This window comes from Gopherus flavomarginatus, chromosome 14, assembly GCF_025201925.1.
Source record: "Gopherus flavomarginatus isolate rGopFla2 chromosome 14, rGopFla2.mat.asm, whole genome shotgun sequence".
Lineage (NCBI taxonomy): Eukaryota > Metazoa > Chordata > Testudines > Testudinidae > Gopherus > Gopherus flavomarginatus.
Window position 1 is genome coordinate 41,753,436 of NC_066630.1, and position 70,745 is coordinate 41,824,180.

The following is a 70,745-nucleotide window of genomic DNA, read 5'->3' on the forward strand; positions in this document are numbered from 1 at the left end:
CGCCAGGTCTGTGGTCAGTCGAGCATCTCCTGGATGATTCATAAATTATAAAGCCAGAACAGACTGTTACAATCATCTTGTCTGACCTCCGGCATAACACAAGCCATAGGACTTCCCTGAATTAATTTCTGATTGAACTAAAGTATACCTGTTAGAAAAACATCCTACCTTGATTTAAAAATGTCCCGTGGTGGAGAGTCCACCACAAGCCTTGGTAAGCGTTTACAGACAGTCACATCAATCCTACACCTGCTTTGCTGCTGTTGCTCCTGGATCATAACAGTACCAGTCCTGGCAATGCTTGTAAATACTTGGTGGTTTTTCTCAAGACTCATTTTTTATTTGTAAAGTAAATTTCTATCCCTCATCGTTGTACAGAATAGCTTGACATTGTAACCCCTATAAACACAAATAAAAAGAACCCAAATGTAATAATTTTTAAAATCAAATTATTTTGAGGGAGTCTGACTTTGAATGCTTAGATTGTAACACCTCTATCCCCAAACATCCCGTCAGGCTGCCCATTCAGTTCAGGACCAGGGCAAAATACCCATAGTCTAACCCACTCTAGCTATTTGTCCTACAGCTGAGGCCATCATTTCAGAAAAATTGGGCGGGGGGGGGGGATTATGTCATTGGATAGAACATTGTGTGTGATTCTGTTGTAACAGGCAAATTCATGGGGGCGTGGAGCATGTAGACCTATGAAAAGTTGGGGGGCAAACCAAGGTCAGGAGTGGGGACTGTCCCCTTGCTCCATGCAAATGATGCCCCTGCCTATAGGCTGGGAAGAAAGAGAGCGAGATTGTCATTGCTATTTCTGTTTTTAAATAGCTTTGAGAGATGCTTAGACGCTACATTGGTTATAGGGAGGCACAGAGTTATGTAGGTAGACAGATCAGATTTTAATTCATATCTCCTCTCCCTTGCCCCGGCTCATTTCGCTCTCCTGTTACAATTATTGATCACTGTAACTCTACTCTACAAAGCCTTCTGTCTTACAATTTGTAGGAAACACTCTACAAATACTACTACCCCAAACGGCAAACCCTCAATCTCACAAGTAGTTCCACTGGAATCAATGACACTAACTCGCCTGAGTAAGGGCTCATATGAATAAGGGATTGTAGGACTGAGCCATAAGAGTCAGGTAAAAAATAATGAGATTATCTTAAAATAATATTTTTTAAAATGTGTATGTAATAAGGCAACACGTTAATGGTGAACACTTGGAACAGCTTACCATGGGATGTGGTAGATTCTCCATCTTTAGTCTTTAAATCAAGACTGGGTCCCTGTCTAAAGCATCTGCTATAGCTCCGTCAGGAATTACTGGGTGAGGTTGTACAGCCCGTGCCATGCAGGAGGTCAGACTAGAATGATCCCAGTGGTCACTTGTAGCCTTAAATCCAGGACCCGTGAATCTAAGTAAAGCTTTGTTTGCTAATTCTGTCACATGGCAGAGGAGACTCCAGGGACTTTTCTTATGCTTCATAAAGCTAATTTTCTCTCTCTCTTTTTAATCCTTTTGTTTGAGTTTCCCCCTATTTACAATAAAAGCAATACAGACAAAAGTACTAGGTAGTTGTTTTAGTTGCAGGATCAGTTACATATAATCCTACTGACTCATATGTCTGCAAAGTCTGTGGTGCCAAGGAGCGGGGCATAGCGCTTGCCAGTCCATACACAGGCACATTGGCACTGACTGTGTGGGTGCTCTGGGGCTGGAGCACCCACAGGGAAAAATTACCAGGTGCTCTGCACCCACTGGCAGCCAAGTTCCCCCCGCCTCTTCCCCACCTCCTCCCTTGAGCGTGCCATGTTCCTGCTCCTGCCCCTCCCTCCCAGCACTTCTGCCAGCCACCAAACAGCTGTTTGGCAGCACTCCAGAAGGGAAAAGGAGGAGCAGGGACACAGCACGCTCAAAGGAGGAGGCAGGGAAGAGGTGGGGTGGGGGCAGAGACTTGGGGAAGGGGGTGAAATGGGGGCGGGGTGGAGGCAGAGCAGGGGTAAGAAGAGGCAGGGCAGGATGCAGACTTGGGGGAAGAGGTGGAGTGGGGGTGGGGGCAGAGGGGAATCAAGCACCCACCGGCAGGAGCAGAAGTCGGTGCCTATGCGCAGGCATGATAACACAACAGCCTGCAATGTAATTATAGCCAAGCATCTTACCCTACCTTTAAAAAGGGAGACTGCCCGGTTCAGTACAATTGGCTGAATTCTGCTCTCAGATACACTGGTATAAAGCTGGAGCAGTTCCAGTAAAGGCAGGTTTCTTCTAGTCTTGAGCAGAACAACTACAGCTACAATGGTTGTAACACAGAAAGAATGTTAACAAAGTGGTTTACTTTATTATTAATTTGTAATACAGTAGCATTAGGATCAGGACCCCACTGTGTGCTGTACCAGCTTGCCAGGTTTATCTGGGGATATCTCACTTAACCACTTCCCTGCCACTGGGGGGGCCTTTGCCATTGGTGAACATTGGTTCATGCTGTTCTCCGCCCACAGCACAGAACTGTGAGCTGTAATACTCTGGTCTCATTCTGGTTGTTGGGTTTTGCGTGCAGGTACTGGTGGCCTGTGATACACTCCATCACTATGATATTAAGACACAGACCCCATCCCAATGAGCTTACAGTCATAATATCCAAAGGCTGGGCAGGGAAACAAAAGTGAAGTGACTTGCTCAAGGTCACACAGCAATGCAGTGCCATGACTCAGGGCCAGGACTCTAACTGCTAGACCAGGGGTGGCCAATCTGAGCCTGAGAAGGAGCCAGAATTTACCAATTTACACTACCAAAGAGCCACAGTAAATATGTCAGCAGCCCTCCATCAGCTCCCCCTGCTCCGAGCACCTCCCGCCCACCGGCAGCCCAGCCAATCAGTGTCTCCCCTTTCGTCCCAATCAGCTGTTTTGTGGTGTGCAGGAGGCTCGGGGCGGGGGGAGGAGCGAGGGCACTGCAGGCTCAGGGGAGGGGGCGGGAAGGGGTGCAGTGGGGGCAGGACCTGTGACAGAGCCAGGGGTTGAGCACCCCCCGGCACATTGGAAAGTTGGTGCCTGTAGCTCCAGCCCTGGAGTCAGTGCCTGTACAAGGAGCTGCATATTAACTTCTGAAGAGCCACGTCTGGCTCCGGAGCCCCAGGTTGGCCACTCCTGTTCTAGACCATCATGTCTTTGTTTACACAGAACTGTCACTCAAGGCTGGTCAGTTTCACTTTCTGAGTCTCATCCACCAATTTAATGTGACTGGGCGTGAACACTACAGGAGAATGGTTATAGTGCATACAGCTGTTGTGATTCTCTTTCTCATAGACTTATAGAAGACTAGGGTTGGAAGAGACTTCAGAAGGTCACCTAGTCCCTGCTCAAAACAGGACCAACACCAACTAAATCATGCCAGCCAGGACTTGTCAAGTGGGCCTTAAAAAGCTCTAAGGATGGAGATTCCACCACCTCCCTAGGTAACCCATTCCAGTGCTTCACCACCCTCCTAGTGAAATAGTAAAAGCAGCAAAGAGTTCTGTGGCACCTTATAGACTAACAGATGTTTTGGAGCATAAGCTTTCGTGGGTGAATACCCACTTCGCCAGATGCATGTAGTGGAAATTTCCAGGGGCAGGTATATATATGCAGGCAAGCTAGAGATAATGAGGTAGTTCAATCAGGGAGGATGAGGCCCTGTTCTAGCAGTTGAAGTGTGAAAACCAAGGGAGGAGAAACTGGTTCTGTAATTGGCAAGCCATTCACAGTCTTTGTTTAATCCTGAGCTGATGGTGTCAAATTTGCAGATGAACTGAAGCTCAGCAGTTTCTCTTTGAAGTCTGGTCCTGAAGTTTTTTTGCTGCAGGATGGCCACCTTAAGGTCTGCTATAGCGTGGCCAGGGAGGTTGAAGTATTCTCCTACAGGTTTTTGTATATTGCCATTCCTAATATCTGATTTGTGTCCGTTTATCCTTTTCTGTAGTGACTATCCAGTTTGGCCGATGTACATAGCAGAGGGGCATTGCTGGCATATGATGGCATATATTACATTGGTGGACGTGCAGGTGAATGAACCGGTGATGGTGTGGCTGATCTGGTTAGGTCCTGTGATGGTGTCGCTGGTGTAGCTATGTGAGCAGAGTTGGCATCGAGGTTTGTTGCATGGATTGGTTCCTGAGCTAGAGTTCCAATGGTGCAGTGTGCAGTTACTGGTGAGAATATGTTTCAGGTTGGCAGGTTGCCTGTGGGTGAGGACTGGCCTGCCACCCAAGGCCTGTGAAAGTGTGGGATCATTGTCCAGGATGGGTTGTAGGTCCCTGATGATGCATTGGAGAGGTTTTAGCTGGGGACTGTATGTGATGGCCAGTGGAGTCCTGTTGGTTTCTTTCTTGGGTTTGTCTTGCAGACTGGGAATGGCTTGCCAATTACAAAATCAGTTTCTCCTCCCTTTGTTTTCACACCTCAACTGCTAGAACAGGGCCTCATCCTCCCTGATTGAACTAAATCATTATCTCTAGCTTGCCTGCATATATATACCTGCCTCTGGAAATTTCCACTACATGCATCTGATGAAGTGGGTGTTTACCCATGAAAGCTCATGCTCCAAAACGTCTGTTAGTCTATAAGGTGCCACAGGACTCTTTGCTGCTTTTACAGATCCAGACTAACATGGCTACCCCTCTGATAGTGAAATAGTGTTTCCTAATATCCAACCTAGACCTCCCCCACTGCAACTTGAGATCATTGCTCCTTGTTCTGTCATCTGCCACCACTGAGAACAGTCTAGATCCATCCTCTTTGGAGTCCCCCTTCAGGTAGTTGAAAGCAGCTATCAAATCCTCCCTCACTCTTCTGTTCTGCAGACTAAACAATCCCAGTTCCCTCAGCCTCTCCTTGTAGATCATGTGTCCCAGCCCCCTAATCATTTTTGTTGCCCTCTTCTGGACTCTCCAATTTGTCCATATCCTTTCTGTAGTGACGGGACCAAAACTGGAGGCAATATTCCAGGTGTGGCCTCACCAGTGTCGAATAGAGGGGAATAATCACTTCCCTTGATCTGCTGGCAATGCTCCTACTAATGCAGCTCAATATGCCGTTAGCCTTCTTGGCAACAAAGGCACACTGCTGACTGTTATCCAGCTTCTTGTCCACTGAAATCCCCAGGTCCTTTTTGCTGCAGAACTGCCACTTAGCCAGTTGGTCCCCAGCCTGTAGCAGTTCATGGGATTCTTCCGTCGTAAGGGCAGGACTCTGCACTTATCCTTGTTGAACCTCATCCGATTTCTTTTGGCCCAATCCTCTAATTTGTCTAGGTCACTCTGGACTTTATCCCTACCCTCCAGTGTATCTACCACTCCCCCCAAGTTTAGTGTCATCCACGAACTTGCTGAGGGTACAATCTAGCCCATCATCATGCTGAAGACGTCTTTCTGTTATACTGCACCCTTCCATTTCTTGGAGTGCACTCTCTGCAGAGGCAGCTGCCATTCTGAGGCAGTCAATGCTTCTTGTCACAGAGGAGACACAGCCCAGTGTGTGTGTGTGTGTCAAGGACATGGGGAGAGGGATAGCTCAGTGGTTTGAGCACTGGCCTGCTAAACCCAGGGTTGTGAGTTCAATCCTTGAAGGGGCCATTTGGGGATTGATCCTGCTTTGAGCAGTGTGTTGGACTAGATGATCTTCTGAGGTCCCTTCCAACCATTATGATTCTATGACATTTTACTTGTGTTCATTCTAGCCTCCCTTAATCTAAAATAAAAGCCATTCTGTGTGAAATGATGTGATTTTTTTTTTTTGCACGTGGAAAGCATAGAGCCCCACAAAACAGTTTGCGTTGAAATCTGACCATAAAAATATTTCTCTTGATAATAGATTTTATACCATCCTTTTTTTTCAAACCCCCAAGCCTCCATTCTGGGTCTAAGATTCATTGACACTGACCCTTTAAAGCACTGGAGAAATAGGTATGATACTGCTTTAAGGCAAAGAGTTTCCTATTTTCCCTCTTAATTATAAGTAATAACATCTAATTATTTTTTGTTACAGCAGCTGTCCTTTTTCATCTCACCAAGGCCTTTTGAATACAGGACACAGAATAGACTCCCCAGATAGCTGGAGGTATGGCTGCTGTTGCAGATTCTTTTGCTCATAGGAGTTCTCTGATGTCAAATATGAGACAAGTGATTAGGACTGAATCTGACAGAGAACATCTGGTGAGTTTCTCTTAATGGTAGGATGTTAGCAATCTATGCTGTGACTAATTGAATCATTAGGAACTGTGGGAACAAATGCACCAACAATGTGTCAAAATCCCAAAAAGTAGAGTACGGGGCAGATTCATCCTTGTTGTAACTCTTTTGGCTTTAGTAGCATTACATGAGGGTAGAATTTTGCCCCAAATGCCTCTGTGATAGAGCCACTGAACTCTGGATATAGCTGGGAAGTTTATGTTCTTAGCAGGATCACCCACGTGTGCAGGAATGGAACAGACAGATGATTAATCACTAGCCTTTTGAAATAGAATGGCTTCCAAAAGGATTCTTCCAAAAAACTTCAGCCCCAGGGCAAGTCATTTGCTTTCTCATTCCCAGTCTGAGATTCTTTTGAGAGGTTTTCAAATGAATCTTCAAAGTCAGACATTGTTTGATATCTTGTAAGTTCTGACTGATCGCAGTGCAGATGACTCTTGTATTATTTGAAAGAAATGGAATGTATGTGGCAGCAGGGAGAGCTGTAAAGAGCTTCTCAAACTGTTCACAGTTCCTGGTACATTTTACTTTCTGGAACACTTCCTAAGGAGCTGTCATGGTATAATTCCCCACTCTGAACCTTAGCGTCCAAAAGATGGGGTACCAGCATGAATTCCTCTAAGCTCAATTACCAGCTTAGTACTTGTAGCGCTGCCACCAACCAGGAATTCCAGTGCCTGGTACACTCTGGTCCCCTCAAAACCTTGCCCGGGAACCCCCAAGACCCAGAGCCTCTGGATCTTAACACATGGAAAGTAAACCCTTTCCCTTATCGTTGCCTCTCCCAGGCTTCCCCTCCCTGGGTTACCCTGGAAGATCACTGTGATTCAAACTCCTTGAATCTTAAAACAGAGAGGAAAATTCACCTTCCTCTCTCCTTCTCTCTCCCCCTCCCAGACTCTCCCTGAGAGAGAAAGTAATCCTAACACAGAGAGAAATTAACCTTTCTCCCCACCAATTCCCTGGTGGATCCAGACCCAGTCCCCTGGGGTCTCACCAGAATAAAAAAAAAAACCAATCAGGTTCTTAAACAAGAAAAGCTTTTAATTAAAGAAAGAAAAAACAGTAAAAATTATCTTTGTAAATTTAAGATGGAATATGTTATAGGGTCTTTCAGCTATAAACACTGGGAATACCCTCCCAGCCTAAGTATACAAGTACAAATTAAAATCCTTTCAGCAAAATACAAATTTGAACTCCTCCCAGCAAAATACACATTTGCAAATAAAAAAAACAAACATAAGCCTAACTCACCTTATCCCCTCGTACTTACTATTTTGAATCTATAAGAACCTGTATCAGGGAGATTGGAGAGAAACCTGGTTGCACGTCTGGTCACTCTCAGAACCCAGAGAGAACAACAACCAAAAACTAACACCACAAACAAAAACTTCCCTCCCTCAAGATTTGAAAGTATCCTGTCTCCTGATTGGTCCTCTGGTCAGGTGACACCCAGGCTCACTGATCTTGTTAACCCTTTCCAGGCAAAAGAGATATGAAGTACTTCTGTTCTATTAACTCTTACTTATCTGTTTATGACAGGAGCAAATTAGAGTGAGTTTAACCCATTGAATAAGGGCTCTGAATTCATGGAGGAGATACTGTATTGTGATGGAGCATACAAACCGCATACGGGCAGAAAAGGGTTAATGAATGGCAGAAAGCACAATGAAGCCTGCCCGGAAGACAGGTACTGGTGTCAGACCTTGTCAAGGCTGAATCCCCACTCTCACTCCAAGTGCAGAAGGTGGGGGCCCTCAAGGATTTTCAAAATTAATACTGGCCACTCCCAAGGTTACAGCTTCTCTCTGACCTTGGTTTGGTAAATGCTGCCACCACCCAAATGCAAAAAAAAAAACCCTTTGAACCCAGGAAGGAGCATTTGGGAATTCCTCCCTGTGGGGTACCCTCAACCCTTTCACCCCTCCCTCTGGGGAAGAGCTGAGAAAGAAAACAAAGGAAATTAGCTATGGCTAGCAGCTAATCAAACAACATGCACAAACGTCGTAGGACACAAAAATCCAAATCCTGTTCTTTAAAAAGGTAAATTTTATTAAAAACAAAAAGAGAAAAAATACATTTGGAACTTAGGGTTTTGCTTGATCTTAAAAGAAACAATTACAAAATTTAAGCACCAAAACAGCTTTCTTGGGGGTTCAACTTAAAGGTTACAAGCAAACACAAGCATCAGGGGCTAGCACAGAGGAGATCCACGAGCCTTAAAAAATAAACAGAAATAAACCTGGGTCTGGGAGGCAGGAGCTGTGGGGGGCACTTCTGGGGTTCAGAAAGACTCTAGCATTTGAAAATGGCTCAAATCCACAGGCTCTGTTCGTACCTGCACTCTTGAAATGCTGCAGGCTGAGCAGGAACAGAACTTTTCTGCCCTGACTCTGGCCATGCCCAGATTCACAATGGGGCCACTCCTCAGTCCTTCTGCAACTGTGTAGAGAGGCTCTGTGGTAAGGCCTAGGGGTCAGGAACATGGTCCACAAATTCATGGCAAATGTGCAGATTAATCCTGGTCCTGGCAGGGCCAATCTACAGTGGGGCAGGGCCTTACCTGACATACAGGTGAGCAGTGATGCTGCATTTGCCACCAGTGTGTACCTGTTTGGGGGCACTCAAACAGTGGTCCAGCACTTAGCTCTGGGTTACCAGAAAAATTCCACCGGTAAGAAGTGTTCTTAACATGTAAACTTAGAGCACACTGCTGTGACCCTAAGCCAGGGAAGGTTAAGCAACCATCATGCTGTCTGACCTGAAAATAACCCTTAAGAACATATTAGAAGAGTGTTGAAATGGTAAACAGGGCCATTCCTTATAGATAATTAGCAAAGCCATGTTAAATAGACCAGAGTCCTTGAAATGCAGGCCTATATTGTTAGAGAATTAAGGAGCAGATACTAATTGTATTTATCTGTGTTTACTTGTATCTTTTGTTAAAAGTTTAACAATGTGATCCAACTAGCTTGTGGATGCTAAACTTCTGTTCCTGTCTACAATGTTTCACTACTTCATTCTATTGATTCAGAGATTAAAGGGGGATATTAACATTTAGATGGAATTTGTGGTGTAATAATATTATTGACTTCATTTCTCTTTGCAATTTGTAGTAGACTACCTGTGAACTGTTTGAATAGTTAATTGCCTTATGCTAACAAATGCAACTAGTTACCAGTGTATGCCTAGGAAATAGATTAGCTTCAAAGCAACAGTGTGCTTTGCCTATTCCTCATCCAAAGAGCGCCTGCTGTGTTCATTTGCTGACAAGAGGCTGACAACTTTCAGCTATAAAGAAAGTTGCGGGCCTGATTCTTGATATCCCAGAGCCGCTTAAACTTTGACAGGAAAAGTCTAACCCCATAAGACTGAGGTCTCCAGATCTACTCTGGATTATCCCTTCAATTTTCAGGGTGAATTTGAACAAACTCTTCACTTGGACTGCCTATTGCATGATAACCTTTTAAATTAATTCTAGAAGGATTTTTACAAATCAGCAACCTCACCATTTTTTCTGTTAAACTGTCCTAAGAACTCTATTCATATCTGTATTATAATGATTTTTGACCACAGCAACTCTTTCCTTTTGTATTAATAAATCTTAGATGTAGTTAATAAGGATTGGCTGTAAGCGTGTATTTGGGTAAGATCTGAAATATTCGTTGACCTGGTGAGCAATATGTCTGATCTCTTGGGATTGGTAGAACTGTATGTATAGTGAATAAGGTTTTCAGTAACGCTCACTAAATCAGACTTGGCTGTCAGGGTGGGAGCCAAAGGACGGTGGTATTACAGGAGCTGTTTGGTTACTGGCTTGGTGAGTCTATCTCTACGCACTCCCTATCCGTGGCCCCACGAAGTCCCGGGACCTCCTGGTCAACTTCCTCCTTGCCCTGGCAAAAAAGGCCATCCACGCGACCAGGGAGAGGAGGTTGGCCGGTGGAGACCCCGGCGACTGTGGGGCTTGTTTCCGATCCATGGTCCGTTCACGCATCCGGGCGGAGTTCCTCTGGGCGGCGTCCACTGGCTCCCTTGACGCCTTCGAGGAGCAGTGGGCGCTGTCCGGGGTTCTCTGCTCGGTGTCCCCCTCAGGCTCCCTTCTTCTGACCCTTTGACCTCACTCCTGTCCCTGTTCTTTTATTAGTTGTCCCCCGAAATCAGTGGGTTCTGTGGTCCTGTGGGTCCTCCCTTTAGGCTGCGGGGGGATCCTTTAGCAGTGGGCGGGCTTCGCCCGCCCACTTCCCAGACACCCAATAGGTGGCTTGGTGAGTCTAATTATTAGACTAAACCACCTGTAGTGGGGCAGGACTGCCCCACTCCCTGTGAGAATGGGCTGTGACAGGCCAGGGAGCCGGTGCAGCCCGGGAGCCAATCAGAAAAGGGCTTATGGGGAGCCATTCAGGGCCCAGATTGGAGGGAACCAATCAGGGCCAGGCTCACCCATATATAAAGGCTGCTCAGGAAGAGAGCAGTCAGTCTGTCCCAGGCCTTTGACAGGGGAAGGTCAGTTGCCAAGGCGGAGACTAGTACTGCAGCCAGCGCTGGGCAGGCTCAGGGAGGCTAGAAGGCTCTAGCCCATAGCTGCCGGGCTGCAGGCCCTGAAGGGAAGGGCCTAGTGGGTGCAAGGGACTGTAGGGGAAGCGGCCCAGGGGAACAGAGAGAGGGGAAAGAAAGAGGACAGCGAGGCTCATGCCAGAGGGTCCCTGGGCTGGGACCCAGAGTAGAGGGCGGGCCTGGGTTCCCTCCTTGCAGTACACCCAGCCATTGGCCGTAGGGAGTGGCCATTATAGACTACGCCTGATCCCTGACAAGAGGGATTAGACTTTGGGGTGTGTAGTTGCATATAGTGGCTGGAATGTCAGACTGCTGATCATTGACCCTGGAAGGGGGTCCAGATGGACTAAGGGACACTGCCGAAGGGCAGCAGCCTTGAAGAGGACGCTGCTGAGCAGGAAGCAATGCTGGCCCAGTGACAAGAGCAGAGGGCAGAACAATGAATGGGACACCACCAGGAGAGGGTGCTCCACTAGAATTGAGCTAATTCCCAGAGTCACGAGCAGGAGGTGCCACGGGTGCTGAGTCCCAACTGGTTTATGCTACCCGTTTGGGAGATAGTTTGCCCTGGATGTGCATTCTCAGTGTAGTCCTTGCAGTGACTACCCTGCCCGCTCACTATAGCCACTCCAGGTAAGAGAGGCTGCCAACCTGAGAGCTCCTCCAGAACTCAGGCCCAATCCAGGATGAGGCCATATCTGATCTTTAGGATGATGGTACTCATGTTGTCTTGAGAAAAGGCAGGAACACTGGTCTGCCATATTGTATAGCTATGGCCATGGCATGGCACTTCTATATTCTTGGTCACTTTTATCCAGTTCAAAGGAAACACTACGCCCCTCACTTATCCTGGTCTAATTCATTTGAAAACACCTAGAGCCAACATCGAGTTGGGCAGGGGAGGCTTTGAGGGTAGCAGTTCCAAACAGCTGGAGCAAGTTACTTGTTCCATTGCAAGAGGCACCAACTTATGTCCTGTCATGTGTCTGCACAGGATGGTAGAGGTTCTTAAACGGGGTTGCCAGCCCCAAAGGGGTCCATGATGACTTTCTCAGGTGTCCACCAAATTCCTGGGTTTTCTCTTTAAAATCTGTGTATTTACCCAAATATGTGATCTGTTGCATTTCAGGAGGCATCTGACTTGCCCGGCAAACCAGAGCTGTGTCTCTGTACCTGGTTCAGATGCAACCCCACAGCCATGTTTCTGTCCTCCTAGCTTTCTGTGCAGTAGGCTGTCCCTCCCAAGTATGTTGCCTCGTGCTGCTGGGGCTGCTTCCTGTGCATGTTTACTGAACACTATATCCCCTACTGAGGCACTATGAAATAGTTGTCTGGATTCTCCCAGAATGCACTGACACAAACCGCTATTTGGGGATGCACAGCTCAGTCATGGTTGTAAGGAAGATAGGCTGCTGAGTGGATACAATTCCCCCAGGATTGCTAAAACCAGGTCAGATAGTGTCATAGACGTGTGGGTAGACTTGCAGTGTGGACAGAGGCTAGAAGTTTGTAGGTTTTCAATCTTCTAATCCACCCTCCCTTTTGCAAAGGGCCTATCTACGCTGGAAACCAGTCCTGTTGGGGCCATGGTGCAAGAGTTTAAATAATAGCTCCATCTTGTGGAGTCAAACCATGCTACAGTTGTGGACAGGACCAGTCTCCTAAATGGTGTTTCAAACATGAATCGTGTTCCAAAATGATAGCTGTGTTGTAATGCGTGAACTGGTTGATGGTTGTATTGGAGTGGAGATAGACCCTAGGAATCCATAGGCCATTGGGATATAGCATGCTCAGAGGTGATGTACCATATATATGGGATGGTGTGAATGTCCCATTGTTATACTGTTTTTGCTTGATGTCTCAGGTAAGACAGACAGGAGCCACGAGGTTGTCTCATAACTAAGGCTAAAATTTTGTCAGGGGTAATTTTGTCAGGTCATGGGCAGAAAAGAAAAATTAACGGAAGCTGTGACCTGTCCGTGACTTTTACTAAAAAATATCCCTGACAAAATGGGGATCTGTGGGTTCCCACCCCACCCGAAGACTGCAGCTGTGCAGCAGCTAGGAGCTGTCTGCAGCTGGGGGCTGCGGGGCTCCCTACTGCCCAGGGCTCCTGGGAGCTCAGAGGTTCCCTCACCACCCCTGGTGGCCAGGATATACGGGGTTACCTGCCGCTCGGGGCAGCCAGGAGCTCTGGGTTTCCCCCATCACCAGCAGCTCCAGGGGTCCCGGTCACCGCAGGCTGAAGTCACAGAGGTAGCTGGAAGTCACAGATTCCGTGAATTGCGCGATCTCCCTTACTCACAACCTCTCAGTGTTGCTTTCTTCATCACTCCTCATGAATTCGGATAGTGAATTATGTAGGGGAAGATTTTCAGTTTTCCGCTCACAGGGACTTCATTGCTGTTCGTGATTTCACAGGCAACCCAGACCTGCTCTGACTCCTCCAGAATAATTATTTCTACTTCCCATCTCCTGTGAGTTCTGGTTGCTGTGGCTGAAATACTGGTAGAAATGTAGCCCCACTTAGTGGCTGAAGAGTAAAACACCAGAATCTAGCAGGGCTGCTGCATGCAAACGTCTGATTCAGCTGAACCATCATCCTAATAAATCACTTCCATAGCCTCTTTCATGTGAGGGTCTGAGAGACTCTGTACCTCAAAGTAGCACCCTGGTACCCCCATATTCACTACTGGGATGTGATACAGCAAGGAGGTGTGTCCTCCTTCTGAGATTGACAGAGAGGGGCCATGACAGAGAGGGGCCATAACCCAGTGCTGTTGGGCGGAGCCAGGAAGGCCATGCTCTGCTGTCTGGAACAGGGGTTCTCAAACTGGGGGTCAGGACCCCTCAGGGGGTCATGAGCCATCAGCCTTCACCCCAAATCCTGCTTTGCCTCCAGCATTTATAATGGTGTTAAATATGAGTGTTTTTAATTTATAAGGGGCAGGTCACACTCAGAGGCTGCTGTGTGAAAGGGGTCACCAGTACAAAAGTTTGAGCCACTGGCCTGGAAGCAGAGGGGTCGGACAGGAGGAGGAAGTATAAAAGGCTGGCCCTGCAGCTCAGATGGGCTGGAGTCATCAGGGGAGATAGATTCATCCCATTTGCTGCTGGAGCCCAAAGAGGACCAAGCCATACCAAGGGGTAGACCCCTACCTAACCCTGGCTGAGGGCCAGGGATCACTGACTTCTCTACTGCTGTGCCCAGCCTGAGGGCCTGAACACGAGGAGCAGCTAATTCCCCTTTTTAGATCACCCTCACTGGTGCATGCCAGTAGGACGCGTGGCCTCCCTCAGAGATTGACAGGGAGTGATGGCCGCACACTCTTACATATGATTATGGTACAAAGTATACCTTGTGAGGTATCATGTAAAATGTCTGGCTCTGTGGAACGTTACTACCGTGTAGAATTGTGGGTACTCATAGACTCAAGGACTGGAAGGGACCTCAAGAGGTCATCGAGTCCAGTCCCCTGCCCTCATGGCAGGACCAAATATTGTCTAGACCATCCCTAATAGACATTTATCTAACCTACTCTTAAATATCTCCAGAGATGGAGATTCCACAACTTCCCTAGGCAATCTATTCCAGTGTTTAACCACCCTGACAGTTAGGAACTTTTTCCTAATGTCCAACCTAAATCTCCCTTGCTTCAGCTTAAGCCCATTGCTTCTTGTTCTATCATTGGAGGCTAAGGTGAACAAGTTTTCTCCCTCCTCCTGATGACACCCTTTTAGATACCTGAAAACTGCTATCATGTCCCCTCTCAGTCTTCTCTTCTCCAAACTAAACAAACCCAATTCCTTCAGCCTTCCTTCATAGGTCATGTTCTCAAGACCTTTAATCATTCTTGTTGCTCTTCTCTGCACCCTCTCCAATTTCTCCACATCTTTCTTGAAATGCGGTGCCCAGAACTGGACACAATACTCCAGCTGAGGCCTGACCAGCGCAGAGTAAAGCGGAAGAATGACTTCTCGTGTCTTGTTTACAACACACCTGTTAATGCATCCCAGAATCACGTTTGCTTTTTTTGCAACAGTATCGCACTGTTGACTCATATTAAGCTTGTGGTCTACTATGACCCCCAGATCTCTTTCTGCCATACTCCTTCCTAGACAGTCTCTCCCCATTCTGTATGTGTGAAACTGATTGTTCCTTCCTAAGTGGAGCACTTTGCATTTATCTTTATTGAACTTCATCCTGTTTACCTCAGACCATTTCTCCAATTTGTCCAGATCATTTTGAATTTTGACCCTGTCCTCCAAAGCAGTTGCAATCCCTCCCAGTTTGGTATTGTCCGCAAACTTAATAAGCGTACTTTCTATGCCAACATCTAAATCGTTGATGAAGATATTGAACAGAACTGGTCCCAAAACAGACCCCTGCGGAACCCCACTTGTTATACCTTTCCAGCAGGATTGGGAGCCATTAACAACTACTCTCTGAGTACGGTTATCCAGCCAGTTATGCACCCACCTTATAGTAGCCCCATCTAAATTGTACTTTCCTAGTTTATCTATAAGAATATCATGCAAGACCGTATCAAATGCCTTACTAAAGTCTAGGTATATCACATCCACCGCTTCTCCCTTATCCACAAGGCTCGTTATCCTATCAAAGAACGCTATCAGATTGGTTTGACACGATTTGTTCTTTACAAATCCATGCTGGCTATTCCCTATCACCTTACCACCTTCCAAGTGTTTGCAGATGATTTCTTTAATTACCTGCTCCATTATCTTCCCTGGCACAGAAGTTAAACTAACTGGTCTGTAGTTTCCTGGGTTGTTTTTATTTCCCTTTTTATAGATGGGCACTATATTTGCCCCCTTCCAGTCTTCTGGAATCTCCCCCGTCTCCCATGATTTCCCAAAGATAATAGCTAGAGGCTCAGATACCTCTTCTATTAACTCCTTGAGTATTCTAGGATGCATTTCATCAGGCCCTGGTGACTTGCAGGCATCTAACTTTTCTAAGTGATTTTTTACTTGCTCTTTTTTTATTTCATCTTCTAAACCTACCCTCTTCCCGTAAGCATTCACTATATTAGACATTCCTTCAGACTTCTCAGTGAAGACCGAAACAAAGAGGTCATTAAGCATCTCTGCCATTTCCAAGTCTCCCGTTACTGTTTCCCCCTCCTCACTGAGCAGGGGGCCTACCCTGTCCTTGGTCTTCCTCTCGCTTCTAATGTATTGATAAAAAGTCTTCTTGTTTCCCTTTATTCCCATAGCTAGTTTGAGTTCATTTTGTGCCTTTGCCTTTCTAATCTTGCCTCTGCATTCCTGTGTTATTTGCCTATATTCATCCTTCGTGATCTGACCTAGTTTCCATTTTTTATATGACGCCTTTTTATTTTGTAGGTCACGCAAGATCTCATGGTTAAGCCAAGGTGGTCTTTTGCCACATTTTCTATCTTTCCTAACCATCGGAATAGCTTGCTTTTGGGCCCTTAATAGCGTCCCTTTGAAAAACTGCCAACTCTCCTCAGTTGTTTTTCCCCTCAGTCTTGATTCCCATGGGACCTTACCTATCAGCTCTCTGAGCTTACCAGAATCCGCCTTCCTGAAATCCATTGTCTCTATTCTGCTGTACTCCCTTCTACCCTTCCTTAGAATTGCAAACTCCATGATTTCATGATCACTTTCACCCAAGCTTCCTTCTACTTTCAAATTCTGAACGAGTTCCTCCCTATTTGTTAAAATCAAGTCTAGAACAGCTTCCCCCCTTAGTAGCTTTTTCAACTTTCTGAAATAAAAAGTTGTCTGCAATGCAGTCCAGGAACTTATTGGATAGTCTGTGACCCACAGCGTTATTTTCCCAACATATATCTGGATAGTTGAAGTCCCCCATCACCAACAAATCTTGAGCTTTGGATGATTTTGTTAGTTGTTTGAAAAAAGCCTCATCCACCTCTTCCACCTGATTAGGTGGCCTGTAGTAGACTCCCAGCACAACATCACCTGTGTTTTTTACCCTTTTTAGCCTAACCCAGAGACTCTCACCCTTCCGTCTCCTATGTCCATCTCCACCTCAGTCCAAGTGTGTACATTTTTAATATATAAGGCAACACCTCCTCCCTTTTTCCCCTGTCTATCCTTCCTGAGCAAACTATACCCATCCACGCCAACACTCCAGTCGTGTGTATTATCCCACCAAGTTTCAGTAATGCCAACAATGTCATAGTTGTATTTATTTATTAGCACTTCCAGTTCTTCCTGCTTATTACCCATACTTCTTGCATTTGTATATAGGCATCTAAGATACTGGTTTGATCTTGCCTCCCAGCTTTGCCCTGACCCTCCTTTCTCTCTGCCATTATAGCCCGTGCTCCCTCCTGTTTCCAACCCATCTCCCAGGTCTTGTTCCCCACTTACCTGTGGGGTTTTCTCACCTGTCCCCGTCGAACCTAGTTTAAAGCCCTCCTTACTAGGTTAGCCAGTCTGTGAGCAAATAAGGCCTTTCCCCTCTTCGAAAGATGAACGCCATCTGTGCCTAGCAGTCCTTCCTTGGCACAGATGGCGTTCACCTTTCACTATTTGTGTGTGAAGTTAGGAAGTATTGCTTTAAGTTTGTTACTGAAATATGTGGTAAGTGGGAACACCCACAACTGGCCCTTCACTGGCACCAAAGGAGCAACTAACATTGACATGACAGATTGACATCCAGACCTGTCAGACATCTTGATAGCCCATCAAGAAGAATCCGCTCTCCCAGAGACTCTTCAGAGTGAGCACGTACACAATGGGACTACAGTACACAATGGGACTCCCTAACCCCCATGTCTCAGCAAGGATTTTTCTAACACCTGGAGAAAAAGTATAAATGAGGGTCAATGACCTCACCACTTGTCCTGTCCCCTCCCACATCTCAGCACCTGAAAGATGGTTTGGAGGACAAACTTTGAACTGGGGAAATTGGCCCAGGCTGAGAAGGGAATTCAGCCTGTGTATTAAGAACTGTAAACTGCCTGGAACATCCAGTGGGGGGAGAAAAGCTGCTTGATTCAAATCTTGCTCAGTCTGTTCAAGTTAGAATTTAGACTGAGAGTCTATTTTTATTTCTTATGTAGCCAGTTTTGACCTCTATGCCCAACACTTCTAATCATTTAAAATCTCTGTGTTGTTAATAAACTTATTTTAACATTTTATCCTTGCCCGTGAGTTTGTCTTAAGTACATAGGGAATCTGCTGTTGTTCCAAAGGATGGCGCATGTCCACTTTCCTTTGAAGTGGTGAACTAATTAATGAGCTTGCAATGTTCAAGAGAACAGGTCTAAAGTAGTGTAAGATGATACATTTCTGTGGTGCAAGGCTGAGGCCTGGGGACCTTGCTGGTGTCTCTCTGTATAATTCATGAGTGCCTTATAGACCATTCATGCAACTTTGCTGGGTGTGTCCCTGCCTGTTGCTGGCTGAGTGATCACAGCACCTGGAGGGGTTTTGCTGTTTGTCACTAGCACAGCTTTGTAAGAGACAGCCCAGGGAGGAGAATTAAGGGGGCACAGCAGCCCCAGAGTTCTAGATAGTACCCAGGGATCCCATCACAGGATCTCAAAGCATTTTACAAAGGTGGGTCTGATTATCTCTATTTTACAGATGGGGTCAGAGAGGTTACTAAATACCCAAACCACACAGCACATTTGGGAAGGAAAGAGATGAGTTCTACAAAAACACAGGCCTGGTCACCCATCCTTCTCCCCTTTCTCTCCTCCACCCCAGCGGGTGGAAGCAACTCTGGTCCCTTCCTTCCTGCACAGTGCTGAAAGGCTGCTGCCTGCCACATTCTGGTGCGAACCATGGCAGAAATCTGGTGGTGGGGAGCATGTGACCCTGCCTGACCCCCCCATGTGTTGCCTCAGTAAGAGGCGGCACCAGGTACCAGGAGAGGTGGGTCCAGTCTGGCATGGAGCAGAGAGCACTGGGAGGGTCAGGTAGGTCAGTCACCTCCCCTGTGTGAGAGATGTGTATGGGAGTGTGGGTGGGGGTGCGTGCGCGGGGAAGTGTTTTCTCATGTGAACCCTAAAGCCTTAAAGATAAGAAGGTAAATAAAAAGAATCCAGCTACACCATATTTATTTTTAACAGAGGATCAGTCAACTTGGTGTTAATTTGAATGTGTGTACTGCACAGTTCTGATTGATTGCCGTTGAAGTCGCTTGAATACGAGTAATTTTACCAGATGTCCTGTATTCATCATAGGGAAATATGGTCACACTATTCAAAGCAATTGAAGTGCAAAATATCTATTAATGAAACAAAATGAAATTCATCAGGAGACACAGATATATTCCACCACTGTCACCCTAACAGCTGCATGAACCAAGGGAACACTCCACAGCCACCTCGGTGGGTGTGGTGGCTCCCAGGCAGTGGAACAGAGACAGATCTGCAGTACAAGCAATGGAGACTGGCTGCTGGGGCCACACACAGCGACTGTGTAACTGTTCCACGTGGAGCTGTCTGTGCTAAAGCATGCAGGAGATGTTGGGAGATGGAATGTGACTTGGACTGAGTGTGGTCTGGGGTATTGCTGCTCCATTGATCCTCTTATTTACTATGTAAAGGTCACTTGAGGCACTGCAAGCTACAGCAAAGGTCCATATTTATGTGAGAGGTCTTGTGCATTCAAGTAGTTCCATCATTTACATGAATTACTTGCATGAGTAAAGATTTCTCACAAGTAAGGATTTATAGGCCCAAAGATAAATCACATTACTCTGCCTAACAGACTACAACCTACACTTAAACAAGACAAACACACAAGGGATTGGCTTGCTAAACCCAGGGTTGTGCATTCAATCCTTGAGGGGGCCATTTAGGGATCTGGAGCAAAAATCTGCCTGGGGACTGGTCCTGCTTTGAGCAGGGGGTTGGATTAGATGACCTCCTGAGGTCCCTTCCAACCCTGATGTTCTATGATGCACTGCAGACAACACACCTCACATTCCAATGCACAAAGGGACAACAATCCAAGAGAAGGGTGTATGGATTCAAACATCACCAGGCTGAGTTTTACAACCCAGGCATGTGTTTTGCTAGCATGGGAGAAGCAGGCAGTGAAGTAATTAGATGCTCACCATACACAACATGAAACTGGCTAGTCTCATTTTGTTGTTGGAAGGCCACGGAAGTACAAAAAGTGAACAATTTACACAAACAGTGAACAGTAACATGGATCAGTGCAAATGCTATTGGTTTTACTAATCTATAGTGGTTTTGTTAGGAAATTGTGTTGCTACTGAATGGTTAGGCAGCCTGGCCTTGGAAACATCACTCTTGCTTGTTTTCACTTTACTCACCTGTTGTAATAATACCTAGTCTTGTGTAGCACTTTTCCTCAGCAGACAGAAAAGTGCTTTACAGAAGGAGGTAAATATTATCCTCATTTTACACATGGGGAAACTGAGGCACACAGTGGGGGGGCAGATCCTCAATAATATTCAGACATCATTTCCACCTGCTGTAAATTGTGGGCGAGACACCGACGTGCCCGCGGCGGCCACTCCGCCCGCCGTAAGCCGAGGGAGCTAGGACCCAGCCGCAGCCGGGCGGGACAGCCTGCAGACAGCCCGCCTGGCCCGCCGAGGGCGCTCGCGTGCGCAGGGGCTCGCCCTGCACCTCTCCGCGGGCCGCGCAAGGCCTCTCCTCAGCGCGGCGTGGGGCGGCGCCGGCAGACGTACTGAGCATGCTCAGTACAGCCCAGGTAGCACATTGCCGCGGAGGGCACTGGAAGACGCTACGGCGGAAGGAGCGCTCAGTCCCCGTCAGCTCCCGCCGCAGCCATGGCCCTGCTGCAGCCCGCCCGGCTCCTGCTCTCCGCCGCGGCCCAGCGCCACCTCTGCCTGGCCCCCGGCGCGGCCAGAGCCAGGTAACGGGGGCCCGGAGCGGACAGGCCCGCCTCGCACCCCGCAGCCCGGGAGCGCGAACCCGCCGAGGCGGGCAGGGCCGCGCGCCTGGTTTGGGAGGCGCTGGGGGGTGCAGCCCGACCGGTCACACTGAAGTGCTCCCCTCCCCCATGACTGTTTCGCCTTACGAGGGAGCGTGTCCCTCGGCGCGGCCCGTATCGGGCAGAGCTGGCAGTGCCGGTGATGGCCGAGTCGGAAGAGGCATCTCGGGTTGGCTGGGGTGACGCGCGCGTGGTGCTCGTCCGCCGCGGTGATTGGCTGCCGCGAGCTGCCGGTGCTTGCGCGCGTGCCCTTGAGGGGCGGCTTTAGAGGGCGGAGGGGCCGCGTCCCCCCACTCCCGGGCCGGGTGCCCGGGCGGCCCCGCCAGCCCATGACCGCGCCCCCCGGTACAGACACCCCCGCGCGCAGGGCCGGGAGCCCGGGCATGGGCCAGAGCCGCTGCCGGGGGCGGCTCGCAGCGCTGCAGCCTCCGCCACTGAGCCCAGGGCTTCGATCGCCGCCTCCCCTTCCGTGGGGTCACCCTGCAGCGGCGGCGGCGCTTAGAGCGAGTTAGAACCGGGCCCTGGGCCTGCCTGGGGCTGCGCTCGCATCTGCCTGGGACGTGTGGAAATAGCCGCTCCGATGGGAGGGGAGATCGTGAAACCTGCCTGGGGGAAGTGGCGTGAGCTGTGCAGAGTCCAGGCACCGGGGGTGAACAGGGTCATTCTGTGTCTCCTCTCAATTACAGTGACTGGTAGGTGTTGCATGTAGCAAGAACAGAGGGAAGTTCAGACAGAAGTAGGGTGACCATATTTTCCTGTGCTGAATACTGGGCGCCTGGTAAAATTACTTATTCAAGCAAGTTCAGTGGCAGTCAGTCTGAGCTGTGCACTACACACGTTCAAATTAACACCAAGTTGACTGAGCCCCAGTTAAAAAGAAATCATGCATAGTTGTGTTTTTATTTACCTTCTTATCTTTAAGGCTTTAGGGTTCATACGGGCACACATCCCACCCCACCCCGCATGCACGCACTGGGAGAGGTGACACACACATTCCCCTCTCACACAGGGGGTCACTGACTTACCCAGTGCTCTCCGCCTTCCATGCCTGGCTGGGCCTTGGGATGGACACAGTGTCACATGCCCCCCTCCTCAGATTTCTGCCAAGGTTCACAATAGAATGTGGCCAGCCGCATCTTTTTAGCACTGTGCGGGAGAGAAGGGATGGGAGCTGCTTCCAGCTGCATGTGGGGGGGGGGGGGGAGAAGGGAAGGGATGACCTGGCCTGTGTCTTTACAGAGCTCATCTCTTTCCTTCTCTTCCCCCCTCCCCCCCCCTTTGTGTGGTTGGAAGTAGCTTGTCCCTTCCTTCCCGCACAGTGTAGAAAGGCAGCTAATGTCTCCAGGCTGCTGCTGGCCACCAACATAACCCAGCCGCCTCTGGTCAGCACGGGCAGGAAGGGGTTAAGCCCTAAGGCTGCATTGTGCAGGGTCCGGGAAACCTAACTGCAGGGGCTTCAGTGAACCTGGCCAGAGAGGTGGCTCAGCAGGGGAGGGTGCCTAGGGAACAGCGTAGCCCATGCTCTTTGAGGGCAGGATCCAGAAGCAGGTTGTGTGTGAAGAGAATGATAAGCTCTTTCGTTGGAGGGCTGCTGTGGAGCCTGTGGGTTCAGGGCATGAACAGGCTGGAAATCGCTTCTTTCTCCTTCCCCCTCTCTCCCCCGCCCACCAACTCCAGAACTTAGCTGAGGGTCAGAGGCTTTCCTGTGCAAGCACTGTGCGGGGCTTTGTCACATGCAGGGCTTGGCTCCTCCTGGCCAGTGGCCAGGTGGAGTGTTTGGGGCTTTCCCAGGGCCCCAGCCCTCCAGAGGCAGTGGGGGAAGGAAGGCTGTTGGTGAGCTCAGAGCTCCAACCAGGGGCTGGTTCACCACACAGCAATGGGAGTGAAGTGTGCCCCACTGGGGTGGGGGGAGATATGGAGAAGCAGTGGGAATGTGGGTAGAAGGGGCAAAGCAGGGAGAGGACAGCAAGAGGGAGAGCTCATATAGGGCCAGTGAATGGGCAGCAGAGGCGACACGTAACCAGCCACCGTCTGGCACCTGCCAGCACTCACCAGCCGCCCCAGTTCGCAGCGCGCAGCCAGTGTCGGCCAGAAATGGGTCAGGGGATGGGGCCCTGCTGGCCAAGAGCCAGCACACAACGAGGGCTGTTCTGAAGGACCAGCCAGGGGAGCGTCTGTCTCTATGCTGCATCTTCGTCCACCTGCCACCAGCCTTGCACTCCCACCCCCAGCAGCAGGACCCACCAGTACTGTTTGGGGGTGGGGGGACATGACAGAATTTTCCCATTTATAAGAAGAAGTCTGGACACCTGTAGGAGGGCTTAAATACAGGACTGTCCCTTTAAAAACAGGATGTCTGGTCACCATAGACAGAAGTGACTTAAAGGTTGAGTCCCATTAACAATACATGTAAATGGTAAGGAAACTAAGGCAGACAGGGTAAATGAATTGCCCAATAGACGGTGAGTCAGGCTAAGAAACTGAGCGGTCCCTGTTCTGTGATTTCACTAGACAACAACACCTCTTAGGAAATAGACACATAGTAAGGATATGAGATGTAACCAGATCTCTTTCCATAATATGAAATTTTTCAGATTGTCACTTAAAATAAAAGCATATGCTGATCTAATGATGAAAATAACAGGGAGTCCGGTGGCACCTTAAAGACTAACAGATTTATTTGGGCATAAGCTTTTGTTGTTTTTTGTGGATACAGACTAACACGTCTACCCCCTAATACTTGATCTAATGATGGCATTTTATGCTGCCAAGTGGGGGTCACTGAGCTGGATACCTGATCATCCTGGGGCACCAGAAGCTTGGACTCAAAGCAGTTAAGAGGCAGCACACTCAGACCTTGAGAGGGGAGTCACTGCTCTCAAGGAATCTTCATTTTCTGGTCACTGCTTGGTGTTCTGGGGCTCTTGTCAGTGTGGCAAAGCAAAGCTTCCTCACTGGGCTCTTTGAGGACACAAAAGAAACACTAGTGTTGTACTGCATACTGCTATTTGTATATTGTCATCCCTGATAGGGCTTGAGGAAGAGTGTCAAAAACAGCATTTCCTGGTACCCTGAAGAGAGAAATTGGCATTTTATGCTGCTCTTGTGTGCAGGTATTACATGCAGTGGAGCAGGCCTCTAATTAACTAGACTCTAAACTAAGCAGAAGGGACATGGGGAGGGTGGTTATACTGAGCTCTGCTTTTTAATATTCTCTTTGTTATCCATGTGGCTAGCTATTAAAAAGTCTTTTCCTCTTGGAATGAGCTGGATGTGCCAGATGCCATTTGAAAAATTTATGATCTGCAGATATCAGATATGCACCTTTCTCCCTGTTAATTTATTAACTAGTTACAAGGTGTCATGACCAGAAGGCCATTGAGGTTTCGTACTGCAAACATTGTTTTATGCAACTCTCCTTATCAAAGCTATTAGTGATGTCAGGTAGGGATTAGCAGTCTTTGGTTTCCCTCCTTTCACTGCTTTTTCAAATGGCATTTGATTATGTTACGGTTATTATTAGCAAGGAATAGCATCTCTAAAACTGGTGTATAGATTGAGAGGTACAAAACAAATGGCCCTGAAATATAAAATCAACTTAATATGCAGAATAATTGCATCAGACATTCCATTTATTTATTACATCTTGTCGTATGACTGGACTTTAGCTAGTTATTAAAATATCCCTGACAGGAGAAGCACTCGCTGCAGCTGATTGAAGGAATGAATTCTTCAGGTTCAGTGGCTGAAAGGCTTGTCATAGCCACTGGGGAACAGTGGCAGCTGAACAGGTGAACGTTCTAATCACAGTTGGTTGCTGAAGTAGGGTGACCTTTGTTCCGCCTACCCTGTTTGGGGTTCTTATTAACAAGGATTATGCAACTGAGTGTAGTCTAGATGTTTGTATTGCTCAGTGTAGCTGTATATTCACAGGACTCTCTTCAGAGATGGGGAATGGCCCTCTTAGAGACTTCTGTGAGTTTCTGTATATTTAATTACTGAAATCTAAATGTACTTTCTGAACCCAGGCTTTGCTGACTCTGTCAGCAAACTCCACTCCTGAGGCTGCTGTGGCCCAGAGAAGATGCTTATGTTAGAGACAGTTTGGTGACTGAAGACAACTCTTCACTTTACAGTTTGCATCTCTGGTGGTATTCACAATTTCTTAAGAACTTGTAACAGCTGACATCTGCTTTCATCTTAAAGGATTCCAAGGCATTTCAGGGTCAATAGAAATGCAGCTAGTGCTGGAATGGAGATTGAAGTGTTGAGCAATTTAAAATTTCTACCTTAATGCATATCTAACATTGTCTTTTCTTAATTTTCGGAAACTTGACATGGTGCAGTGCATAGATAACATATTAAAATATTAGATGTGAGTTACCACCAAAGTAGAGGAGCTTGCTGATATCTTGAGCCTTGGACCCCTCTTGAGGATGATGAGTTCAAAAACTCCCTGTAAGTGGGTTTGCTTTTAAATGTGGGGCTATCCAGAGTTGGTTAGATAACAGCACATGATGTGCACTGAAACTGACAAGGAAGATTACATATTTCACTTCTGTTTTCAGCCATCTCTAGAAAGCAAAGCAGACATTTTTCCTTGAAAAAAGCAAAATCTGAACTCTGAAAGGAAACTGCCAGTTAGTTGGGTTTGTTTTTGGTTTTTTGGGAGGATTCTTTTTTCTCTTTCTTTTTGCATTTAAATAACTCATTTCTCTTTTTTAAATAGCTGAATCATATCCCTCTTTCCAAATTCAATAAACGATAAACAGTGGAAGAAACTTTCTTCCGCCTTCACCCCAAAACTCATTTCTTGGCTGAGAATGACATGAAAATCATCAGCCCTAAAGCTAATCTGGAGCCAGTGAAAACAGGCTTGGAATGAAAGTAATTAACTCACAGGAGTGTTGAGGGTTAGTCTGCAGGATCAGGCACTAAACAGTTCTTAGTGAACTAAATGGGACTACCTCACGTAGCTGACCTGCTTAAGCGTTTCCAAGTATGGGATCTTAATACATAAAGCACTTCAAGGAGCTTGACTGAAAGACACTGTAAAAATACAAAGGACTTTCACCATCTCAAATGTAATTACAAGGATCCTGCAAAAGTAGCCTTCACTTTTACAGCTCAATCTAAGTACCAAAAAAATTGGTAGGGTGTGTGTGTTGCAGAAGGTTCACTAGTGTACAGATCATCTTTTTATGGCTCTCTTGTAACATGGAAATACCACAAACCATGTTCAGGGCACTTAACAGTTATTTGCAGAGACAGTGACTTCTGAAGGAACACAAAACGATATTCTGCTTAACTTAGAGTATCTTTAAAAGCTCTGGCTGCTCATACACACCTTTTAAAGCAGATGAACTGAGGATGAATATCCAAAACGTGATTGATTCCTCCTCCTCCTCCTCCTCCTCCCTCAGCTGATACTGCACTTCAAATATAAACACCTTCTATAATCAACTGTCCATACATTCTAAAACAAAAATATTGTCCATTTTAAAACCAATTAAGGACCCTAAGGCTTGTGCTGACACACATCTTCACATCCTTTCAAGATGCTCCTCCTAGTAGCAATAAAGAAATGGACTTTATTAGGGAATTACAATGGTGATGAGTGCCACGTAAAAATAGACTGTCTAGGTAACTATTTATATTATAGTAGTGGCCAGAGGGCCCAACTGAGATTGGGTTCCATCGTGTTAGGTGCTATATACACACACAGTAAAAGTCCCTGTCTCAAAGACCTTGCAATCTAAATAGACAAGACAAATGGTGAGATAGGAAATGGAGGCACAGAGGAGATGTGACTGGCCCAATGTATCATAGGTCAGTGGCAGAGCAAGAAAAGAACCCAGATCTCTTGAGTCCCCATGCAGCACCCTATCCATGACCTCACTGCCTGTCAGTGGTAATCTCCTGTCACTTGTCACATTCTGCCAGAAACTTCCCGAACGGCTTGATCCTACAGTAGGGGGTGAAGATACATATGGCTCAGAGCTGCATGAGGTATTCTCCTTAATAGTCCTGCTGTTCATGATGGGAACCCTCATTAAAACTGTACCTGCTCAGCAAATTGAGGGTGCTGGTTAAAAATTCCAGGCCTCATTCTCTGTGTCACCTCTACCGCCTGCAGACGTTGAGTGCAGCTGTGCATTAGCTGTGGCCCAACAGAAATAACAAGGCTTCTTTTTATAGCCTGTCTGTGTCCTTGACATTAAGAGGGCTTTCCCTCTTCCTTGGAGTGACAGTAGGACAGATAAAAGCAGGTCACTAGAAAAAATAGCCCTGGGGGCTCTCTGAGGCACTCGTTCTGCACTCTTCGGGGAGCAAAGCTCCCACTGAAAGAAAACAGAACTCCTTGCTTTGGTGTAGAGGGCAGGATTGGACCATCAAACCCTGAAATCATAATTCACTGGACAAAAGGGATTGTGCCAGCAAACTGACTTCTTATCTTGCACCTGATCAGGGAGAAGTGAGTGTGGGTCAGTGTCTTTTATGTCATTCAGGACGGTGAAGGTGGTGTAACAGATTTGAACTCAATGCTGTAGAAAGCTTTAGTTCTCCACAGTGGAATGTGAATTTTTGCATACCACACCCAGTCAAAGCAGTTCTCTGGGCAAAATGTAATGGTACTGAGTTGAGAAGTGTTTCTAAATTCACATGGTCTGTGCTTATTCTGAGAGTCTGCACTCTTTATTCAAACACTGAGGGCATGGCTACACGTGTAGATGTAGAGCGCTGTGAGTTAAACCCGCCTTCGCAGAGCGCAGCAGGGAAAGCGCTGCAGTCTGTCCACACTGTGTGGCCCATTTGCTGCACTTGCAGCGGTGTGGGAAGTGGTGCATTATGGGCAGCTATCCCAGCATGCAAGTGACTGCAATGTGCTTTTCAAATGGGGGTGGTGGTGGAGTGTGACAGGGAGTGTGTTGTGTGTATGTGTGGGGGGGAGAGGGGTTTTGGGGGGCTGAGAGCATGTCAGCATGCTGTCTTGTAATTTCAGACAGCAGCAGACCTCCCCCCCACAGCATTCCACAGTAACGGCTTGCGTGCCGGCTGTCAGAAATGGAGCTTTGAAAGGGCATTTCCGCATTCCTACAGGAGTTCAAAACAATGACAAGAGTGGCCACTTGACTTAAGGGATAATGGGATGTTTCCGGAGGCCAATCAGAGCGCAGTAACGCAACACCTCATTCACACTGGCACCCAGGCATTGTAGCCAAGGCACAGCAAACGTTATTCCTCTCACCGAGGTGGAGAACCAGCGGCACTGCAGCCACGGAGTCAGTGCCCCCTACATGCCTTGCCAGTGTGGACGGGGAGTGAGTTAGTGCGCCCGGGGCTCCTTTATTGTGCTGAACTCGCAAGTGTAGCCAAACCTTTACATTACAGTAATGTCCAGCAGCTGTGATCAGGTTTCAGTGGTAGCCATGTTAGTCTGTATCAGCAAAAAGAATGAGGGGTCCTTGTGGCACCTTAGAGATGAACAAATTTATTTGAGCATAAGCCTTCGTGGGCTAGAGCCCACTTCTTTCAGCTGTGATTAGGATTTTGACTCTGTGCTAGGTGCGGCGGTTACAGGGCTCGTTGCACCCCTGTCTCGTCTGAGGGATCAGGCCTTCTCCAGTTTGCCCTCTCTCAAATCAGGACTTGGGTTCCAGCCCCTATACATGAACCATGACTAATTTAGCTCGTCTAACTGGAGTGCTCAGACCCTGCCAGGGTTTCCTTTCGGGAGCCTGTGACAGCATATGTTTGCAGTCAAGTATCAGAGGGGTAGCCATGTTAGTCTGGATCTGTAAAAGCAGCAAAGAATCCTGTGGCACCTTATAGACTAACAGGCGTTTTTGGAGCACGAGCTTTCATGGGTGAATACCCACTTCGTCAGATGCATCTGACGAAGTGGGTATTCACCCACGAAAGCTCGTGCTCCAAAAACGCCTGTTAGTCTATAAGGTGCCACAGGATTCTTTGCTATGTTTGCAGTGATACAGGAACAGTGTCTTCAAAATGAAGCATGACCCTTTTTTTCCCAAAAAGGTACACAGTGCTTTGAGAAGTTCATTTAAAATAACAGCCTGCACACATACTCCCTTCCCTAATCTTAGTGTGTTTATTGTTAGCCCAGGTGGGTTAGGCTTAGTCCCCATCTCTGAGTTGGGGGAAACAGCCTGATCCCTCTGTCTTTGACACTGTCAGTCTTTTTCAGTGACACATCCTGGCCAGCCTATCTCAACTCGCACCCTCCTCTCCCCCCTCACTTCTAGGACCTTTAAGGGATTAAGTCTCCCCTTGATCCCAGGCTTAGCTGGGATGGAGCCAGCTAGATGAATTCTCCCCCCAGCTGAGGGCTGTCTTAATGCCTTTGGAGCTGTGACTTATCTCTATCGTTGTTTTACTTTACACAATATTCCTAAGACCTATTAGGGCTTTTCCCAGTTTGTATGCTAGGCACTGTGTAAGAAGAAGTAGGAATGTTCCCTGCCTGAATCACAGAACAATGCTAAAGATGTATCTAGGGGAGCGTAAACAATGCAACTGTGGTTTTTGTCTGTTCTAGCCTCTGCCACCATAAAAGTTCTTGGTCTGGAGGGGAGAGGCTGAGGATAGTCCTTCGATTAAGCTACATGCACAACTAGAGAGACACAGCTTCTTGAATTTAGAGTCTAGACTGAAATTGTCACTTGTTTCAGGTCATGCAATAATCCTGCACCAGCTGGCTGGCTTGGAAATGCCCTGGTGAAGTGCAATGCTGCAGTCTTACAGAATCCTTTCAGTTACAACAGAGAAGCTGGCTTTTCCCTCAGAGGACGCTTGACATTGGTGCAGCGGCGCCAATGCCATATCTGCCTGTGCTGTGCCGGAGCAGAGGGTCATTGCAGCTTACCTTGAGATGGTGTCACAGTTTGCATTTGAACAACACCAGCGATTTAGACTGGGACTCTCAGAGACCCACAGGAGTTAGGCACCTAACTCTTGCTAAAGTTTCAAACTCCCTTACATAAGAATGGCCATACTGGGTCAAACCATCTAGCCCAGTATCCTATCCTCTGACATTGCCCAATGCCAGGTGCTTCAGAGGGAATGGACAGAGTAGGTAATCAAGTGATCCATCCCCTGGCGCCCATTTCCAGCTTCTGGCAAACAGAGGCTAGAGACATTTCAGAGCATGGTTTTGCATCGCTGCTCATCCTGGCTAATAGCCATTGATGAACTTATCTATTTATAGTCTTGGTCTTCACAACATCCTCTGGCACATTGTTCCACGGGTTGACTGTGCAGTGTGTGAAGAAATACTTACTTTTGTTTGTTTTTAATCCTGCCCTCTATTAATTTCATTTGGTGACTCCTAATTCTTGTGTTATGAGAAGGAGTAAATAATATTTCCTTATTTACTTTCTCCAAACTTAACATGATTTTATAGACCTTAATCATATCCTGGTGCGAAGGTTGCGGATCTCCTGAGGCATCTAGACAGACTTATGTGTAGTGCTGGGGAGGAGGCGGTGGTCGTGGTACATGTAGGTACCAGTGACGTAGGGAAGGGTAGGAGAGATGTCCTGGAGGCCAAATTTAGGCTGCTAGGGAAGAGACTGAAATCCAGGACCTCTATGGTGGCATTCTCAGAAATGCTCCCAGTTCCACACACAGGGCCAGGTAGGCAGGCAGAGCTTCAGAGTCTCAATGTGTGGATGAGATGGTGTAGAGAGGAGGGGTTTACATTCATTAGGAACTGGGGAAACTGTTTGGATGGGGGGAGCCTATACAGGAGAGATGGGCTCCACCTAAACCAAAGTGGAACCAGATTGCTGGCACTAAATATTAAAAAGGTTGTAGAGCAGTTTTTAAACTCAGAGATGGGGGAAAGCCGATTTGCTGCAGAGGACCATGTGGATTGGACACAGACTTCTCTTAGGGGAGAGTCTGATGATAGAGAATCTCCAGGTTATAGTCGGGAACAGAGGACGAATGAGGATAATGTAAGGGCCGGATCAGATGATAAACAGTCACGTAAAAAAGAATCTGGCACATCAGAAAAGGGCAGACAAATAAATAGGGACAAGTTTTTAAAGTGCTTGTACGCAAATGCTAGAAGTCTAAATAATAAGATGGGTGAACTAGAGTGCCTTGTGATAAAGGAGGATATTGATATAACAGGCATCACAGAAACCTGGTGGACTGAGGACAATCAATGGGACACAATCATTCCGGGGTACAAAATATATCGGAAGGACAGAACAGGTTGTGCCGGGGGTTGGGGGCGAGAGTGGCATTATATGTGAAAGAAAATGTAGACTCAAATGAAGTAAAAATCTTAAGTGAATCCACATGTTCCGTAGAATCGCTGTGGATAGAAATTTCATGCTCTAATAAGAATATAACATTAGGGATCTATTCTCGACCACCTGACCAGGACAGTAATAGTGATGATGAAATGCTATCAGAATTAAGAACTCAATAATAGTGGTGGTTTTCAATTATCCCCATATTTACTGGGAGCATTTCACTTCAGGACAAAATGCAGAGATAAAATTTCTCGATACTTTAAATGACTGCTTCATGGAGCAGCTGGTACAGGAACCCATAAGGGGAGAGGCAACTCTAGATTTAATCCTGAGTGGAGCGCAGGAGCTGGTCCAAGAGATAACTATAACAGGACTGCTTGGAAATAGTGACCATAATACAATAGCATTCAGCATCCCTGTGGTGGGATGAACATCTCAACAGCCCATCACTGTGGCATTTAATTTCAAAAGGGGGAAATATGCAAAAATGAGGGGGTTAGTTAAACAGAAGTTAAAAAGTACTGTGACTCAAGTGAAATCCCTGCAAGCTGCCTGGGCGCTTTTTAAAGACACCATAATAGAGGCCCAACTTCAGTGTATACCCCTAATTAAGACACAAAGTAAAAGAACTAAAAGAAGAGCCACCGTGGCTTAACAACCAGGTAAAAGAAGCAGTGAGAGAGAAAAAGACTTCCTTTAAAAAGTGGAAGTCAAATCCTAGGGAGGCAAATAGAAAGGAGCATAAACACTGGCAAATTAAGTGCAAGAATGTAATAAGAAAAGCCAAAGAGGAGTTTGAAGAAAGGCTAGCCAAAAACTCCAAAGGTAATAAAATGTTTAAGTACATTAGAAGCAGGAAGCCTGCTAAACAACCAGTGGGGCCCCTTGATGATTGAGATGCAAAAGGATCACTTAAAGATGATAAAGTCATTGTGGAGAAACTAAATGAATTCTTTGCTTCAGTCTTCACAGCTGAGGATGTTAGGGAGATTCCCAAACCTGAGCCGGCTTTTGTAGATGAGAAATCTGAGGAACTGTCACATATTGAAGTGTCACTAGAGGAGGTTTTGGAATTAATTGATAAACTCAATATTAACAAGTCACCGGGACCAGATGGCATTCACCCAAGAGTTCTGAAAGAACTCAAATGTGAAGTTGCGGAACTATTAACTAAGGTTTGTAACCTGTCCTTTAAATCGGCTTTGGTACCCAATGACTGGAAGATAGCTAATGCAATGCCAATATTTTAAAAGGGCTCTAGAGGTGATCCCGGCAGTTACAGACCGGTAAATCTAACGTCGGTACTGGGCAAATTAGTGGAAACAATAGTGAAGAATAAAATTGTCAGACACACAGAAAAACAAACTGTTGAGCAACAGTCAACGTGGTTTCTGTAAAGGGAAATCATGTCTTACTAACCTATTAGTTCTTTGAAGGGATCAACAAACATGTGGACATAGAGGATCTAGTGGACATAGTGTACTTAGATTTCCAGAAAGCCTTTGACAAGGTCCCTCACCAAAGGCTCTTATGTAAATTAAACTGTCATGGGATAAAAGGGGAGGTCCTTTGATGGACTGAGAACTGGTTACAAGACAGGGAACAAAGGGTAGGAATAAAAGGTAAATTCTCAGAATGGAGAGGGGTAACTACTGGTGTTCCCCAAGGATCAGTCCTAGGACCAATCCTATTCAACTTATTCATAAATGATCTGGAGAAAGGGGTAAACAGTGAGGTGGCAAAGTTTGCAGATGATACTAAGCTTCTCAAGATAGTTAAGACCAAAGCAGACTGTGACGAACTTCAAAAAGATCTGACAAAACTAAGTGATTGGGCAACAAAATGGCAAATGAAATTTACTGTGGATAAATGTAGAATAATGCACACTGGAAAAAATAACCCCAACTCTACATACAATATGATGGGGGGAGCTAATTTAGCCACAACTAATCAGGAAAAAGACCTTGGAGTCATCGTGAATAGTTTTCTGAAGATGTCCATGCAGTGTGCAGAGGTGGTCAAAAAAGCAAACAGAATGTTAGGAATCATTAAAAAGGGGATGGAGAATAAGACTGAGAATATATTATTGGCCTTATATAAATCGATGGTACGCCCACATCTCAAATACTGCATACAGATATGGTCTCCTCATCTCAAAAAAGATATACGGGCACTAGAAAAGGTTCAGAGAAGGGCAACTAAGGTGATTAGGGGTTTGGAGAGGGTCCCATATGAGAAGAGATTAAAGAGGCTAGAACTCTTCAGCTTGAAAAAGAGGAGACTAAGGGGGGATATGAGGGAGGTATATAAAATCATGAGTGATGTGGAGAAAGTGGATAAGGAAAAGTTATTTACTTATTCCTATAATACAAGAACCAGGGGCCACCACATGAAATTAACTGGCAGCAGGTTTAAAACAAATACAAGGAAGTTCTTCTTCACGCAGTGCACAGTCAACTTGTGGAACTCCTTGCCTGAGGAGGTTGTGAAGGCTGGACTATAACAGCGTCTAAAAGAGAACCTCCACGAATGTATCCAGTTAAGTCTGTTAATGGCTATTAGCCAGGATGAGTAAGGAATGGTGTCCCTAGCCTGTGTTTGTCAGAGGATGGAGATGGATGGCAGGAGAGAGATCACTTGGTCATTGCCTGTTAGGTGCCCCAGAGGGAGTGAACCTGGTATTGGCCACTGTCGGTAGACAAGATACTGGGCTAGATGGACCTTTGGTCTGACCCGGTACGGCTGTTATGTTCTTATCCTCCCTTAGTTCTCTATTCCAAGCTGAAAAGTCCCAGTCTTATTAACCTCTCCTCACACAAGCCATTCCATACCCTTAATCATTTTTGTTGCCCTTTTGTTGAACTTTTCCAATGCCAATATATCCTTTTTTGAGATGGAGCGACCATATCGGCATGCGGTATTCAAGATGTGGGCGTACCATGGATTTATATAGAAGCAATATGATATTTTCTGTCCTATTATCTCTCTCTCTCTCAATGATTCCCAACATTCTGTTCACTTTTTTGACTGTTCTGCAGTCCCCTTTAAAAATCTCACCTTGATTTCATCCAAGTGTGGGAGTGGGAGTGGGACTGGCACTGTGCTGTCACGATAATACCCTTCTGCCACCGAGTGAGGAGAGAACCTTTTAAGATAAGGCACACAGCAGGTTTGGTGAGGAGGGCTCTCCCAGTTATTTGATATTGGCTTAACTGAGAAGCAAGTGTGGTTAGTCTCCCTTATAAACATGCCACAGTGGGAAAAGGGTTAGTCTGTGGAGAGAGAGGGAAGCTGTGGCTTATTGGTTCTGTAGATTCAGTACTTCAGTTAGAGCTGTTGGATACCAGTGCCAAAGAGATCCTGTTGAGCCCATAGGCCAGGATATAACAAACAGGATTAGGCCATGAACCATTTCCTAATCCTCCCACTTATATTCCTTGTGCAGCTCCTGGTGGTCTCATGTGGAGATGGGACCCCCTGATCCTATTTTGGGGGTGACTGAAGCCTTTAAACGAGACACCAACGCTAAGAAGATGAACCTGGGTGTTGGGGCATACCGGGACGATAATGGGAAGCCGTATGTCCTGAACAGCGTCCGCAAAGTAAGCCTAGCACCAGCTGCTATGGGGGTAAAATCCAAGTATTGTGTGATATGAAGTACTATTGCGAGGAGTCTATGGGGTAAAGATGGTCTCAGTGATTGATCCATAGGAAACACATGGCGGATGAAGTTAGCGTGAGTCCCTATTGCTAGCACTAGGGTGGTCTGGAAGACGACTCTATTGGATCAAGTTGACTGACATCTGAAGGAAGAACTAAAATACTTCTCTAGGACCAAATCCTGCTCCCGCTGAAGTAAATAACAAATCTTGCCTGTGACTCCCATGTCAGCTTGGGCTCGGTGCTCCCCCTTGGGGATCATGCTGCGTGGAGCTCTTAAACTTTTAAGAGATCTTTTTTAATAAACAAGACTAATGCAAAGAGCACTTCCCTAAACCACACTGTGTCAGTGAGGAAGAGCTGACACTAATCTAATAAGGGGCAGTCTCAGAAATTCTGCTGAGCGTTACTGCCTTCTCTCTAATCCAGTCTGAAATTCTGGACAGGGAAATTGGACACAGATCTGTATTGTCAAACTTATTGAAATCAGCCTCTCTGAGGGAAACTTTCTCTGGGCATCTGAGCCTTGGCAATGAGTGACCCTCTGTTCTGGGTCTGCTGGTGTGTGCCCCTCCCAAATGCTCCTCCTCATTCCTACTGTTAATAGGCTCTGGAGGAATGTGCTGAGGAGACTGTGGTTGAAATCCATGGTTCTTGCTGCTACTATCTGACCTGTGTAGCATGTGAACATTCAGATTTGTAACTGAACTCCTAAGGCCTTGCCTGTGCTGGGCAGCCACTCTCATATCTAAACCAGTTTAACTAAACCAATTTGAAAACCAGTTGGAGCCGCAGTGCTGACAAGGCTGAGACAACCAGAACCGTTTTTATAACTTGTTTAGTTAAACTACTTAAAAGCAGATTGAACAACATCATTTGTCAGAGCCTTGTCTATGCTGCAGCTCCAGCTGGTTTGAAAAGTGTCTTGAACGTTTCAGTAACTTTGCCAGTGCAGATAAGGTCTATATCTGAGCCAGCACAAATCGCTTGGCCCTGGGCACTGGTCTAGCTTGGGGTATATTTCCAGGCCCAGACATTTCTCTCCTATAAATGGTAGCTCTCACCTTCTGCAGAATGTTTTCAGATTAAGCGGAGGATTGTCTCTGGTGCAGCTCTTACTGCTAATGAGCCTGGAAGGGACTGTTTCCTCTAGTTTCTGGCTACCTGGCTCTGTAGTACTCACTGGACCACCAGTTGCTCACAAGCAGCAATGCTGGGTTAAGAGACTCAATGATTTGTGTCAGCCTGTGAACTTTGCTTTTAAAGCAACATCAATAAATATTTCTGCTGACAGGTTGCCATAGATGGCTTTGACTTTGAATGGAGCCCTCCTCTCTGGGAAATAACTCTGCTGAGCTGGAGTTCATAGACTTTAAGCTCAGAAGGCACCATCGTGATCATCTAGTCCGATCTCCTGTGCATTGCAGGCCACAAAACCTCACACACCCACTCCTGAAATAGACCCCTCATCTCTGGCTGAGTTACTAACATCCTCAAATCATGGTTTAAAGATTTCAAGTTACAGACTCTGCCATTTACAGTAGTTTAAACCTGCAAGTGGCCCGTGCCCCAGATTGCAGAGGAAGGTGAAAACCTCCAGGGTCTCTGTCAATCTGACCTGAGGGAAAATTCCTTCCTGACCCCAAATATGGCTATCAGTTAGACCCTGAACATGTGGGCAAGATCCCCTAGGCAGACATTTGAGAGAGAATTCTCTGTTCCAACACTGAGCTCTCCCCATCTAGTGTCCCATCACTGGCCGTTGGAGATATTGGCTGCTAGCAGTCACAGATGGGCTACCTGCCATTGTAGGCAGTCTCATCATACCATCCCCTCCATAAACTTGCAGAGCTCAGACTTGAAGACAATTAGGTTTTTGGCCCCATTGCTCCTCTTGGGAGGCTTTTCCAGAACGTCACTGCTCTGATGGTTAGAAACCTTGACCTAATGTCAAGCCTAAACTTGTTGATGGACAGTTTATCTTCTTGGATGGTATCTTACCATCATAATGGGTGCTAAGCAAAGGAAACATTAATATATATTACCTCTGGCAGAGCCTTGGGGAGCCTGTAGAATGTTTGCAGCAACTGAACGTGTGTTCCTTTCTTAGGCGGAGGCCCAGATAGCTGCTAAGAAGATGGACAAGGAGTACTTACCCATTGCAGGGCTGGCGGAGTTCAATAAGGCATCAGCTGAGCTGGCACTGGGTGACACCAATGAGGTTATCAAGAGTGGCCGGGTAAAGAGCTAGGTGGAAGTCTGAACTAAAACACTGTACAAGTAGGGCTGTTCTACCCTGTAAGCTTTGTACCTGTCCGCAAAAGAATTCCATAACCACGTCCAGAGTGTTTAAAGGGCAACAGATAATACCTCTGGCTCTTGTAATGCTTTGCCTCAGTACATCTCAAAGTGCTTTACAAAGGAGCTCAATATCATTGTCCTTGTTTTAGAGGAGGGAACTGAGACAACAAAGTCTTTCTGACTTGCCCATGGTCATCCAGCTGGAATAGAACCAGTGTTCCGGGCTAGCATGGCATTGGCCTAACTGCTGCCATTGAAGGCAACTCTGAGCACTTCTGAAAAACTCACTTAAGAGGGGAGGTGACCTTGTCCACGGGCACACAGAAGCCACTGTTAGAACTGGAGGTGGAGCTCAGCAATTCCTGGCTCCCAGTCCTATGATGAGACATTATTTCAACTAATGTAGAGCCATGTCTTGCTGTTTAGCTAACTTTTAATCTCAGGTTGTGTTGTGAGTTACCATTTGAAATAGAGTAAAAGATCCATGAGACATTGTTTTAACTTCTCAGTCCTGCGGAATTAGCTTGCCGTTTTATACGGGATTTAGGTATTGATGAGTTAAGAACAGATCTGTAACATCAGTGTTTCTTCTGTGTGGCTCATGCACACAGAAAAGATGTTAGTGCACTTTAACATGGTCCATATTTTGTGTGGTAGGTTGGCATCTTACGCATTTGCATCCCTTTTCCTTATAGTATGTCACTGTGCAGACCATTTCCGGGACTGGGTCTCTAAGAGTTGGAGCCAATTTCTTGGTAAGTCCCTGGTAAATGGTGTTGGGAGGAGAGGGGACATCTGTGGCTGAAGCTCATGCATTGATTAACTCCTTACTGCTGGGAGACTGACTTTCTCATTGGCAGCAATGGAATACACCAGTTGAACTTTCTCTCTGTCTGCCGTAGCAACGATTCTTCAAGTACAGCCGTGACGTGTACCTGCCCAAACCATCCTGGGGCAACCACACCCCCATTTTCAGGGATGCTGGCATGCAGCTGCATGCCTATCGCTACTATGATCCCAAGACCTGCGGCTTTGACTTTGCTGGAGCCTTGGATGACATTTCTGTGAGTTGACTGAGATGGGAGCAGAGGGGAAAGGTAGTGTTTGTAGTCTCATGACCCTACTTACTTAGCTTCTAGGCTGAGCCTGAATCTCAGACCACTAAGCAGCTCCCTCATCCCATAGCTGCAATTTCTAGTAGTCATTGGAACTTCTAAAGCAACAGTTCTTAACCTTCCTAGGCTACTGTACTCCTTTCAGGAGTCTGCTTTGTCTTGTGTACCCAAGTTTCACTTCAGTTAAAAACTGCTTGTTTATACAATCAGACAAAAATACAAGTGTCACAGTACACTATTAGTGTGAAAAATTGCTGACTTTCTCACTTTTGCCATATAATTATAAAATCAATTGGAATATAAATATTGTACTTACATTTCAGTGTATAGTATACAGAGCAGAAAAAATTTTAGTATGAAATTTTAGTATAAAATATGAAATTTTTAGTTTGTGCTGACTTAATTAGTGCTTTTTCTATAGCTTGCTGTAACACAAGATAAATATCTAGATGAGTTGATGTACCCCCCGGAAGACTCTGCGTACTCGCAGGGGTGTGCGTACCCCTGATTGAGAACCACTTCTCTAAAGACGCTACAAAACTCATCACGCTCTTGAGCACAAACTGATTTACTGCTGCTCGCCTCTTACTCCTCATTTCTGATATTGCTGTGCCTTCTAACTCATTGCTTGCCCTGTGGCTTAGTTATAGGCAACTGAAGAAGAAACATTGCTTTAAACATCGCTTGTCTCATGTCACTCTCTTAACATCTTCTTTAGAAAATTCCCGAGCAGAGTGTCATTCTCTTCCATGCCTGTGCTCACAACCCCACTGGTGTGGACCCCCGACCAGAGCAATGGAAGGAGCTGGCTGCTGTGGTGAAGGTATGGGGTGGGCTGGTGTATGTCATATCTGTGTTGATACTACTGATGAAATGGTGCCATGTTCCTAGACTTTGGTCTCTCTTGAGCACTGGCCCATTTGTCCCTTGTCAATCTGGATGGCAACCTTACCTGTCTAAAGTAATGGGGAGCCCAAGTGTATTGGACTGGTGCCGAAGCAGAATTCATAGCACAAACTCAAAGGTCAAACGCTCAGCATTCTATGGAAATCTCCATTATCTAAGGCCCCAATAATTATTCTGCTGAAACTCCTTTGAATTCTTGAACCTGGAACATTGTAGGAGCTCCAGCATTGTTATGCTAAAACTAACTTCCTTCTCAACCCAGTGATGGATGGAAATAAGGAATGCCTGGGAGTACTGCAGATATTTGACTATATTCCCTGTGGGAAGGAAAAGTGCAGCTAGAGTTGGTAGGAGTGAGGGCTGGTCAGAGTCTGGCTAGAGCAATGGTTCTCCAATGGGCATTAATATGTTTGTCGTAGAAGGGGACAGAAAACTAAAAAAACTGAACCCAGCTAAATGTTTGTGCGATCTTAGCCATTGGATAGAGGAAGTTTATAGGATACAGGAGGATGCCAGCCAACCTGACTAGCTGTCACATACTCTGGGGTTAGCATGATGAATCTTCCCTTCAGACATACCGTTCTCAAAGTATTTAGTTCAAAGATTAGCATGTACGCACCTGGAATACAAATGAAATGCACTGGTATGTGCTACATAGTGTGTGACTATGCGTGCCGCTTCATGCTGCCTTTTAGTAGCCAGGAGCCCTGGTGGTTGTGGAAATGGCCCACTGCTGGTGCAGTAACACATGGGGGAAGCCCTGCATAAATCTCTAGTAACACTACTGACCTAATTCCTGCGGCTCATAGGTGACCCTGGACATTCAGCCATTACAAGGGTGAGTGATTGAATCTTTGTTTTTCCTTGCAGAAAAGGAATCTCTTCGCATTCTTTGACATGGCGTACCAGGGCTTTGCCAGCGGGGACATAAACCGGGACTCCTGGGCTGTGCGTCATTTTATTGAGCAAGGCATTAATGTTGTTCTGTCTCAGTCCTATGCCAAGAACATGGGCCTCTACGGTAAGCAGTGGGAAAGGAAGATGGCTCAGAGGGTTAATGGTGAGATATGGCACCTCTGACTTCCAGGTTGCCGATGTGAAAGCCACCTGCACCATTATTGACCAGAAATCCCTACCTTCTGGTGAATGCCCACCAGATCCATGTCCTTTCACCTCCTAGAGGCACTCCCCTTTGGCACTGAAAGGAGATCTGGTCAGATCTGGGTAATGGGGGAAGCTCATGCTACTTTACCTGTGCTGTCCCCTCTGCAACCGGGGACTGCTGTGGTGTCCCAGGGCAGGTCTAATCCAAATGCTGGAGGCCTACAACATACATTGTCTGTTGTGGTAGGACGGGCATGATCAGACTTGGATTGTGTTTCAGGGGAGCGTGTGGGTGCCTTCTCAGTGATCTGCAAGGATGTAGATGAGGCCAAGAGGGTGGAATCCCAGCTGAAGATCCTGATCCGCCCCATGTATTCAAACCCACCCATCAATGGAGCTCGTATTGCCTCCATCATCCTGACAAGTCCTGACCTGCGGAAGGAATGGTAAGGCGACTCGCCTTCAGAAGCCAGTTTCCCATCACCAGCAGACTAGAAGCAAAGGTGCTGCATAGGAATGATGCAGGACAAAAGCCTGAACAAGTCGGGCTAAACAAGCTTCTCCACTGTAGCTAGCGAGCACAAAGGAGTGAAAGCTCAGTGGCAGGTACCTCAAGGTGATCCATCCCGTCAGCCCCAATGGGGCGTCGTCAGCCAAAGGGGGGGGGGGAATTCAAGAGACTTACCCTTGAGGGAAGCTTCTAAACAGGGCGCAGTCTCCCCACCATGCCTGCTCAGTGACTGTCATCCAAGAGAAATGTAACTCTGGCTGAACACTGCCCCTCAGGACTCCTAGGCAAATACTCTGCTCAAGGTGCTTCCCTGCACGGGGCTCCCCTGTTGCAGTAACAGTGCCATGGAGCTCTGGCACCAAGCCGCTAGCGAGCAAGAGACAGAAAAGCTACTTACACCTCTTTACCTAGAGCTGCAGGGAAGAGGTCAGTGTATAGTCCAGCTCTTCCAGGAGGGGAGTCCCTTTAAATCCAGCATACTCCCCTTCCTCTGACTACGCTGACCTCCTGCTGCTCCAAATGTAGAACCTAGCAGGGCTGTTTGAACAGGTGGCCAGATCAGATCTTCATGTTCCTCTTGGGTAACCACACACCAGCCTGCATGGCATCATCTGGTGGAAATTCAGACTGGAATGTGCAGTTTTTCCTCACTGTCATTTTAACAGGACAGAATTCAGCTGTAAATGGAACTGTTTGGGTTTCCCAGACTGAAGTCTCCGGTCTGTGCCTAGCAGCTCAATGCTGGGGCACTAAAGGGTCTCACTAATGCATTGCAGGACTTCTTAATACATTTTCCATGGGGAAATGAAATGGTTTGTTTTAAGCGCTGCTCCCCTCTGAGTACAGCTGAGAACGGTAACCTGATCCCATGTTCTGATGTACCCATGCACTGCTTTCCTAGTCCTATCGATCTGTTGCTAGAGTTCAGGGTCCCTGCAGGCAGCTGACTTGGCAGAACAAAAGGGGAAGGCTGTGTCCTCTAGCCCTCACCTCACTGGGAACTCTGATAGCTGCCTCCTTTTGGCAGACACGTCTTTAGCATGGTGCTTACGCATGGAACAGACATGCACAGATCAGAGCCCGAGCAGAGCCATATCCTGGATGGGTTGTTTTTGGGGAGTAGTGGGTGTCGCCCTCCAAATACAGTAGAATTGTGTTTATCTGAATTGCCTGGGGGAGACCCAGAATGTTGAGATAAATGGTATTGTGAGGTATGACTGTGAGTACCAGGGAGCAGTGATGGCGGTCCCCGGGGGTAGAGGGGAGAGAAGGGGAAGGAAAGAAGGAAGGAGAGGGAGAGCAGCTGCAGGAGACTGGAGCCTCCTTGGTGTTGCTCCAGCTCTAACCTCCCCAGGCTCCACAAATGCAGTACAAATAGCGAGGGGTACAGCTGGTGACCTACCCTAAGGCTGTCATAGCCAGGAAGCGCTAGGGCGCACCAAGGAGGTTCCAGACCCCTGTAGCTATGCCCCCTCCCTCTCTGCTTTCCTTCCCTTTTTTCTCTTCTCCACCCTTGGAGGCCAGCATCACTGCTTCCCGGCACAACAGCATCAGGGGAGGTAATTGACCATACCCACGCTTCTGTTTATCTGGAAATCCTTCCAAATCACAGTGCCCGCAGCCTTAATGTTTGTTAATCGGCGGGTGATTAATTGGCATGGGGCTGCATGGATATGACACCGTTGATTTGGATATTTAGGATTCTCGTATAAATGGTGTTTGGATAACTGGAACGCACGCATGCACGCAGTAAGGTCTATAGAACTGAACATTGTTCTGGATGGCATCTGAAATATTTCTGTCCATGATGAGCCCCTTGATGTTTAAAGTCCATGGCTTGAGTGTGCTTAACAATCAACCCTCTGCAATGGGGAATCCTGTGAGTATGGTGATCTCACCCTGGTCCCCTTTGAACTGGAGTCCATATTGCACCCACTGGGTTAGTAAAGAGCCCCCCTCCTCTGATCACAGGAGAGAGAGGCAGCTCCTAAAGCAACGTGGACTCAACTTCTCACACAACTAAAACACTAGGCTTGCTCTGCCTCTTTAACTGAAGCCACCAGAGTGATCTTTTGCCTGTAGCACTCTCAACTGACTGTGTGTGCGACCAGTTGAAAGCAGCAGTGCTTAACTTCACTTTGGCATTGCAGGTGGGTGCCCAGTGTGAATTGTGAAGAGGAAAGCTTTAGAGGTGTTTCCTTTGGGTAGTCGACTGCGTGCTAGTCTCTATTGTTGTCCTGCCTCACCGTTGTCTGAATCTGATGTCCAGGCATCTCCTTTCTGTTGCCGCTTCTGCAGGCTGGAAGAAGTGAAGGGGATGGCTGACCGGATCATTGACATGCGCAACCAGCTGGTGGCCAACCTCAAGAAAGAAGGCTCCTCCCACAACTGGCAACACATCACCGACCAGATCGGCATGTTCTGTTACACGGGGCTGAAACCTGAACAGGTGAGTGCGATTCTCCCCAGTCTGCTGGAAAAACCATTCCCCTGGACTTGGGGGGAACCGGAAGCACAGGGATATCCACGGCAGCGTCCATCAGGCTGGGCTCATGGAACACGTGCTATTCTTGGGAAGGTGGGGAGCTGATAACAGAATCTCCCACTTTAGCATTGGCTTTTTCTTTCTAAATATGCCTGAGGTCAGTGTTATATTAAACTGATTAGATGTACCTGACTTTCATGTAGCCTCCTTGGGGGAACCCCAGTGGGACCTAAGCCGGTTTTCCTAAGGCAGTTCACAGGAGAAATTCCAGTCCTGCTGGGTTGCTTTGTGTGTGTGAGACTCCTGCTGACGCCATGCTGGTCTGCTCAGTGCATTGCCTCGAAGGAGCAGCTTGTTCTTTCATTGAAAAAGAAGATGGTCCCTTCTGGGTTGCTAGTGGCTGCGCTAGGGCAAACATAGAATTGGAAGGGACCTTGAGAGGTCATCTAGTCCAGTCCACTGCACTCAGGGAAGAACTGAGTTTTATCTACCATCTCTGACAGGTGTTTGTCTAACCTGTTCTTAAAAAATCTCCAATGATGGAGATTCCACAACCTCCCTGGGCAATTTATTCCAGTGCTTAACCACCCTGACAGGAAGTCTTTCCTAATGTCCAACCGAAACCACCCTTGCTGCAGTTTAAGCCCATGTCACTCATGGCTGTATTTCCAAATAGGAAGTCACAAATATGAAGCCAGTTAAGACACTGGTGGAGCTGAGGAACTTCATTCTTAACAAAAAAGCTTCCTCCTCTCTGTGCAGACATAGAGAATCTTGTATGCACTCAACATCAGTCTTAGGATACCCCCTTTTTGCAACTATCATCTGTCCCTTCAGACTAGCCTACTATTGTAAAGGTACCACAATGAGCTACCTGTTTCAGTAAACGAGATTTCACATGAGATGCAGAGGTCTGAGGCAAAACCATAGAATCCTAGAAATGTCTGGCTGGAAATGACCTCAAAGTCATCCAGTCCAACCCCACTGTGCTGTGGCAGGGCCAAGTAAGCAGAGGCCATCCCTAAGCTCAGTAAGCTCCCTCTTGCCATGTTCTCAGAACAGGGCTCTGTTGTCAAATGCGACTATCTAAAAACCAGCTACAGCAGGGGTTTTCAAACTGGGGGTTATTACATCGGGGGGTCACAAGCTGTCAGCCTCCACCCCAAACCTCACTTTGTAACCAGCATTTATAATGGTATTAAATATATTTTAAAAGTGTTTTTAATTTGTAAGGGGGGTTGCACTCAGAGGCTTGCTATGTGAAAGGGGTCACCAGTACAAAAGTTTGAGAACCACTGAACTACAGTGATTAAAAAGAAAGTGAAACTAAGTCACTGCTGGAATATAAACATGTAGATGTAAAGGTGCCCACAGAGTAGGTGAGGACATCTATCTGTTCATGCCCATGGTCCGGGATGCTAGACTATTGATAACTTAAATAGTTTACAAACAAGGTTTTCAGTTGAGCTGCCTGCCAGATCCTGGGTTCAGCTTCCTATTAGAAATTTGGAAAACACTCTCAATCCTGCTAATGAGGGGCAAAGGATGTGTGAGCGAGTATCTTGGACTTGGGTCTGGTCTGCACTACAGACCTATATTGGTATAACTCACACTTGGGGTGTGAAAAATCCATGCTGCTGAGCAACGTCATTACACCTAAAGCCCTGCAGCTCTGGGTATCTGCAGACCATGGTTGCAGATCAGGTGCAGCTACAAATTTTGTATCTGCTCAGGGCTCTAGTTATACTAGCCTGTCCCCCCTGTGCAAACAGCTTCTCCCTCAGCGTCTCGAGGAGGTGGATTAACTACGCTGACAGGAGAGCATCTCCCATCAGCGCAGAGTGTCGTCTTTAAAGCGCTACAGCGGCACAGCTGCACCAGTGCAGCATTTTAAGGGTAGACGTGCCCTTAGACTGGCAGATCAGTCAGGAGACGCTAACTTTTCAGGCACTGTTAGCCCATTAACATCTCTCAAATTCCTTGCTGTCTCTTGATATTCAATGTTCATTTTTAAGAATCTTTTTGCCATTTTCTTTGGAAGCCTTGGATGGGCTAAAACATCTTACTGACATGAGAGGTCCTTATGAAAAGAGACTGCGGAAGAACAGGGAAGAGGGACAAAGTCTCTCTTCTCCTGTCCAAATGTTTTCGTGCTCGTGCGACACCCTTCAGTGGTAGTGATTAAAAGCTAAACTAGCTCTCTCACCAGGGCTTTGGAGCGGAGCCTAGAGCTGGAGCGCGGAGCAGCTCCGGAGCAATGGAGCTGCAGGTTTTTAGCTGGAGCGGAGCCAGAGCACAGCTTCAAAGCCCTGCTCTCAGCTGTAAAATGGAACAATCGTGTTGCTCTTTAAATGATATTAAAGTGCAGCTGAAGTCATGTGACTCTTGGCTGAGGATTTTAGTGCTTTTATGTGCCACAGGGCTAGTGAGTGGGCTTCAGGGCTGGCCAAGGAGCAGTCTGCAGGCTGAGTGCAGCTCAGAGATCTGTACAGTGACCTGGGGAAGCCACCTTCTCTCATAAACTACAATTCACAGCATGCAGTGCTGAGTCTCTACCTATCTACTGCTAGAATCAGGATGGAGCACTGCATGCTGGAATTCAGTCTCTCTTGGGCTACACCTTCATTTTAGGCAAACTGGTTGTGACTTGAGGCCCTGGCAAGCTGCCAGAGCAGCCCTTCAGTCCGGTGACGTTTGGACCCCCTGGAACTAAGTACTTTGTTTTGTGTGTTCCCCTCAGGTGGAGCGACTAACCAAAGAGTTCTCCATATACATGACAAAAGATGGCCGGATCTCCGTGGCAGGGGTCACATCTGGTAACGTGGGTTACCTAGCTCGTGCAATACACCAAGTCAGCAAGTAAACACAGTGGAGCAGACAGCCTGCCCTTCAACGGTCTTTGGACTTTCTGAATCGAGGAAGGGGAAGTGCATTTGGGGGGGTCGGGGCAAGCAGAATATTTACTTTCAACCACAGCACTTGATTCTGTCATTTAATGTAGTTCGTGTACAAGGCCGCAGCTAGCGCCATCAACACATCGTAGCCAAAGCCACCTGCCCTTTCCGACAGGGATGTCGCTGCTTCCTGCTCCTCTCTTCAGAAGTAGCTTTTTGCGTTATGCACCCTCTCCCCCACACCGGCACCCGTCAGGCTTTAAATGTCTTGGCAGAACTCGTGCATGTAGAATGACAGAACTCTGCCGAAGAGGACTGGGCGCTGAATGGCGTCTCTCTGCCCATCCCTTACTTGGGAGGGGAGAAGGCTTCCTAACATAGTTCGGTAACTGTTTTTAAGTGAGCTGGAACAGGCTCAAGACCCTGTCCTCCCACTCTTATAACCAACAAGCTGGGATTCCATCATTCTCTTCCTTCTCTTTCCCCTCAGTTCACTGATTTAAAAACTAACTGGAACAGTTTGAATGGAAATTGGTTGTAAGAGATCTGCAGGCCTTAAAGCAAACACAAGAATGAAGTGTGTCCGTAGTGTCTGGCAGCATGGAGTTCTCCGTTGCTGAAGGCAGAGGCCTGAACACGAACATACGTGAGGCAGCAGTATCTTGCATTGTCTACCACCTCTGAGCCCCATGTGTGTTCTTTTCTTCCCACTCACTCCCAGACTAAGTGGCCCCATCTCTATAACTGTCCATCAGCATCTTTCCTATTTTAGTCCCTAAAGGGCTTTTTGCTGATTGATAGGCAGCTGTCACTCCTGTAGTTCCTACCACTGTTCCATCCCCAGGAGCTCAGAATAGCCTAGTCTACCCTAAGCTGCCACCGCTATAGCCAGGAGTAAAGGAGGATTCTAGCCTGTCTCAAGTAAAGAGAAGTCAATTGCACTTTAATGGCAGTGGTGATGTACACATCCTCCTGCATGGGAGTTACTGAAGCCACTTGCCCAAAGCCTTCGCTTCTCTCTGATTCTCAGTGTGCATCTGGGTAGGGAATGACTTTTTTGTGCTGTGGTTCTAAACTTCTGTGTGCTTCCACCTCTAATCTTCACCTTTCTAGGCGAGCCGTCTGCCACTGTCTAATCACTTAGGCCTTTATGCAGCCTGTTCTCTCTGTTACAATAAAACTGCAGATAGCGTGTATCCATGTTTCTCTGGATAAGTGTAGCACCTTCATTGTAATTTGCTAACAGAAATTCCAAACAGTCTGTCTAGGCTCACAAGTCAAGCTGTTCTGAGGAAGCATTGTTATAAAGTTAACACTAAACAAAACTTCCTACAGCACTTTATACAAATAGTAAAAATTGAGATTTTTGGATTTAAAAAAAACTAAATGGTTCGGCACTAGAGCGGCTGAGTTTTTGAATGCCTCCATTTGGTGTATCTCCAACTTGAGCTACCATAGGCCTGACTCTTCAAAGGTGCTGAGCACCTTCCTCTCCCATTGCCATTAAGTGGAGTTGGAGGCCACTCAGCACTTCTGAAAAACCCAGCCCTCACAGTGCCTCGAGAGAGGGACAGAGACACAGCCAGAGTCCATGGCCAATTTGGAAACTGTTGATGAAAGGTCTGAAAAAGCAGCCGAGAAGGTCCAAAAATGAAGGAATCTTTAAATGGAAGACTGCTCTTAACAGCAACAGTGTGGATGGAGGTGGGGAACAGGGCCTGAACATGGGTATTATATCTTGGGGCTTGGCTGGGTCATGCAAGGAACAAGGCCTGAACATGGGTATTGTATCTTGGGGCTTGGCTGGGTCATGCGGGGCACAACTTATTACTAGGCACCCCTGCAATGTGCCCCTTCTGGAATGGGGCAAGTTCACTCCTCTCTCCGCCCCCCGGGCCAGTTGGGCTTACTGAAAAAGTGGCCCAGTTGGTCTCCACTGTCACCCAGCCCAAGCAGTACCTCTTGATTCAACCGGAGAAACAGATGAACTGAGATCAATCCAACTCCTCAGTCAGGGGAATGAGGGGAGTAGGGGCTACTCTGATCTCACTTCCTCTTCCCTGAGGCAGTGAGGTGGCTATTGGATGAAAGCGGGGTGATGGGGGGTCAGTACTCGCTCTTACTCCAGTGTGCGTATGTGATGCTGACTTGGCAGCGGGCATACCACTGACAGATGCATCTGACAGAGCATCCTCCATATATCTGACTAACTTGTGTCTGACGGGGCACGTGCCATAAGTCAGAGCCTCCGTGTTCTCTCAGAACTCATGCACAGAGGGTCAGTGTTCACTCCTGGGGGCACCTCCAGAAACACAAATGTCACCTTGTCATTCAGTATCTGGCACACTAATTTTAAAAACCGCTCCTGTTCCTTGCCATGGATAGGTTGAAAATGGGCAGTATGGCCCATCTCTGGAAGAAAAACCAAGACTGTCTGTGTTGCCTGCCCACCACTATTGTGTTAGCTGTGGATTGTGCATGTGAACACAAACTCAGTTGATCAGCAGTTAAAGTTGCCTTACGATGTGCTCCAAGCATAGTAAAAGGAAAGTGTCCAGTATTCCCTGTCACCCTTATGTGGCTGTTGCTAACGCTCCACGAGGCATTCATATCACCATCTACGGCACATACAGCAAAGCCATACCTACCCCATCTTCATCCACCTCACACACAAAACCTGTTAACAGGGTGTCCCTTTGTACAGGCTACACACGACACGAGGAGAGCTGCCTCGGGGGGAGTCCCAGTGCCCCACCCCATGCACGTGGGTGCGATTGGTTGGGGAGGGGGCAGAGCTTTGACTCTTTTCCCCTAGTGAGCTGGCTACCATAACTGCTGCACCAGCACGATGAGGGAAGTCCACTGTGCCTTGGAGGGAACTCACAACAAATGACTTTCAAGGGTTCTCTAAGAGCAGCATAACACGCTGCCCATGATCAGGCCTTGTGGTAAAGCCACGAATGAGCCCTGTTCTCCATGGAGATTGCCACCAGACCAGACAGGAGCCAATTACCCAGAAACCCAAATATCCTGAAACAATGGCCAAAAGAGCGGCTCTTATAATGGCGAAAGCTTCAATTAGTCTGTGATTCAGCAACACCCCCAGACGAGTCCTCACCACAATGCTCCGCTCGCACCCTTGACAGCCTGTGGGATTCTGAGTGGTGTCAGGTGCGTGTGTTCTCTGTAGGCTGTCCCAGCCCCGTGCAGGTAGGTGATCAGCCAACCTTGATAACACTACTCAGAAAGGCCACAGACAGTGTGGTGACAACGGCACTTGGCCAGGTTTATTGCCCTCTAGGCACAGAACTAGCACCTTGGCTCCCGGATTGCGGGCACACTAGCACGAGCGCCAGTCAGCAGCAGGAATTTCTGCTGTCCCTTGGGCCGCACAAAGGGTGAGGTGAGGTACACCCACTTTTACAGACTGAGGCAAATGACTTACGTTCCATCTTACATGTTTCCTGACATCAACTTGTTACGTCCCCTTGTATCATGCTCCGGGTATCGCAGGCAAAACATTCCCTTACCTGGTGTTAGGTCAGGATGTCACTGGGCTAATCTTTCCGCATGTGTTCTCACATGTAGCCAGATTCTGTTGCTTTTAGAGGTGTGTTTTAGCAATGCTAGCAATACCTTTGCCACAGTCATATATTGCAAAGGTTCTCAAAACTGGGTCCGTGCCCCCAAGGGAGGCACAGAATGTATTCGGAGAGGGGTGGCGTGAGAGCCAAGAAAGGGGCTTTAAAGGACTACAGACAAAGAAGGGGGCACGATCAAATAAGTTTGAGAACCTCTGACCTATTGACAGTGGACGTATAAACATCCATTTCAATACATGGCTTAACTTTAATTCACAACCTCTGGTTCAGGCCTAGGTCTTGCTCCTGGCTCTCTCTCTCCCCACCCTACAACAGGGATCCCTCAACTGGCACTGAGCTGTAGCTGCCTCTGGGGTGAGCTGTTTATCCCTTGCCCAGCACTGAGATGCAGCCACCCCAGGTGTATTTATAGAGGGATCTCTCACCCAATGCTGAGATGCGGCTGCCTCTGAGGTGGGACAGTGGGGGCTATTTATAGATGCCATGATTGGCAAAGAGGTGCAGCCATCTCTAGGTTGGGGCATAGGTAGGGTTACCAGGTGTCTGGTTTTGGACCAAAACGCCCACTCGAAAAGGGACCCTGGTGGCTCTGGTCAGCACTACTAACCGGGCTGTTAAATGTCCAGTTAGCAGGGCTGCCAGGCTCCCTACCTGGCTCCGCATGGCTCCCTGGAAGCTGCAACATGTCCCTCAGCTGCTAGGCAGAGGTGCGACCAGTGGGAGCTGCCGGTGGAGGCAGCACACAGCCACTTGGGCGTGCCTCTGCCTAGGAGCTGAGGGACATGTCACAGCTTCCAGGGAGCCCCCTGAGGTAAGCGCTGCCCAGAGCCTGAACCCCTCACCACCTCCCACACCCCAACCCCCTGCCCCAGTCCTGAGCTCCCTCCTGCGTCCAAACGTGACCCCACAGCCCCCACACCCCAACCACCAGCCCCTGACACACCCTGAACCCCTCATTTCTGGTCCCACCCCAGAGCCTGCACCCCCAGCTGGAGCCCTCACCCTCCCTCCTGCACCCCAAGCCCCTGCCCCAGCCTGGTGACAATGAGCAAGGGAGTGAGGGTGGGGGAGAGCAAGCGACGGGGGGTGGTGGTGGAAGGAGCGTGGCCTTGGAGAAGGGGCAGCGGTGGGGCTTGGGGAGGGGCCGGGCAAGAGTGTTCAGTTTTGTGCAATTAGAAAGCTGGCAACCCCAGCACGGGGGCTGTTTACATGCTGGTGGGGTCAGGCCCACACTGTTCCTAGCAGTAACAGGCTGTCCAGTATTCTGGGAACACAGGAGTGGCACCTTTGTCTCCCATCTCAGTCCCCGCTCCAGGCAATTCCCTGGGTCTCCTCCCCCATCTTCCCATCCAGCCCAACCCCCCGCTACAAGCACCGCAGAGCTTGTGGTGGGGCAGGAGGAATCCCTGGCCAGGCCACATGTTCAGTAACCCGGTTTTGAGGCTGCCCGGGCAATGGAAAGCTGCGGGGAGGTGGGGAGAGAAGTACATTGTGAGAGATATAGCACAATGCTGCCTCCGTCTCCTGTCACAGCTCCAGCTTGCCATGCCGGAGCAGGGAACACCAGGTCCAGAGCCTCCCCCCCAAATCCCTGCCAGGCGCCCCATTCTCAATGCCCCGATCCCCACCATCCTCCCCTAGTCTCCACCAGCCCCTCTCTGCTGTAGAACCGAACAAGCAGTGTGGGAATTTTCCAGACAACGCTCAAGCGTGTTTCCAGACAACGCTCAAGGACCAAGGTAGCGTCCAGTCACAGTTCCCAGATACTATTAAAGTGAGAACGGAGTCAACTAAACTTCCCGTCGCCGTTTCTGGTTGGACGCTATTACTATTAGAGTGTCTCACTGGGGCGATTCACCTTCCGGGCACGGTTCCCTGACAGACGCAATTAGAGCACGTACCGAACGACCTTAACTTCTGGACCAGGCGGACATTATTAAACTGAGACCAAGCTCGGGTGACCATATTTCCCTACGGTGCATATGGGACTCCTGGTAAAATAACTCGTATTCAAGCAAGTTCAATGGCAATCAGAACTGTGCAGTACACACATTCAAATTAACACCAAGTTGATTGAGCCCCAGTTAAAAAGAAATACTGCATAGCTGGATTCTTTTTATTTACCATCTTATCTTAAAGGCTTTAGGGGGACGGACGGATGGACGGACGGGCGCACGCATGCACACACACACACACACACCCCTTCCCTCCCTGCCCAGAGCTCTCCGCCCCTGGGACAGACCTGCCTCTCCTGGTACCTGGTGCTGCGTCTTTCTGAGGCAACATGTGGGGCATAACGCAGGGTCACATGGCCCCCCACACGCACACCAGATTTCTGCCAGGGTTCACACCAGAATGTGGCCAGCAGCAGCCTTTCAGCACTGTGCAGGAGGGAAAGGGTGGGAGCTGCTTCCAGCCACGGGAGCCGGGGCAGAGGAGAGGGATGACTTGGCCTGTGTCTTTACAGAGCTCATCTTTTCTCTCTCCCCCCCGCGCCCCCCCGTGGCTGGAAGCAGCGTGTCCTTTCCTGCCTGCACAGTGTGGAAAGGCAGCTATCACTTCCAGGCTGCTGCTGGCCACTGATATAAACCAACGGCCTCTGGCTACAGCATGGGCTGGAAGGGGTTAAGCCCTCAGGCTGCATTGTGCACCAGGGCCCAGGGACTGACTGCAGGGGCTCCAGTGAACCTGGCCAGAGAGGTGGCTCAGCAGGGGAGGGTGCCTAGGGGACGGAGCAGCCCCATGCTCCCTGGGGGGGCAGGGCCTAGGGGAGGTGGGGGAGATGGGTGAAGAGGGTGCTGAGCCCTTGCCCAGAGGGCTGCTATGGAGCCTGCAGGTTCAGGGCATGAACAGGTCAGAAATTGCTCCCCCTGCCAACTCCAGAGCTTAGCTGGAGGCGGAGAGGCTGCCCTGCGCCAGTGCTTTGTGGGGCTTCAGCACACGCAGGGCTTGGCTCCTCCTGGCCAGTGTCCCACACCAGAAGGACTTGGGTTTTCCTGGGGTGCTGGCCCAGCCAGAGGCAGTGGGGGGAGGAAGGAGCCTGCTGGCCAGGCTGTTGATGAGCTGAGCACTCTGACCAGGGGCTGGTTCTCTGCAAAGCGCTGGGAGCAGGACTTGCCCCACTGGGGGGCAGATATGCAGGAGCAGCAGGGTTGTGAGGCTGAAGTGGCAAAGCAGGGCGAGGACATTGAGAAGAAAGCACGTAAAAGGCTGATGGGTGGGCAGCAGAGGTGCCACGTAATCGATTGCCACCTGCCCACACTCACTGGCTGCCGCAGCTCACAGCACAGAGCAAGCACTGGCCGGAAATCGGACGGGGGGGCAGGGCCCTGCTCGCCAAGAGCTGGCACCCAGCGGGAGCGAGGGCCACCAAGAGCGGGTTCAGCCACTGGTGAAAACAATTTTTCAGGCCCTCCGGCAACAAGAGACCAGCTAAACAGGACCATCGAAGCCAGAGAAGCCAGGCCCCAGGCCCCCTTCCGGACCGCCAGGCCCTGGTAATTTGTACAAGCCTCCCCATCCTCATTGGCCCTGGCAGGAGCTGTGCTTGACAAACCAGCAGAGGGAGTGGCCAGCACTGCGCGCTGCATCTCGCCCTGCCACCAGCCTTGCGCATCCATCCCCATCGTCGGGCACTGGACGCCCCCCATTCACTATTGGTGGGTGGGCGGCTGGTGAGCAGGGACCTGGCCAGCAGCAGGACCCACCAGTGCTGATGAGGGGGAGACAGAAAATATGGGACAATTTACCCTTTTTTAAGAAAAAGTCGGCACACCTGCAGGAGGGCTGGAATACAGGACTGTCCCTGTAAAAACAGGACATCTGGTCACCCTATTTATGAATCTAATTGGGGAGCAGAAGCAGAAAATTCTCACCATTCCCGAGATGCCCAGCTAAAGAGGGACCTTTCCTGTAAGAGCTCCCTGCTGGTTGACACGTGCGTGCAGACAGCGGCCACATGGGTGTCTGTTGGTGAGGTTTCTCTGCCTGTTCGATGTTAAACGTTTGGCTACGTGTTATCTGGCTGGTGCTGGGTGAAAGGATTTAGTATCCGAGGAAGGATGTATCCTGGTTAGCAAACAAACAAAGCAGCACATTTCGCGTCCAGATTATATTTAGTACTAAATCAACATTGTGATCATGTGCGGTGGGTCGCATAGGCTGGGGGAGGCTGTGTCTCCCCAAACAGTCAGGTGCCGCCCCACCCCCTGCTTACCACCGCTCCCTGAGGCTGTGGCTCCAGTGCTCCGGCTGGGGCTCGGGAGGCGGGTTCACGTGCCGCCTGCCTTCCCTTCCCGGCGCTCTGGGGCGGAGGGTGTGGGGTTGGGGGCCTGGCCTGGGACAGGAATGGGCCGGGGGTGCTGAGGGGGCAGGCCTGGGGGGCTGGCCTGAAGCAGGACAGGGCCGGGGGTGCTGAGGGGGCAGGCCTGGGGGGCTGGCCTGGGGTAGGACGGGGCCAGGGGTGCTGAGGAGGCTGGCCTAGGGGGCTGGCCTGAGGCAGGACAGGGCCGGGGGTGCTGAGGGGGCTGGCCTGGGGCAGTACTGGGCAGTACGGGGCCGGTGGCCAGGGGTGCAGAAGGGGCGGGGTTGGGGGGCTGGCCTGGGCCGGTGGCACGGAAGGGGCAGGGCTGGGGGTTGGCCTGGGGCAGGACAAGGCCAGTGGCTGGGGGTGTGGAGGGGGCAGGGTTGGCAGGCTGGTCTGGGGCAGGACTGGGCCGGTGGCGCTGAGGGAGCGGGCCTAGGGGGCTGGCCTGGGGCAGGACGAGGCCAGTGGCCGGGGGTGCGGAGGGGCCAGGACTGGGGGGCTGGCCTGGGGCAGGACGGGGCCGGTGGCCAGGGGTGCGGAAGGGGCGGGGCTTGGGGATGGCCTGGGGCAGGACGGGGCCAGTGGCCATGGGTGCAGAAGGGGCGGGGTTGGGGGGCTGGCCTGGGGCAGGACTGGGCCGGTGGCTGGGGGGCTGGCTTCCCACAGCTGTGATGGTTCCCAACCAAGGACAGTTAACCTTTCTTTACGGAAATGACTGAGTACAGGGGCGGCTCCAGGCACCAGGACGCCAAGCGCGTGCCTGGGGCGGCAAGCCACGGGGGACGCTCTGCCGGTCGCCACAAGGGCGGCAGGCAGGTTGCCTTTGGCAGCTTGCCTGCAGAGGGTCCGCTGATCCTGCGGCTTCGGTGGACCTCCCTCAGGCAAGCCGCCGAGGGCAGCCTGCCTGCCGTGCTTGGGGCGGCAAAATGCCTAGAGGCGCCCCTGCTGTACAAATGCCAAACACAATTCAGATCGAGGATTCACAGCAAGGTTTTCTCTGTGGTGATTATAAAGGCTTTAATTTAAATCAGTCCACCCTGAGGTGAGCAATTAAGAATTATTTTAACTCAAGGTAGTTTAGGGCTAAACCTTTGGTTTTGTATGAATGGAAGTTCGTTCCATTTACTAACCCTGAGCTGGTTTCATGAACATTCTTTGGGGTGCAAGGAGAACCCAGGCCCATGAAGACAGAGTGCTTTGGATGTAAATGTTCGCCTGCAGCATCTGTAACAGCTCTTCCTCCTTCCAACCCTCCAAATACGCACTTGCTTGTCTTGGATCTGGTGCAGTGGCTGGAGAGGGACTGGTATAAAACCCTTTGGAACTGAAGCCCAGTGTTGAAATCTCTCTCTCAGAGGGCAAAGACTAATCCAGCAATAATCCCCTGCGCAACATCCGTGCGGCAGAATTCTGTCTCCGTTGGAAGGGGGCAGCTTCAACTGGAGAGAAGCAGATGTTCTTCCCCTGCACCGTGAGTGCAAAAGCCCTGGATACAGCTGTAGTGAAAAAGCACCTTGGGCTGAACAGCAAGAGAACCGAGGTGGTGGTGGTGTGCTTCCTACTGTCGAACGCTTGCCAGGGAAGGGGTGAAAGTGTCAGAATTTACCAGACATAGCGTCTGAGACCACACCAGTGGCTCCAAACTGTGTGGTGGCAGCCTAGGGGGTGCAGAGTAACATTCAGAGGGGCGTGGTGGGCCCAGGCCAGAGAGCTCCACCCAACCCTGCTCTGCCCTCAGCTCTGCTCCGGCCCCACCTCCAGCCATGGCCCTGAACTCGGCCCTTAGCTCCCAGCCCAGTCGTGGCTCTGGTTCCAGTCTCAGCCCCCTTACCCTGTCTGCACCCCGACCCCAGGAGCCACGGCCCTACTCTGGGCCCCAGTTCCTGATCGTGGCTCTCGGGGGCCGGACAGTGGTATGGGGGGCACGATGTGAAAAGTTTGGAGACCACTGGACTACCCAGTAGGCACCTCCCTGCCTTGTGCACAGGGCCAGGGACAAGGAGTTGATAAGTCTGTTCCATCTTTCACGATTCTCTGCCACTTTAATTTTCAAGGACAGAATCAAACATCTCCATTAGCCAAACAAGCCTCAAATGCTCAACTCCCTGCACAGTCTGATCTTATTCTTAAGGGAAAGCCAAACTTGAATCAAATCGGTTGTAATGTCTTTACTGCAAACTGTGACCCCAAAGATTGCACAGGATTAAGTTATTCAGTTGAAGGGACCAGGGTGTCAATCCCACCTCTGTCTGAAAGGGGGTAGCTACCATCGCAGGGGTGCCACATAAGACTCTGGGAACGGGAAGCTGAGGGAGGGAGAATTGTTGCCGGTGTATTTTGTGCATAGTCAGTTTCTCTGTTTTCCTCTCCTCAGTGACCTGCCCCCTTGCTTGGGTTGGTCTGTAACAGAGGAAAGAGACTTACCAAAAAATGAGCAGAAAACAAACTGGCCCCTGCAGCTGGGTGCGCCCTGCAGCTACTGCAACGAGATTTCAAGTGGACGGTTCCCCTTGCAGGGACCAGGGAAGTGGAAGAGGCCCCGCCCCCTCTCCATCCTCCTTCCCTCTGTCGCTAGCTGTCCCCCACCCTTACCCACTTCCCAGCCCCCGCTAGCCCTGCCCCAGCCCAGCCCGGCCCCCGCTAGCCCTGCCCCAGCCCAGCCCCTCCCCGCCCTGCCCGAGCCCCACCCTGCCCCCGCTAGCCTAGCCCTGCCCGAGCCCAGCCCGCCCCCCGCTAGCCCAGCCCAGCCCTGCCCAGCTCCGCCCCCCGTTAGCCCTGCCCGTCCCCCGCTAGCCCAGCCCAGCCCCTGCCCAGCCCCAGCCCGCCCCCCACTAGCCCAGCCCAGCCCTCCGCTAGCCCAGCCCCTGCCGAGCCCCAGCCCCGCCCCCCGCTAGCCCAGCCCAGCCCAGCCCCTGCCGAGCCCCAGCCCCGCCCCCCGCTAGCCCAGCCCAGCCCCTGCCGAGCCCCAGCCCCGCCCCCCGCTAGCCCCGCCCGGCCCCTACCTCTGCAGGCTGCGGGGACAGGAGCCCTCGGCTGTCTGTGCCGGGCAGCGCTGCTCTGCGCCACAGCGGCTTCTGCTGGGCGCACGGGGAACTGCAGCGCTCCCGGGCCGAAGAGCAACGCGGGGAGGGGCTACGCGGCATCGCAGCAGCGCCCCCGAGGGAGGGGCCCGGGGACAGCGGCGGGGGGTGGGGCTCTGCGGTGCCGCCAGGCCCCCTCGCTGTTAGCAACACCAGTGTGTTGTGCCAGGGGCAGCAGCGCGGGGGGGAGGGGGTCGCAGTTCCGCCCGTGGCCTGTAGGTGGCGCCATGGGGCTGCTGGGGAGAGCGAGAGCCCGAGCCCTGCCCCGCGGGTCCGCATCGCACGGGCGCCCCGGGGGAGGGGGCAGCGCAGAGAGCAGGGACTGGGGAGCTTGGGGCGCCGACAAGGGGACGCGTCCCAGCCCCACATCCCCTGCCTGCCCGTTCCTGCAAGGTGCATTACAATGGCCTTGTAATCACTGACCCAAAGCTTTGGGAGCTCATTAGCATCAGTCAGTTTTTTGGGGGGTGGATAAGTGTGGGAGTCCCGGGGGCCTGTCACGGGGTGGGGGGGGTGGATAGGGGTCGGGGCAGTCAGGGGACAGGGAGCAGGGGGGCTGGATAGGGGGCAGGGGTCCAAGGAGATGGTGGTTAGGGGACACGGAACAGGACAGGGGTTGGATGGGTCAGGGGCTCTGAGGGGGGCAGTTGGGGTGTGAGAAGCGGGAGGGGTCGGATGGGGCCAGGGGCCAGGCTGTTTGGGGAGGCACAGCCTTCCCTGCCCAGCCCTCCATACAGTTGTGCAACCCCACTGTGGCCCTCGGGCCAAAAAGTTTGCCGCCCCCCCCCCTTAGCCTGCCAAATGTTTACTGTGGTAGCTGTGGTTATTTTGAAATTATGATCTATGCACAGGTGCACAGCTCATATTCTCCAAATCCAGCCAATTGTCTTAAGTGTGGTTAATGTGTCAGACACAACATTTGAAAACAGCCCAGAGAAGCATGTGGTTGATTTACAGCTTGACCACACGTCCATCTCTAATTTTGCAAAGCCTGCTTTTTGGAGCTGACCACAAGGCTACAATATTTCCTAGTTTGAATTTGCTACACTTGCTCTGGTTGCTATACTTGATCTTTGAGGCTTCAGGAAGTTTTAGGCCTAACATTGAATAGGCTTGACAATACTTTTGCTTGAATTATTCACAATAGGGACTGAAGTCATGAGAGTTTTCCCATTGGTTTTGTTTGGGCTTTGGATCAAGCCTGTTGTGAACTCTTCATCTCCACTTCCCTAAAGTAATATTTCCCAGTAGTTCCTTCTCCTGCACCTCCCACATCCACAGACCAGTAACTGAATCGTACAATGTTGATCTCTGTTAAAAGTGTGTAAATCATGTTCAGCAGATTATGAGTTTTCAAATGATACCTCCCAAGACATACTTTGTCCAAAATAGATCACCCTATGCAAGTAGTGAACATGGGGGACAGGGTGTCACACCTCCCACCTTTCAAAACTGCAGGTGTGTGGGCCAGTGGCTGATATGAAGGCCACTGTGTTTCAGGCCCTTTTGTGTTTTGACAACATAACTCCCAAATGTTGCTAAACATTGTAAAGTGAGCTACATATGCTTTTGCAAAGTTCTGTGGACCAGGTAAGACTTTGTGAACCAGTCTAGTGGTCTCATGAGTTAGCAAGAATATTTTTCCTGGTGTGATGGGTTTGGTCCCAGAGACGCCCTTGGTACTGTCACCTGATGTGCTGAAACTACCTCTGAGCCCCTTTTCTTTGCCAGCTTAAGACTCCAGAATCCTGCCTTGTTGAGCCAGACACACTAGCCTGCTGCAACATAGACCCAGGATCTGAACCGTGCCCCCAAAGCTGCAGCCTTAACTGAAAAACAGCTCAGCAAGTAGTCCTGTCTCCAGCAGCCAGATATCCAGCTCCCAATGGGGGTCCAAACCCCAAATAAATCCATATTACTCTGTATAAAGCTTATACACAGTGAACTCGAATTGTCCGCCCTCTATAACACTGAGAGAGATGCACAGCTGTTTGCCCTGGGTATTATTTATTAACCCAGAGTACATGATTAAACAAAAAGTGATTTTATTAAGTATAAAAGTAGGATTTAAGCGGTTTCAGGTAATAACAGAACAAAGTAAGTCACAAAGCAAAACAAAAACAAAACACAAGTCTAAGCCTAATACCTGTATTCGGTTTCTTAATGTAAATCTCCCCCTCAGAGATGTTCTAATACGCTTCTTTCACAGACTAGACTCCTTCCTAGTCTGGCCCAATCTTTTTCCCTGGTTCAGTCCTTTTTAGTTCCAGCAGACATCGAAGGTGGAAACTAGGGGTGTTCTCATGACTGCAGCCTCTTTATTCTGTTCCACCCCCTTTTATAGCTTTGGCACAAGGCAGGAATCTTGTCTCTCTGGGTCCCCACCCCTCCTCCTAAATGGAAAAGCACCAGGTTTAAGATGGAGTCCAGTACCAGGTGACCTGTGAGACTCAAGCCGCATGTACCCCGGAAGGTTTGCAAGTAAACAGAGCCATTCACAGTTCATTGATTCTGAAGCACCCTTAATGCCTTCCACTTAACATATTTACATCAGTAATACATGTTTATATCTTATTCTCTAACTCCAAACATAGAAATACATGCAAACAAGTGGGATGAGCACACTCAGTAGATCATAAGCTTTATAATGATACCTTACAAGAGACTATTTGCATAAAGCATATTCCAGTTACATCATATTCACACTTAAACATTTTTATAAAGCAAAGGAGTGCAACGTCACACTTGGATTGTCAGAAAACATCCGTGTCTTGGCAACCCTAACACCACATTTGCCTTTTCAACTGGTGTTAGCTTACTGGAGATATCAATGTTTTCCAGTGTGGAGTTATCCTGGCATTTAGCCATCAAATCAATGAGGTGGTGTGCCTCAGTTTCCCCTTCTACACAGCAGATCATGGTTACTATAACTTCTCAGCTGTGATACTATCAAGTCTGTTTACATGTATTCATTGTGAAACAGCATTACCATGAGGTTTCTCTACATCATCATCATCACCACCACCACCACCACCCGCATTGGTCATTGGGGCACCATCAATGATGAGTAATCAACCAATTGTCTCCATCTCTAACGATTGTGTGTCAGTACTTGACTCTCTGCGAAGTCCATTCCTGTCCACTCTTTTATGTTGTCAATCCATCTTTTCTTCTGTCTGCCTCTTCTTCTCTTCCCCTGTACTGTCCCTTGAGGATGATCTTGGATAGGCCAGATGATCTTGTTACATGGCCGTACCATTTCAGCTTGCACTTCTTCATGGTTGTCATGAGGTCTTCATATGATCCAGCACATTGGGTGATGATGTTGCGGACCTCTTCATTAAGGATGTGATCGAAGTAGGAGATACTTCCATAAAATCCTGGGCACCTCATCTCTACTATCTGTATTTTCCATTCAAGTTCTGCCATAATGGTCCATGTCTTGCACACATACAGAAAAATGGAGGTGACCACTACCTGCAGCAGTTTCAGTTTGGCTTCCAAGGAGATATTCTTATTCCTCCAAACTGGCTTTAGCTTTGCCACTACTGCTGTTTGCACTGTTCTTGCCTACATTTCTGCCTTGGATCCTTCATCAGTGAAGACTGCCCCCAAAAATACTTGAACTGTTTCACTGTCTCCAGCTCTTGTCCACTGACACTGATATGTGAGCTTATCCCATCATGTTTCTTTGTCATCAGCTTGGTTTTCTCTGCACCAATTTTCATGCCATATTTTGCTGCAGTTTCATCCAATTGTTTCATAAGGTTGGCAAGTTCGTCTTTGCTGCCTGTCAGGTCATCCAATATATGCCCTTATTTACCACTTCTATCATTTCAAAGGGTCCTTCCCAAGAATTTGGCATTTTGTACCTTTCCACAGGGGTTAACATTAATATCAGTTCACTCATTGCAAAAGCCCTTTTACAAGTATTTATGTCATCATAGAATCATAGGACTGGAAAGGATCTCAAGAGGTCATCTAGTCCAGTCCCCTGCATTCATGGCAGGACTGAGTACTATCTAGACCATTCCTGACAGATGTTTGTCTAACCTCCTTTTAAAAATCTCCAGTGATGGAGATGTCACCATCTCTCTAGGCAATTTATTCCACTGCTTAACCACCTTGACTGTTAGGAAGTTTCTCCTAAAGTCCAACCTAAACCTCCCTTGCTGCGATCTTACACCTTTTGTTTAGCTCCTCTGTCTTTGAGGTTGGTTTGAACAATCCCCATTGCAACTTTTAGCTCCTTCCTGAACCTTTGTCCGTATTCACTTATTGGCTCTTTTCCCTTGGGGTTCCCTTCAGCATGGATCCTTCATCCAGTCAGAGTCTTAGGGCTGTGGTGTCTCAGGGTCTGGTGAAGTGAGGATGCAGGGTGCTCCTGCACATTCGCAGGCCCTGTCTGGAGATGTCTCCCAACCCTAGGGCTGTGCATATGCAAAAAGCTTATCTCCCCTCTTCGGGCCAAGCTGAGACCCTCACTCCCAGGCCCCTTTCCTGGAGGGTTGTGATGTGGGCTCTGTGGGTTAAGAGTATCCTCCCTCTCTCCAGGCATCCCTGATACCAGCAGCATTCTTTCTGCTGCTTCCTTTGTGCTACCGGCTAAGGGGAAGGTTCCCTCATCCCCCAGCCAGCCGGCTCATTTGCATGTTCACAGACACCTGCATGTTTAGCCTGAAGGACTCAAATCCTTGGATTCAAATCCTTGACTATTACAGAGACAGGGGCTGAATTCTGTCTTAAAGAGTGTGACGGGTTTGGTCACAGAGACGCCCTTGGGACTGTCACCTAATGTGCTGAGATTACCTCTGAGTCCATTTTCCCTCCCAGCTTGGGACTCCAGAACCCTGCCTTGTCGAGCCAGACATGCTAGCCTGCTGCAACAGACCCAGGTCTGGTCAATGCCTCCAAAGCTGCAGACTTTAACCAAAAACGGCTCAGCTGGTCACTTATCTCCAGCACACAGACACTCAGTTCCCAATGGGATCCAAACCCCAAGTAAATGTGTTTTACTCTATATAAAGCTTATACAGGATAAACTCAAATTGTCCATCCCCTATAACATTGATAGAGATATGCACAGCTGTTTGCTCCCCCAGGTATTAATCACTTACTCTGGGTTTATCAATAAACAAAAGTGATTTTATTAAGTATAAAAAGTAGGATTTAAGTGGTTCCAAGTATTAATAGACAGAACAAAGTAAGTTACCAAGCAAAATAAAACAAAACACGCAAGTCTAAGCCTAATACATTAAGAAACTGATTATTGGAACATCTCTGAGGGTGAGATATTATCTGTAAGCTTCTGCCTACTTTGGGCCCAATCCTTTCTCCTGGTTCAGTCCTTTTTAGTTCCAGCAGACATCTTAGGTGGAAACTAGGGGTGTTCTCATGACTGCAGCCTTCTTTGTTCTGTTCCACCCCCTTTTATAACTTTGGCACAAGGTGGGAATCTTTTGTCTTTCTGGGTCCCCACCCCTCCTTCTAAATGGAAAAGCACCAGGTTTAAGATGGAGTCCAGTATCATGTGACCTGGTCACATGTCCTGTGAGACTCCCAGCCTTCATTCTTCCTGGGCTGGCCTACACATACACAGGAAGGTATGCAAGTAAACAGTCAGTTGTCCTAGTCAATGGGAGCCATCAAGATTCCAAACCACCATTAATGGCCCACACTTTGCATAATTACAATAGGACCTCAGAGTTATATTTCATATTTCTAGTTTCAGATACAAACGTGATACATTCATACAAATAGGATGACCACACTCAGTGGATTCTAAGCTTTGTAATGATACCTTACAATGATACCTTTTGCATGAAGCATATTCCAGTTACATCATATTTACACTCAGAAGCATATTTCCATAAAACATTATAGAGTGCAATGTCACAAAGAGATACCATCATTTTCCACCCCCAAGTGACCTGCATGGGACATTCCTGTGCTAAAAACGTGACTTCCCCATGGTGCTGGCTGGGCGCACCCAACGGCTGAGAGGATTGAGCAGGGCTTTGGTTCTCTCCTACAGGAGCATCCCTGGGCAATTTATCATCTTTTTGAAAAGGTCTTTCCCAGTTTTCCTTTCCTGGGGCCCCCTCTAGGACACCTTTCCTTGTGCTAACTCTGGCATTCAACAATTGGAACCTCTTGTGCAGCGATAGGCCCCACCTCGAACCCCTCTGGCTCTGAGGGCACTGGGCAGGCTGCTTTTTGCTGCATGGCGGGAGTTCGTCTCAGTACCCCCCTTTGCTGCTGGAGACACGCCACTTCTCTCTGCTGCCGGGGTGTCAGAGAGACTCTCTCTGTCTCTCAGTAGCTTCTGGGATTTCCCCCTTCTCTCTGGGATCTGAGCACAAAGGTGCCTTTTGCTGCGGGTTACCACATCCACAGCCTTAGCCACATAAACAAATAATTCCCAATAAGCATGTCAGTGGGAAGTCGTCCACGGCCCCCACTTGTCAATCACTTTGTAAACCATCATCTTCTCTATGCACCATGGCTAAAGGGACAAAACTCCTAGATCGTCCTCTTAACACAAGCTCTGCCATTCAGCCAGGCAACAGGTCAGATTTTGGAATCTCTCTTGATTTAAGCAGATAATGGTTACCCTGTATCTTTCCATCCCATGCATGCTTGGTCATTGATTTATCGCTGTAATAGGTGTAGTAAGATGAATCCCTGAAACATAAACCCTTAGACCTGAACTAAAGTAACGGTCAAGACTTTGTTAACTTAGCAACAGTTCTGCAGAAATGGACCTAGGGGTTACAGTACATGAGAAGCTGGATCTGAGTCAACAGTGCACCCTTGTTGCCAAGAAGGCTAACGGCATTTTGGGCTGTATAAGTAGGGGCATTGACAGCAGATCGAAAGATGTGATCATTCCTCTCTATTCGACATTGGAGAGGCCTCATCTGGAGTCCTGTGTCCAGTTTTGGGCCCCACACTACAAGAAGGATGTGGAAAAATTGGAAAAAAAAAAAAAAAAAAAGGAGTCCAGTGGAAGGCAACAAAAATTATTAGGGGCCTGGAGCACATGACTTATGAGGAGAGGCTGAGGGAACTGGGACTGTTTAGTCTGCAGAAGAGAAGAGTGAGGGGGGATTTGATAGCTGCTTTCAACGACCTGAAAGGGGGTTCCAAAGAGGATGGATCTCAACTGTTCTCAGTGGTACCTGATGACAGAACAAGGAGCAACGGTCTCAAGTTGCCGTGGGTGAGGTTTAGGTTGGATAGTAGGAAACACTATTTCACTAGGAGAGTGGTGAAGCACTGGAATGGGTTACCTAGGGAGGTGGTGGAATCTCCTTCCTTAGAGGTTTCTAAGGCCTGGCAACCAAGCCCCCCCCCACAACCAAGCCCTGGCTGGGATGATTTAGTTGGGAATTGGTCCTGCTTTGAGCAGGGGGTTGCACTAGATGACCTCCTGAGGTCCCTTCCAACCCTGATATTCTGTAATTCTGTGAACTTAAAGCAAAGTGAAGCTGTGAGCCAGAGGCAGGCTCTGCTCACAGAACCTGGCAAGGAAAGGGCTGATGTTGCAAGAAGATACAGACCTAAAAGGACCAGAACACTCAGATACTTGCACATTCCACACAGAAAACAAGGAACAGGCTGACCCCTCCTCAACATGGGCTTAAGGGTAATGTAGACGAGTGGACTCACTGCTGTGACGCCTCCTGCTGGTGACTTCCACGAATTAGCTTGTTCCAGCTCCAGCGTGCCCTCTACAGGCCGGTGATCTGCCTGTCCTCTGGCCCTTGTGTCCCTCCCTGGACCCGGTGCCCTTTTACCTGAGGTGCTGCTCCCTGGCAGTAATCCCCCAGTCTTAGGGTCTCCCCTCCCCAGGGAACCCCCACCCACGATTCCTACCTCACCTCAGTATAAGGCTACTACCAGTCATCATCTAGCCCCACGCCCTGGGGCAGACTGCAGTATCAGCCTACTCATCACTGGCAGGGAGGGTTTGGACCTGCTGCCTTGGCCTACCCCTGGGCTGCCCTCTGCAACCCCCAGTACCCCTTGGCCTTCTGCTAGGCTGCAGCCTGGGGCTTTCCAGGCTAGAGCTCCGCAGCCTGTCCCCAGCCCTGCTCCACTCAGGTACGCTGTCTCTAGCTCACTGCAGCCAGGCCCTTCTCTCTCTACAGACAGAGGGAGAATCTCTCTACCTCCGGGTTCTCTGCCTTTATAGGGCCAGCCGGGTCTGTTTGAGGCATGACCCCAGCTGCAGTCACATCCCCCAGTCAGCCCAGCCTAAAAGCTGCTTTCTTCAGCCACAGCCCCCTCCCAGGGCTGTTTTTACCCCTTCAATGCAGGAGCAGGGTCCACCCTGCTACAGGTAATATGATGGATAGAGTTGTTTTGTTCAAACCAACATGTACAAGGTGAGAGGCAGCACCTTACCGCGTAGAGGGGTTGTACCTCAATACGTCAGGAGTGATGTGTAACCTGTTTGTACCTGTGTATAAGAATACATCCCTGGGGCCGTGTCTTTGTCAAGCCTAGGGGGCAGTGGAGAGTCTCGCCACTGACTGAGCTGCGTTCATTGTCAGGGAGCACATATATACTAGTAGAACCATAGATATCTGATCTGGGGAACTAGAGACTGCGTTTCATTTGGCAATAAACCTGGCCGGGTGCCTTCGTACCTTATCAGAGTCTGTGGTCATTGGGAGTTCTCTCGGGGCCTGCTGTGTCAGCGATCTGTGCAGAGCTGGGGCAGCACATAGAGAGAACATGCACGGTGCCGACTGTTATCAACGTTGAACAGAGCAGAGCACCACACCTGTGATGTCTGACAACACTGGTGACCCTGACTGCTGATCTGGTAAGTGAGCTCTCCGCTGGAGAATCGCGATCTAACATGACAGAAAACCATGAGCCAGGGAACCCCCTTAACCTCTCCCTCCAAATCCCCACAGAGTTTAGAAATATAATGGGGAAGAAACATGTAATGTAATTTGTAAGGCTAGGGCAGAGACAGTAGCCTTGAAATGTAAACTATTGCAGACTATAACCATGGCTGTTAAATGGTTAAAACAGCACCCCACAAAACTGGGGCAAGTAACAGTAACAAAGAAAGAGTTAAAAGAATCAAAAGAAGCTACACAGCCCTGCTCCCATCCTCCTTGCAGGGCCGTAAGCAGCCCAGAGACAACCAGCACAGGAACAGAATAAAACATTGAAAACAGCTGTAAGAAACCTACAAAAAAGAGATATGCCATCCCCTGTTATAGATAGTTGTGGTCAAGAGCAGGCTTCAGGTAGCTCCCCTGTGCCTGAAGAATGGGGACAGAAATGGAAAAAGGGGGACAAATTAAAAGATGAAATGGGGTCCACTGCAGTGCAGCCACCACCTTGTGATAAAGCCGGGTTCTGGTAAAACCTAAATCGGGACCTAGACTGGTGCCTGTCAGAACGAGAGAAGTGAAACAGCGAGAGCTGAAGTGAGGAGAGGCGGGGGAAAGCTTGTCACCCGGCCCCTCAGGTTCTGCAGTGCTCTGTCCACATCTCCCAGCAGTATCTCTCCAGCTGGCCAGGCTGGTCCCAGCCCGTGAGCTTTGCTGTCCCTGCCTCGCATCCCTTGATGTCCCAGCTCACTCTGCATGGGCTCTCTCCCCTGTCTAACCATCTCCTCCCACCCACCATTTCCCTGTGGCCCTGCCCACCTGGCTTCTCCCTTTTATTTCTGCCCATTTGTAAAGCCAGCCAATTGCAGCTTCTAGGCACAACTATCAGGGCCGGCTTTAGGCTGATTCCCGATTCCTCCATATTGGGCCCCATGCCTAAGAGGGCCCCGCGCCCTAAAGAAGGACGCCTAACTTCTTAATTTTTACTCACCCAGCGGCAGTCTGGGTCTTTGGTGGCACTTTAGTGGTGGGTCCTTCAGTGCTGCGGAAGACCCGGAGCGAGTGAAGGACCTACTGCCGAAGTGTTGCCGAAGACCTGGACCACTGCCGGGTATTCAAATCGAGCCCCGCACTTCCTAAGCCGGCCCTGACATTTCCCCGTCCCGCTGTCTGCCCGTCATGGGAGCATGTTTGAACACCGCATGGATCTGCCCCAAACGTCAGGGAATGTTCTAGACATCCATGGGCAGAGCCTCTTGTCCTGGGGCCAGTCGGCACATCAAGCGGGGGACACAGGGAGCCGCAGGCCTCCCTTGATGGCACCATTAAACCCTGCAGCTTAAGGACAGCCCCTGCTCCCTCGCCCAGTGGAGGGTGGCCCTGGCACCCTGCATGAGGGAAGAGAAGTCAGTGCTCTCCCTGCTGGGAGCCCAAGTCCCATAGGACCCGCCAGAGGAGAAAAGAGAGACAAAAGGTTCATTCATCCCTGCCTCCTGCTTACATCCTGCACCCTCAAAGGTGGGGAAGAGAGGGCACCAGCCATCCATCCAACCCTTCAATGGTAGAAGGAGGTACCTGGGGTGGGAAGAGACACACAGCCCCCTAGGGTTGCCAGATGTCCAGTTTACAACACTCGGTCGTAAAGGGACCCTGGTGGCTCCAGTCAGCGCCATTAAAAGGCCGGTCGGCGGTGCTGCAGGGCTAAGGCAGGCTAGTCCTGACCTGTCCTGGCTCCAAGCTGCACCCCAGAAGCGGCCAGCAGGTCTGGCTCCTAGCAGGTGGGCCATGGGCCCATGAGTTCCCGGCCAATGGGAGCTGGTAGTGGGGTCAACGCCTACAAGTGAGAGCAGTGCACGGAGCCTCCTGGCCCCCCCCCCACCTAGGACCCAGACTTGCTGCTGGCCGCTTCCAGGGCGCAGCACGGTGCCACCCCAAATGCCTCATCCCAAGCCTCACTCCTGAGCCCACAATGCCATCCAGAGCCCTCACCCCGTCCTGCACCCCAACTCCCTGCCCTGGCCCAGAACCCCCTCCCACACCCTGAACCCCTCATTTCTGGCCCCACCCCAAAGCCCACACCCCCAGTTAGAGCCATCACCCTCTCCCACACCCCAACCCCTGCTCCAGCCCAGTGAAAGTGAGTGAGGGTGGGGGAAAGTGAGCCACAGAGGGAGGGGGGAATGTAGTGAGCAGGGGGCAGGGACTCAGGAAAGGGGCAGGGCTAGGGTGTTTGGTTTTGTCTGATTAGAAAGTTGGCAACTCTAAGCCCTCCTGGCATGATCAGGAGACTGGGGCATCTTGGTGTATTGGGGGAATAGAGCCCCTGGCATGGTAGGGAGAATGGGGGCAGCAGGGATAGATGTGCACAGAATCTCAGGTGGGGGGGCGGAGATTGGAGGATCCTGGTATAGAGAAAGGGAGGGTCGCACACAGGCCCTGCCACGTGGGTAAGAGAGGGATGGAGGGCATAGGGGAGTGGGTATGGGGGTGCACACAGATGCCCTGCCATTGGGGATGTGAGGAGAATGGAGGGCATGGGGGAGTGGTTATGGGGGTGCACACAGAGCCCCTGCCGTGGGGGTGGGTCAGAGAGTAGACATGGGGGAGTGGTTATAGGGATGCACGCAGAGCCCATGTCATATGGGTGGAGAATAGGGGTCTCTGGTATGGGGGAGAATAGAAGGGAGCACAGAGAGCCCCTGGCAGTGGGGAGATTGGGGGAGTTGTAGAGAGTCCCTGAAATAGAAGGGATGGGAGGGGGCACCCAGAGAACTTGTGGGTGGACTGATGGGACACTAACTATTGTAACTTGGGCTTTCCTTGTTGGCCATATAAATGTCATGAAGTGGGTTATAGCCACGAAAGCTTATGCCCAAATAAATTTGTTAGTCAATAAGGTGCTACAAGGACTCCTTTTTTTGGGGGGGGGGGTTGTGCTCCCTCTTTGACTCCTGCTAACTCCCTGTGCCAGAGCCCTCATCCACAGTGGTGCAAAGCGTGTGCGTGTGTGTGTGTGCCCACTTTGCTGCCTCCCAGAGGTGGGAGCGATGGACCCCTGCTCAGCCTGCAATCTGTGCAGGTGGCAGTGATGGCATAAAGTGACAGGCTGGGGGGAAGCCCCAGCCACAAGCAGTTTGACTGGCCATCCCTGGGGCTGGAACTGTTCCCCCCAAGAGGGGAGGGCTGTGGCAGGGGGCTGGGCTTCTCCCTGAAACAGGAAGCAAAAGGGCAGAGTCTATAAATCTATATTTTTACAAGAATGGAAGAATACAGCAAACAAATACAAACCTGAAAGTCCCCAGCGTGTGCCAGGCCGTCAGTGATAAAGGTGCTGGAGGCCGATTAGAAAACTCAGTTCCTGGTGTGGGGTTCAGGAATCGCTCGGCCCAAGGTGCTGGAGAAATCCTCTGTATTCAGCCAGGCAGCTCCAGCTCCCTCTGCCTCACAGGAGGAGGCTCCGGCACCCCCTCCCCAGCCTGCTGGCCTGGGAGGCTAACCCAACCCACTGACAGGTACAGGTCCCCACCACACCTGAGAGCTAAACTCAACTGCACGGGCAAACTGGAGCAACCCCCGGCCCTGGCTCGAGACACGAGCCCCTCGCTCTGACACCACCTGTCAGAGCGCCCAGCAGGAGGGGAGGGTCCCAGCTTCCTATCAGCCCAAATTGAGCAGCAGAACATTGTCCTGATCAGCTGCTGGGAGCCAGTGACTCGTTTGCTTGGGCACTGGCATCCACACGCTCTCAGCTGGCCCCAGAATCAGAGTAAAACAGGTCCTGCAGAGAAGCTCACTTGAACCTCTTGTGCAGAGAGCCCTGACAGCATGAGCCCTCTCGCCCTGCAGCTCTCTCCTGCCAGCCCTGGCCCGGCCCATGGAGCTTCCTCCCTCCAGTGTGCATACATGGGTAAATGCATAGCTCCATACGTGGCTCCAGCGTGGCTGCTGTCAAGGGCTGTGCCGTTCCGTACGACCACAGCTGTGCTGGCAGCTTTGTATTGTTCCAAGTCAGGCCCCTGGCACGTGCAGCACCTTGTCTTTGGAGATTGGCTAACGGCTACTGGAGCTTCACCCCCATCTCACTAATCACGTGGACGAAGCTGCATGTGGTGCAGGAAGCTAGCCTGGTCCAGCCCGGCCCTGTGTCCTTTGTGTGTGTGGCTGAGAGAGGGCAGGGGAGAATTTGCCGTGTTCTTTGGAGAACCATGTCAGTGTCTAGTTCCCAGCCCAGAAGCCAGAGGGGCTGCACCAAGGTGGGGAGGTCGAGGACCTGCCTGGCATGGACGCTCCGCCTAGTGTCAGGGGCGAGGCGCTAGGCAGAGACGTTACAGGGGAGAGGTGCTTGATTATTGGCCCGATGTCCTTGGCGGCCAGCTGTAGCTAGGCAGAGAACGGCTCTAACCCCACCGACTGCCGGTCAGGAGCCGAGCTGCACTAGACACAGAATGGTTCTCCCCAGCCTTGCCAGCCCCTTCTTTGTGGGCAGGTCTCCAGGGAGCCAGAGCAGCCTTGCCCATTGCTCCCGCTCTCACTCCAGCCCCCTGGCTCTGTCGTAGTACTGAGCCTGGGCTCTGGTCTCCATACGGTTAGGGCTGCCCCGGTTCCCCTGCAGCAGCTGCCATCTCAGTTGGCTCTCTGCAGGTGTTTCTAGGCCCTAACCTGCCATTCGCTGGCTCTCTGCAGCCGGCTTTGTCTCGCAGACTCTTTCAGCAGGAAGTTTGAAATCAGCTTCCTGACCACCTGGCCCTACTGCCCTCTGGGTGCTGAGTTGCCCTGATCTCACTCGCCACAGCCCTGGCACTGGCACAGCCCCGGCGTTGGGAGTCCAGCCTTTCCGCTCTGCTGGGCATAGTGGGGTTAGCGCTTGCCCAACTTTCAGGCTGGCTAAATGGTACAAAT

The 70,745-nt window shown here is 49.4% G+C and overlaps 1 protein-coding gene across 3 annotated transcripts; it reads left to right on the forward strand.

Annotated features, from left to right (window-relative positions):
* The first annotated feature begins 20,505 nt into the window (after positions 1–20,505).
* Positions 20,506–47,199, forward strand: GOT2 (glutamic-oxaloacetic transaminase 2). Of its 3 annotated transcripts, none has more exons than XM_050922417.1 (10): positions 20,506–20,663; positions 34,473–34,629; positions 36,798–36,926; positions 37,684–37,743; positions 37,891–38,052; positions 38,822–38,926; positions 39,880–40,030; positions 40,394–40,559; positions 42,923–43,073; positions 45,850–47,199. In XM_050922417.1, the coding sequence occupies exons 1-10, from the start codon at positions 20,578–20,580 to the stop codon at positions 45,970–45,972; spliced, it is 1,290 nt and encodes a 429-aa protein (XP_050778374.1). In that variant the 5' UTR covers positions 20,506–20,577; the 3' UTR covers positions 45,973–47,199. The 3 variants fall into 3 exon arrangements, with proteins under 3 accessions (XP_050778374.1, XP_050778376.1, XP_050778375.1); XM_050922419.1 differs by lacking the exon at positions 20,506–20,663 and adding an exon at positions 21,189–21,433; XM_050922418.1 differs by lacking the exon at positions 20,506–20,663 and adding an exon at positions 24,450–24,532.
* The last annotated feature ends 23,546 nt before the right edge of the window (positions 47,200–70,745 follow it).

Bases quoted from the DNA above. Each gene is read 5' to 3' on its own strand.
- GOT2 (XM_050922417.1), top strand. From the start codon at position 20,578: ATGGCCCTGCTGCAGCCCGCCCGGCTCCTGCTCTCCGCCGCGGCCCAG. The intron at 34,630-36,797 runs GTAAGCCTAGCA...TTCCTTTCTTAG, and splicing joins TCCTGAACAGCGTCCGCAAA to GCGGAGGCCCAGATAGCTGC. The intron at 37,744-37,890 runs GTAAGTCCCTGG...TGTCTGCCGTAG, and splicing joins GAGTTGGAGCCAATTTCTTG to CAACGATTCTTCAAGTACAG.